Below are 57,706 nucleotides of genomic sequence, written 5' to 3' on the forward strand. Positions count from 1 at the left end.
AATTTAATAGCATATAAGCGCAAGGGATGCTAGCTTTAATTAAGGCGCGATTTAAATATTTAAATTTATATTATTAAATAAATAATTTAAAGCGTAACTTTAAAATTAAAATGCGAGTAAATATTAAAATTTAAAATAAGTTACGTTAATAGCTATTTAAAGCTAATAAGAAATTAAATAATAAGGAGATTGCTTTAAGCTAGTAATAAAATATTTTAATTTTTTAAGTATATAATTTTAAGGTTTAAAACTAAAATTATAAGTTTAAAAGTAATATTATTAACTTAAAAGGTAATATTATTTAATAAAATAATATATTTAATAAGCTTTAAAATTTTATAATTAAGTAAAAATATTAATTAAATAAATTAATATATTAAAAATAAATATTAAAAGTAAAGCTAAATTATAAAAAAGCTTTTAATTATTAAAAGTAGGCTAATATTTTTAGTATATAAATAATTGTTTTTACTAAAAGGTATAAGTTTAAAAGCTTTATTAAATTTTTATATTTAAATTAAAACTTAATATAAATATTTAGTAAATAAATATAAAAAGATTTAAATTAAAAATTATAAAGCTTATTTAAATTTAGTTCTTTTAATAAAAAATAATAGCAAAGTTTAATTTAATAAATAATAGCAAGCAATCCTTTAAAAATAAATATATTATTAAGTATAACTTATATATAATAACGTTTAAATAGCTTAAAGCCGAGCAAACTAAATATATAAAAGAAAAGAATAAAGTTTAAAAATTTTAAACTTTAATTAAATTATAAAATAAAAAGCTAAAAACCTTTAAAGCATTAATTTAATTAAAAAACTAAAAAATTAAAGCAAAAAATAAAAAGATACTAGCCCTAAAAAGGTTAGTTTAGGCTAAAAATAATAAGCTTATTAAGGTTATAAGAAAAATTAGCAACATAAAGCTAAAGTTGGATTAGGTGAAGGCTAATTATAATAAAATTAGTATAAATAAGGCGAACTATAAGCGCAACCTACAAGCAATACTAAGTCTAGGCGTCCTAGCCGCGAATATATGCCTTTAAAACTAGACCCCCTTAATGCGTTCTTTGAAGGCTAGTGCCTCTATTTAGGCCAGCCCTAATAAGCATATATTAGTGCTAGTCTAGGCAATCTTTCTCTTATGAACCAACTTTTCTCAAGACGAGGAGGCCGCCTCGAGGTCTTTTAAGCTTGCGGCCGTGCCTTCTAGCCCCGACAGCCTGCTCTTAAAGCTATTTAGGTATGCTATGGCCAAGGGCGACATTCGCTACAACAAATATCTGCAAGCTATTACTACCTTATCGGCTCACGTTGGGCGCTATAAGCTTGTTAAGATAAGCCCAGTCATTATTATTCTTAAGAAGCTAGAGGCTTGGGCCTAAAAACTTAAGCACGTCTCGAGATATCATTATATGCTCCTTATAAACCTAAAATACCTCGCATCCCTCGTAAAGTTATAGGCTAAAGGGGCTAATATTACAAGCCTATCTGCTATTAAGGACGGCTTAAATTCCTTAATAATAAAGGCAAATAAATTTTTTAGGGTTATCCGCCAAGTATTTAATAGACTATGTGGCTTGGGCAGCATTTAAACTTGAAAGCCCAGCTACTTTCTACACTTAAGCTCGGGTAAAGGCCGCAACCTAATTATTCTTGCTAAGCTTAGTCACCTAGACTCCTTATTCCTTTTAGCGGACCCGAAATAAAGAATAATCTGGGCCGTATCTTTAAATAAGTACAAGCCCAAGATCACGATAAGCGAGAACAGCAATTTAATTTGGGGCGCTATCATTTAGGCGCTAGGTAGCCAGCTAAATATCACGCTGGCTTTAACAAGTAAGGAATAAAATTAAATGCAAGGTTATTTATAAATAGCCGTGCTACTTAAATTTAACAAAGTTAATTAATTCTACTAAACTACCTTAATTAAATTCCTACTATTTTATAGATGCCGGCCTATTTTATTTTAATTGTCTACCTAATGTCTCAAAGTATAGAGGTTAGCATAATCTAGGGTATAAGGAATTATATAAGGATCACTACCTAAGTACGCATTGGGAGATATGCATCTACTACAGGTTGCTAATACTAACTACAGGTTGCTACATCTTGTCACTGCATTCATAGAAATGAGAATCACTGTATGGTGGGGAGGTTGGCGGCCAAACATTTTCAATTACAAGTTACCGAAGCTCCTTGCTCCATTCTTTCCACCACGGGCTTTGCCCGCCCCAAAAAACCAAGACAAAACAAAAGCAGCCACAAAGCCCTTAATCCTTAAAGACCAAGTCATCATCCAGCTTGGCCTTATTGTCCACAACGGCCGACTACCAAGACCCCTCACCAGCTAGACCATCAAAGTCACTGGCCAAGTCATTACCAAAAGACCTACCATCTGCCCTGGCGGTTAGGGTAGGCTGCCAAATGGGCTCTAAGTCCACCAGCATTGTCTCCATAAAACCACTACCCTTGGGGGCTGCACAAGCCAACAGGCGGCAGCCAGGCACGGCGCTTGCCACCACCAGAATATCACGGCCATATGCCGCGACAAAGAAATCCTCCAAGGGCAGCATTAACTACAGACTAAGCCTCTCGGCCCAGACCCAAAGGGCCACCCAGCACCAAAGAAAATCGTCCTTGGTGCGTGCCAGCCGCAGCAAGAACTAATCTTCAATCTCGAAACGGCCCAAGAGACTAATAGCCATTTTCATAAAGCCTCTCGGCTTGCTAGGGTCGGCAAGTCTAGTCGCCATCTTAATGCCCGCGGGCAGGTCGGCCTACAAGGCCCAAATAACCTGCTTATTCACCAGGTCCCAACCAAACGCGGGAAGCAGCACCTCAAAGGGGCCACACTAACCATAGTATGGGGCCTCGTTCAGCAGCTCGACCCAAAGCTCCTCGCAGTCCTTCTTTGGCGGGTATTTGAACGCCAGGAGGATGTCCTCAAACCACGCCACATACCCTATGTGCAGCTTGAACGTTAGCAGCTTAACGCCAGCCCAAGGGAACGCTTTATTTACGTCTTTATCCATAAAGCAGCCCCACAAATACTCGTCAACACGGAGCTTAATATCCTCCATGTCCACATCCCGCAAGTACAATATGCGCACCTTATTCCTCGCGGCCCAGACAATCTCATAATACTTATCCAGGCCTCTCATCTAATAGTACTAAATCCTCTCCTCCTTTAAGTCTGGAAACTTTACCCAGAGCAAGGCCTTAAACTTTAGGCGGCGCTCGTCCACCACCTCGCCAGAAACTGGCTTTTCCTGCTTTACAATGGGGGCCACCCACTCTCCCGCCAACAAGGCCATCTTGGACAACTTGGGCGCCATTTTAATCGTCTTCGTTTTCTTATTTAAAGAGGTAAACAAGTAGGATTGGGTTCAAAATGGCATTACCTATAGAAGCTTGTCAATAATTGCCTAAATATTCAGTAGGAAGTCAAGGCTTACCGTGTATATTATTAAAAAAAAGAAAAAGAAAAAAAACAAATAGTTGTAGGCAGGGCAGGAAAGCTTAGGTGGGCTGCAATCACCCCACAACCTCATAGCCTCCCAAGCCCAAGGTTAAAAGGCAAAGTAAGCTCCAACTAGTACGATTTAAGCTCCTCAAATCCATAAAAGAACTTGTTCCAACTTAAACTCAACAATACGTAGCCTCACGCACTTAAAATTTATTGCAAGAATCCTAAATGTAAATACAAAAGGATCGGCTTTAATTTAATACTAAATGCATGCCCATTCAACCTATTTTCGTAAAGTAAATTAAAAGAGTCACATACTCCTCCTTTACTCCATTTTATAGGCCAGCCTTACCAGCTCCAACTACCAAACTTTAAACAAAAAAAACAAAAACACTCCAATCTAAAAATCTTTCCAACGCAACACCAACCGCAACAAAACCAACCTGCTACCCACTACCCACAACTCCCAATTTAAAAACATTAAAACCCAAATTCTTTTTTTTTTCCTTCTTTTTAACAAAATATCTGGCCAGCACTATAATGGCTGGAGCTAGGGTGGCCGCGGGGGGTGGGGTTTTGGCCCTGCCTTTAACACCACCTACTACGGCGGCCATGGCGGCTACTATAGCCAGGGTGGCCATAAAGGCTTCGCTAGCGGCAACGGCGGCGGCAACGGTGGACATTGCCCGTGGCATGGTGGTAATAGCCCAGCGGGTCATCAATACAAAGATCCGCGGCGTGACGCCCGCATTTAAAAAAACACGGGTGGCTAAGGCCGTGGCCAAGGCCGCGAAGGATAAGGCCAAGAAGGAAAAGGCCATAATGGGCAGTCTGCCAGCCAAGGTCAAGGGGCGGCTAACAGGCTGCACACATAAACTTCTAACAAGAATTTTTAAAAGCGCGACGTTAGGGAGCAAAAGGAGCTCGAGGGTGTCAACTTTAACTCCCTCGCAAATAAGTTGGGGAACCCTAATGCCCCACTCATCACTAATAGATACTCAATGGTCAACGGGTATCAAAGGAAGCGCCTGCAAAATTCAAAGGCGACCTAGTACGTGGCGGCGGACGTTAATATAGGCAAATAGTTAACCCATAACCTAGAGGAGCGCAACCTCCACTCTATCATTTCTCATACCTGTTAAACTAGGCTGGCGGGGACGGGCTAGAACATGGACCTATCACCCATGGACCCTACAAACTCCGCGGCAAGCTACAAGGTCATTAAGGGCCATTTCCTTGGGGCTCTGGTCACCAAGGGTAACCCATTTAAGCTCCTCCCCCCTAATAACAAGAAAATGGCGGATGCGGCCAAAAACACGGCCACGCCCAATGCTGCCATAAATAAGCAGCATAAACAAGAGGGTGGTAATAACCCTAATTTAAAGGAGGCTGAAGGCTGGGCATCAAAACGCACCAAACATTACCAGGACATGTAAACTCTATATTTACATTTATGTCCATAGGTCTTTATATGCAATCGCCCAACACCTCTTTTGGCGTCAAGCCCAAAAGCTCCAAGCAGCGTAATAGAGAAGGCACCTAGGGTGTAAAACCCACATGCCATTTGGAGAAATAAAGCAATTATTACTTTCATTTCCCGCTTGTTAATATAAAATCCAATCAACTAATTATATGTTCCCATCTCTTGTAGTTCCATGTAACCTTGTCATGTACTTGCCCTCAGCCCTTCTTGTCACATATTACCTGCATGCTGCCAATATAAGCCCGCAACCACATCAACCTATATCAAACTTGGCCATTCCAATACGGCAATGCTAAGGTTATTTGGAGTCTATAGCAGCACCATAACACAAGTTAATAGCAATTTATAACCCTAGAACGTAACCATTCCCTTCCCTCAAGCACATTTACGTGTTTAATAAACTAAGATAATGTTCCAAATAAAATAATTCAAGGGATCAAATCACAAAATAAGACTATTTAACGGCCTTAGTGCATGTAGTTCTACAAAATATAGAAATAGGTTCAGCAAGTTTCATAGCTAGCTTCCTACTACACAATAAAAATTTAAGGTCAAGTTTGCATAATATAAGCTAAGTATAATAATACTTGCATTTCGGTATAGGCCTAGGTGCTGGTTAAGAACACCGGCTAGAAAAGCCTCCCTACTCTAATGTGGCCATATAAACCTTAAAATAAAAACCAGCAAATCTTATGAACTATAAGCAGCAATCCCTCCGCCACTATTGCACCAATTTTATTCAATGCCCGTAAACTCTTAACCTTGGCCTTAAAGCTAGCCCTACAGCCCCTTCTTAAGAAAATTATGCTCCGCAGCTAATATCACAGGCATGCACAGCCCATTATAAGCAAGGCTCGCAATCACACTAGACACACATTATAGTAGAAACAAACTACTTATCCTTCACATTACACTACATAATAACGGCCTTATATCTTATAATTTAGTACTAGATAATTAATTAGTAGGTATTTATAAAGTAACTATGTAAAATATAGGGAAGTTTGGTTTTAGATATTCCTATATAGTATTTCTAATAGGAATACCCACTGAAATAAGTGGGTATTCCTAATAGAAATACCCACCTAAGCTAGGTACAAGATAATTTAATATGGGGGACCTTAATGCCAAGTATTCCTATACGGTATTCCTATTAGGAATACCCACCGAAATAAGTGGGTATTCCTAATAGAAATACCCACCGCTAAGTATACTAGGTGCGGGGAAATTTTAATATGGGGGAGGGTGGTGCTAAATATTCCTATATGGTATTCCTATCAAGAATACCTACCAAAACAAGTAGGTATTCCTAATAGAAATACCCACCAAAGCTTTGCATCTATCCAATAAGCAGTAATGTTATATTGATCTGTTTTTAATTAAAGTTTAGTCATATAGCTAAGAATGGCGGCCTGCAACCCGCGGTGATGCCTTCACAGGCCTTTTCCCAACTCTAAATGCTTTGCCGAAGCAGCCGCTTAGGTTAAAGTTGGCTGCCCAGGCTCTAAATAAGTGATCAATTAAACTTGTCATGGGAAAATTGCAACATAGCAGACTAGCTCCCTCACAATAACTCAACAATTTATGTCAATCAAGGGCCCCAATCAGCCATTGTCAAGACGCAAAATGCATGCAAACTAGCATGCCACAACCAACCCAACAACTTGCTAATTAAATGGTGCTAGATTAATCAAGGGTGTATATTATCAGTAAAGTGGAAGACTTATTGGGTGGAGTAGGAGATGCTTGTTGAATTGACTTCCATTAGAATGGAATTTGGTCATTGCATCTAAACAAAAACTTCAAGAGAGGCAGTTCACCATATCGCAAAGACTAAATAAACATAGACGGTAAAGGTAAGGTAACATTAATTAATTGCATCCTAAAATCGACTAGCTTGGCTGGTTATAAAAGGAGGGCATAGAGAGCCTATACATAAAGCAACTTATTGCAGCTCCAAGCTTAGTGGGTATTCCTATACAATATTCCTAATAGAAATACCCATTAAAATGGGTGGGTATTCCCCATAGAAATACCCACCAAGCAAATTTCCCCACACATAAATTTCACTTTAATAAGCATTCACACCTCATATCCCAACTAAAAGTGTCTATTAAACAAGCGGGCAGTTAATAAGGAATATCTACTAATAAAATGTCCTTATATGTAGAAGATTTTATTATAGTAGGTATTCCTATGTAATATTCCTAATAAAAATACCCACTAAAATGGGTGGGTATTCCCCATAGAAATACCCATCAAATCAATCTCTACACCTAAAATAAAAATTAATCCAATATAGAAGCACAATGCATTATTAGATAGAGCTTATTGAGGTTATCCCACTAAGGGCCATAGATCCCGGGAAGACCTTCTTGCCGTTGCAAGACCATGTCATAAAAGTTGGCGGGTGCCTAATACCTGTAGCCAAAACTATATTTAACTAATTACACTAGATAACATGGAGCTTATAAGCGCAAAACCTGATGGGTATGAGGCAATTAAGGTAATATAATGAACCTGTTAATTGAGTTGCCTGCTGTGTTGTCTCAATCTTCCTTCTTGCATGAGAGACTTTTGGTGTGCATTGCAGCATGTTTAGGAGGCATCACAAATCTATTCTTGAGATGAGAGCCTGCCGCATAAAGTCACTCCATCATTGAATACAAACCGATTTTAATGCATACTGTCACAGTGAGAGTATAAGACGCTGTAAATGCATGAATATGAGACCCGATTTGGCAGATTAAATTCCTAATTGCTAGTAATGTTCAGCATCCAAGTATTTATTTGGTGTATTTTGGCAAGAAGCTAAGTATTAAGTCAATATAGGTGGCAACTACGTTTGTTTAAGATATAAGATAATATATTATTCACATTAGTTACGAGGCACGGGGATTACAAGATAAATTTGGACGTGGTGAAAATTATTAAAGTCCATCTGTATAGACAATTCCCCTTGTTGGGCTAACCCGTTAAGAGCTCCATAGGTATGCCACGGCCTACTTGTTAGCATCCTAGAACCCAGACTTGTCATGTGGCTCACCCTTATACGGGCCTTTGTCCATGCAACCCCGGGTAGGATTAGGTGACATGTTGCGCCTGAACGCGTCTAACCACTGGGTTTGCCTCATCCATACCAAGTACTTGGCATGATCCTCTTCCTCTTTCTTGTTGAAAGACGGCTCCTGTGCAGGGGACTGCGCGACCGCTTGAGGCTGCTTAGGGCTAGGCCAAACAAGTGGCGAAGAGGGAATGACCATTTCCTCCTCAAATGGCTCGTTTTTCATGGAGACGTCATTATTGGACATACTCGGCTCTCGTGCAGGTGCACTATTAAGGATTATGTTGAACGGATCGTCATTGTTGACCCGGGCCGCGGCGCTTTGCTGTGAGATCTTCTCGTCCCTATCCCTCGCCATGAGACTAAAGGTAATGGCTTGCACGAGAAGGTTCCCCCAGATAGGCTTGGTTTGGTGCATGCCCTTGCTACTGCCCTAGGCCTTTTTTATGCTTATTATCTATTGGTGTCCCGTCTAGCTGACCGATGTTTCGCGCACGGCAGGGTACCCAGTTAGACAGTCAAGACAGTCTACAAGAGCCTGGAGGTCCTCTATTATGACCTTGTAAGGCCCAGGAACCCCTTCCATAATAGGCGCAGCGTTAGGCCTAAAGCATTTTGCAACAACGCCGCGGAAAAGGAGACGGAATTGGCTGGGACGAACATTCCTGGCGTTTATCCGGGCGTCCATCAAGTCCATTAAGTCCTTGATTGACCTGACACTGGCAGCCTCCTGTTGGATCTTGTTGACCAGCTTATTAAAGAATGAATTTTTGGCGTGGTTGACCAGCTGCCAAGGTTTGCAGTTATTCTTGCAGCAGATGACTGCGAGCTGTATTAGCTGCGCCATGACGGGGAAGTCCCAGTCTTTGTTGTACGTTTAGAAGCCATGCATCATGAACGTCTTCAGCGCAATGCAAAATCAGTTCAACCAGATGACATTGGGCGCACCCACATGCGGGCCCTCACTGATAGTGGGGTTCCTGCTCGTGTTGGCGTCAATCTGGTAGGCCTATGAGAATAGCTCTGTTGGGAGGTAGTGATAAAGCTGGGCAAACATTCTTTATAGCTGCCTTGCTGCCGGGCATTGCGTCCAAACCATAGGGCCCCATTGCAGGATTTTGGCAAACTTGCCCTGCAACCATAGATCCTCCTTATCCTCTGCTGACTAGTGAGGGCCCTCCGCGTGGCGGGGAATTAGAGCCTTATACTTCTCTGATGATAGGGGAGGCCTCTGGTTTTTGAAAAATTTGCGCAGCTCTTCTAGCGCTTGCTCCTGGGTCCCAATCGCAGCTTTGGGAGGCATTTTCAACTTTCTTGGATTGTATGTTGTAATGAACACGTACTCGAAGTAGTTGGTATCGTTGCTGGGCGAGTAGGGAGTCGTGTATGTTCTCTATGTTGATAGCCGGTTAGGTTTCCGAGAAGAAATCAAACACCAGTTGCAAAAGGCTGCTAGTTGGCCGCTTTCCTTGATATTGAAGCTCCTAATTATGTATATGTATATAAGGACCCAGGATTTGCATAGACTAATGGGCCCATAAAATGAAAGAACTTAAAGAAAAACATTAAGTCATGCAAGCAATACTTCCTCAATACTATATTATATACCACTTTTAGATATGTTTTTTTGAAGTAATACCAACTTTTTAAAAATTAATATGCCATAGAGTTTTTTGGTGAGGTGTTGGAAGTATGGCGGGTATGGCCACGGCTCGCAGAAAGCCAGATGTCAAGACATTTGACGTGCAGGGAATTCTGTTGCAGAACATGTACCGGTGATTGATGATAAAAAGCCTCTAGAAGGATTGGTAAGTTCAACAAAATCTTACAGACTGCAAATATTACTACAGAGGTATCCTAGCATGTTGGTAGATTATGTACTATATAATCTATTCTATCACTCCTTCCCTGTTTTCATTTTCTTCCTAGACGTACTCTCCCCCACTGGCTCCTTGCCCATATTGAATAGTCTCCCTTGGGCGGGCATGTCACGCTTGCCTAGCTGAGTGTTCTGTGACTGAGCCCAAGTGTTATGGGGCTGAGGCCAAGCCCCAAGCTGCGGCTTACTCCTGGCCTCTTTAGAGGGAAGCGGATGCTTTAACCGCGGTGGGAAGCCTCATGGCCCTTTTGAGAAGTGAGGCTGCGGAGCTAGCAGGCTAGATGGTGGCTGCAAAGCCCCACGCTGCGGCTCACTCCTGACCTCTTCAGAGGGAAGCAGACGCCTTAACCGCAGTGGGAAGCCTCATGGCCCTTTTGAGAAGTGAGGCTGCGGAGCCAGCAGGCTAGATGGTGGTTGTGCCAAGGCGGGCTTGTCCATTATAGGTGCCACAAGTTCACTGATCCCCGCGGGTTGCCCCTCGTGCTGGTTAGATGGCCCCGCTGCTGTGCCCTGACCAAAGCCCCGCACCCTCTACGAGTTAATGGGGATTGCGTTGGCGCTGGAGGCAGGAGTCTCTGTATGATGCGCCCTAGGCGCCGTGGGAGCCGCGACAGGCAGATGGAAATCGATAGCTCTCCACCCAAGGCTTTGCTGCTGGGGTTTGACACATCTAAGAGCCCCGCCGCCTAACGGTTTGGGTGGCATCTCGTCCCCTGGCTCTAGGTTGACGTTTGTGGGCCAGGCAAGCGTATAGTAGAGCATATATTTGTGCCCAGGCTGCCCCAGCTCCCATCCATTGTCCAGATAGAGCGCACCAGATGTAGACATAGCCATGGGGACGTTGTAACGCCCCTCCTTATTGTATGTCCTGATGTATGGGGGCGAGCCGGACCTCACCACGGCAACCAACCTATATTTGAGCTTGCATGTGCCCGCCCACTTGCCACCACGTTTGCCAAGCTGCATTTACCTGGGATTGACCACAATAGTGGCAAGATCCCAAAAGCCAATTGGGTATTTCCCCTTACCCGGCTTGAAGAGGACGTGGAGGCACTCCAGCTCCAAGCAGGACCAAGTCTCAATGCACTTGAAACTCTGCCCATCTTCGTTACCAGTCGTGGGCAGAGCAAGAAATTTGCTTAGAGGCCGGCCGTTAGGTCTCCACTCAATCAGGCTGAGGCCTGCCATATTAGCCGGCAACGCCGGAACACCTTTATCGTTGAGCGCGCGGCTGAAGGGTATGCGGTCAGCCTCATCACCAATGTTGAAGCCTGTGTAAAACAGAAACTTTGGGCGAGACTAGAAGTCCGTTAACATTGGCACGCTCTCCATTAGCGCCGGAAAGGTGATGCCTCCCGAGATTGCCTTGGCCTACGGCCCCTCGGGGTCCATTAGCTGCTTGTAGACCTTTTCTTGCAGGTGGAGGACGGCAGCGTCTTTGACTCCCTCCAAGGTATCATGCCATGCGAATTTTAAGAGTACATTCCTCTCCTTTGCTTCATGCTGGGCCTGAACGGACTTTAGCTTATCGCCGCCCGTTTTGGGCAACTTGTCGGTGTAGCTCATGATCATCTTTATAACGACAACCACGCAAGAGACGGCTGCACCTTACTCTCCCGTCCATCCCAGTCCATTGTCTATTGGCCGCGGCCGCTTGTTTCTTAGCAACCTGGCCCATTCTTCCCTTGGGCGAGATTGGATGTCCATCTCGTGGCTATTCTTCAATGTCTTGTAGCTGATGGGGAGGATGATTTGATGTCTTTGTATTTAACGTCTTGGAGCGTATAGTGAGGAGGATATGTTTTCATATTCAATGGGGAGGCTTGATTTGTGTGTTGGCTTGAGAGGACGTTGTGTTGACATTGCATGGTGAAATTTGCATTAGGTGGTGTGACAGGATGGTCGCGTTTGTTAAGCTTAACTAAAGAGCTGTTAGGCACACTAACCTGAATCAACTAAGCCTGGAGCTGCAAGCCCCCCTGGAGCTCCATTTCCTGGTACTGTAGAAATAGGTATAGCCGGCGAGCGAGCAATGCTTGCCTGTTTACCCTACCTGATGTTACATATTGTATAGGAGCTTAGAATGAACTTATAAACCTGCTTTTAAGTTTAGAGGCGATGGCCGCTGATCTATGTTGTTAGACTAGCACTTTACACATTTCACAGGTTAGAGCAGGTACTGGGGCAGATATTGAGGGTAAATTAAAAATAGCTGTATTATTGTGAAGGCCAAAACAAGTTAAATCATCAATTATGCCACACCCACATTATTTGGTGTGATCGGGTTGGCTGCTCTTACCAGCCTCGCTGGCCCGCGTTTTTAGGCGGGTTGGGGCCGCGTGCATCCCAGATATTATGTGCTGAGCGATTATGTCTAGCCTTTCCTTACCCTGGACGGACATATAGTATTTGTGCATGGCCTTAATGACCAGGTAGGTCCGGGTCCTTGGGCTGCTGCCAAGCTCCTTTGGGTCCTTGGAGGCCCAATCTACTAGGCGTTAGGCACAAACCACATCGTTCAGGTCGCCTGACTTCTTGAGCAGGCGGGACATGGCGTTGTATAGACGCTACTTTGATGCCTTGTCCTCGAGGCCGGCCTTATTAGCCCGGGTATCCAGGCTCTAGGCCCCACCAACTATAGACAGGTCGGCCTGCGCCAGGGCACGCTGTGTCCACTCTGCCATGACCTCTTGGATGCCCACGTATATGAGAGGGGGGTTAAAAGGCTTTTCGCCCCCCTTAGCATTTGAGGCCTGCTTGATGAGCCCCTTTTTGTACTTGAGCAGTATACACCAAGCCCAGACCAGGTTGTGCTTATAGAGGGGGAAGACGGCCGCGCCCCGAAGCACCCAGGGGGCAAACCGCAAAACGAGCTTGGCGCAACCCCAGCCCAGGGTCCTTAGCTGAATCTCCAGCATGCTCGGAAAGAGCCGCTAGGCCTTGACGACGGTGCTGTTCTTCAGCACGCCAACAAACTTCTCCTCAAACGGCAGCTTAAAGCCGCCCATGCCATCTAGGCAGGCTGCGTCCTGCCCAAAGATATTCTTGTAGAGCTTTGTTATGAGCTTAGGGGTCCAAGATATGTGCTTGGACTCGGCCTTTTTAGGCCCGGCCTTCTTGGGCTTAGCCTTCTCGGGCTCAGCCTTATCGCCCTCTCCAGTGGGCTCCTCCTCCTCCTTCTCGGTGGCCTCCTTGCTGGCTGCCTCTCCGGCCGCGGGCCCTCCGTGGGTGGCAGTCCTCTGCTCGCCACGAACTCGGTTCCCCTCCTCGTCCTGGTGGGTCGAGGTGAAGGTCTCGTTCAAGGGAGCGGCCATATCCGCCCAGTCCTTGCCCTCGGCCTGCATCTTCTTCTCGAGCTCAGCGCTGTCCTTGGCCCGCTGGTCCCGTCTCACGCCGTCATCAGCCAGAACAGAGTCTGACCACTTGCCCATTGAGGCTTTCGCCCGGGCAAACTCGGCATACCCCGCATCCTCGCGGAAGATATCTGGCCACTGCCAGGGGAACACCTCTTTGGTAATACTCTGGACTGTTAGGGACAGCTGGTCAGTATCTTATAGTATACCACGAGACGGCAAATGTTGGAGTAGAGTGCGGACAGAGCAGGGGGGTTGAGCGAACAAGCGGGTGTGAGTACTTACTGTGGTCCTCCCAGAGCTTTGCGTCGATAAAATACTCGACGTTGATGGCAGCAGCTCCGACATCTGTGGTGTCGCAGCCCTCGGCGTACATATGCTCGTACACCTTGCGCCTCGCCTGGTTCGCCCTCACGAGGAGCTGCTGGTCATTTGGAGCCTTCCTGCGCTCCAAAACCTTCATCCTCGCGAAGATCTCATCGCGAGTGGTTTGGAGAGACCACTGCGGCTCTCCAGGGTTCCACCGCGAGGCCCCCAGCGTAGATGGGTTCTTCGAACCCAGGTTCTTGGCCGCCCACTTGGCCTCATTTGCGGCCTTGTTCTCGTCCTTCTCGTCCCTGGCATCCCCAACGATGCGAGTGTTCTTTGGGGCCATCTTGACTTGTTCTTATCACAAGTGGCTATTCGTGGGTTTGTTTTTTTCGTGGCTTGGTGGGGACGAGGTTCGGTGTGTTGGGAGAGGCTTTGCTGGTTGAAAGTCACAGGCAGGGGCTTGGAGCTTTGAGTGCTGCAGGCAAATACTGAGACAGAAGGGCACCAGCCTAGGTACGTAGCTCAATTTTCTTGAGGTCAATCAGAGGAAAAAGCTTTAGTGGGGCTGCAGTAGGTAGAAGACAAAAAAAAAAACAAAAGACCCCTTCAACCACACACAACCACAACTGCCCCCAACCACACAAAGACCATCTTGACATCGTTTTCTCGCCGTTTTTTACCCCTTTTTACATACAAAAGAAAAAGGAAGATGTCTAGGGGATTTCAGGGACAGTGTTACACGTGTGGCATGCAAGGCCACATGGCCCGCGAGTGCCCAAACTCGCGCGTGGAGATGCAGCCTCCAGCTTTCGGTGGACATGGCCAGCCTCCAGCTTTTGGGGGATATGGCCGTGGGGCGCCCTACAATGAGCCCTACGGTCCGCCATACGGTACGCCCTACGGCCCGCCCTACGGCCCGCCTGGTGGGGGTTTTGATGCCGGTTTTGATACTGGTTTTGGTCGCGGGGCTGGTCGCGGCTCTGATGGTGGTTTTGGTGGTGGTTTTGGTGGTGGTTTTGGTGGCGGTTTTGGTGGCGGTATGAATCCGTCGCCATTTTTGGGCCAGCACCAACACCAGCAGCAGCAGTATCACCAACAACAGGAGCCTATGGGGCCGCTGGGCTTCCCTGGAGCGCCTGTGCTGCCCGCCGGCGAGCGCCACATGTCGCTGGTGCGCGACGGCAACAACATGGAGAGCGTGGAGCGGACCATCGCGAACTTCATAGACAACACGGGGGATGACGAGCCGCTGGTGGCGGTCATGTCCAAGCAAAGCGGGCGGGAGATGATAGCGGGCGTCGCCCGGGCCGCAGCTCAGGCGCCTGGCGGCACGAGGGTGCGTGGGCCAAGGATAGGCGGTATCATCACAGTGTCCGTCCCTGGTCTGGCAAGTGACAGGCCTCTGAGGCAGGCCGGTCGTGGGGCTCTGCCTGGGGCTCGCAGTGCTCAGGTCGGCCTTTCCGGCAGGAGCCAGGGCATGCTGGGCCGCTACCGGGTCGAGAGGCCTGCTGCGGGTGGCGTCCGGGGAGGAAGACGGGCCGTGATCGAGGGCGGTGGCGACGAGGCTTCCGGCGGCCGGACGGTCCACACCGACCACCCTCCCGGAATCGCATGCAAGATCTGCGGTGGTACGGACCACATGGAGGCGGACTGCGCCAAGCCGACCAAGAAGGCTTGGGACAGCACGTTTTGTCCGTACCATCGGACCACTGCCGGAGAAGAAGGGCATGCGGGCTCGGCATGCCACACGAGTGTGGACAAGTGCTGGGCGGCCATGGTGGACCAGGACGGCAGGCAGATGTCGCGGGCCGCGATTGACCGCCTGGTCACCGAGTTCATGCTGGCCCACCGCGGCGGAAGGCCTGAGCCCCGCTGCAGCAGCATCCACGAGCACTGGGCCATGTGCATGGCTCGCCACCTGGAGGAGAACGGGGCGGAGGGCATCAGCTGCTCCAAGTTGCCGGTCAGGCGTGTGGAGGTGAGGCACCGGGAGCAGCGCCAGACTCCTGGCTTGGCGTGGGAGGAATTCGATCACTCCAACGTGGTCGACTCGTGTGAGTTCTTCAGTGACAGCCACTGGGATCACACCACGGCGGAGCAGCTCATCGACAAGCTCAAGGCCTACGCCAGGAGCTCGGCGTATAAGACCGAGTCCCAGCGCCGCGAACAGCGCAAGGCGCGGGAGGAGCGGCCTGCGGAGGAGGAGGACCAGGGCATGAGCGAGGCTGGCAAGGCGACCAACCCGCCGTCGGAGCGCGCTGCTACGGCCTCTCAAGCCCCGGGAAGCCCCATGCAGACGGATGGGGAAGGGCCCCCGTCCCAGCCCCAGTCGGACTCCGAGTCGGGCGAAGAGGGCAAGGCGTATGACGATGGGAACGCCTCTGTGTCTTCAGAGTCCATCGACCTGGACCTCGACATCGAGGCCCGGTCCCAGGTTTCTGAAGACCCCGACCGCCAATTTGAGGATTAGAACGAGTGCATAACACGTTAATGAGATTTGTGCACTGACTTTAGAATTTGACTTATGCCATGCAAGTGACTGTGTGACCTGAATGCCATCGACATGTATTTTTCATCCGCTAATGAAGGGAAGAGGGATAATGGTTCTTGAGGTTAACCTGAACTGCCATCTCTTGATGACCTCAGGTCGAATGGAATTCACAACTACCACCCCGGACGCCCTTACTGCCCTTGTCATAGATCCTTTGAAAAGCATCAAAATCGTGGTCGGTGGTGGATGCGGTGAGTCCGGGAAAATCATATGTATTTGTATATTGCACGACACCGTGTTCTTCCCAAGCGCTGGGTCTTGAGTGCTTACCACCGTATGGAGGACGTATACGGGATAGAAGCGAAACCACATTTGTATTTCGCCGCTCGAGACAACCTTGGAACCTAATTCTGAACGACCAGTCATTATTTGCACTCACATCCATGGAGAAATACAGCAACAGACACAACTGCAGTCCGTGGTGCCCATAGGACAGCTGTCGATGTTGTGGCTCGGTAGACAGTCCGGGCAATGGACAAGTTCGTAGAACGTTTCCAGCCAAGACACTTCCAAGGTTGTGTGTGGGAGGTTAAGGGACAGCGCCTCTGGGAGCTACAGCTGTGAAATGGAGGGGCAGCTGGGACCCAGCCCAAACACCCACACCAGCCCTGTCAACAAACACCCCGGTCTTTGTCTTTTCAGTCCTAGGCTGAAGGTCAGCACCGCCGCAACAATTTTTCTCTCTCAAGCCCACTCACGTCAACCTCAAATCCGAAGCGATCGACATCAAAAATGGCGTCAAACATAATAATCCCCGTTTCCTCCGCTTCCTCTTCGAGTCCCGAGTTGGCGAGCTTCCTCTTATCGGACGGCGTCGGGGCCGGTTTTGTCCGACATCGAGATATCTGGTGGAAGAATGACCAGTTCCTCGCCATGGTTTGGGGGCTTATCAAGGCGCCGCGAAAGGACGGGACGCTGCTGAAGCTGCTGTACATCAGGCACACCGTCGTCGAGACAGAGCTGGTCGCCAAGTTTTGCAGCGAGCGGCTGGGCTGTCGGGCAACGGGCGGCGCGGTTCCGAGCGAGGACGTCCGAGTCACGGCCATGACGTTCGCCCAAGCCCGTCGCCATTTCACAAACAGTGGCCTGTTATGTGAGAACATGGTCATCTTGGTCGACGGGGCCTGGCTGGAGACCGTGGACACGGAGATTGGAATGGGCCTGATGAACCAGAGCATCAACCCCGCCTCCTCTGTCAAGATCATCGGGCTATACAGTGAGGACTGGGACGACCAGGCGGCCGAGAAAGCAGTGCCGCTCCTGTCGCCGCTGTTCAAGCAAGCAGGGGTGCGGAAGCTACCGGTGACGTTCGCCGGGCCCAGCATGACGGAGGCTGACCCGGAACCCATCGGCGTTAACCAGTTGGGCTTGTTGAACCGCATGGTGGATTGCGCAAGCCAGGGAAAACACATTCTGTTTTTCATGCCTTCGAGTATGGTCCCTCCGCTGGCGTCCCAGGTCGACGCAATGCTGCAGGCGAGAAGAGGAGACGTTGGGTTGCGTTTTATAACGCTGAGAAGTAACAGCTCGATGACGAAGGGTATCGACGGTGAATTTACACTGGGCGCGGTACTCGAGAGCCATGGGTATATATTCTCGCAGCCGGACAGAGGTCTCAACACTGTCCTGTCGTTCATCATAGTGGTGGACCCCGAGGCAGGGTTCACGACGGTGCCAGTGAAACAGGTGGGCCTGGTTGTATACTCGCACGTCTCGGCACACAACGACCACACGCAATTCAATACAAAGGCCAAGGTCGCTGTGTATACAGAGGCGTTCAGGAAGTTGAGTCTCAGCGGGGTGAATGCCCAACGCCAGTCGTGCCGCGGCATCGATGGCGCTCCTCGCATCTGGATGGCCTCGAACTATGTTTATCCAAGCACCGCCCACCCGGCGGATCACAGCAAGGCCTTTGCTCTTGAGCTCATCCGCGGTTGGCCCGGAAAGTCTATGGGCGAGATCCCGTTGAACCTGGAGCGGAGGGACGTGCGATCCCTGGACCGGACCATGGGTCATTTGGCCGTGACGGGCATCATTGAGCCCTACCAAAACGGATATGCATTGTCAAAGGCCAAGGGCGCTGAGATGCTTGCGCTGCTGCCGGCTGTCAGCAAATATGACCTCTCCTTTGAGCTCGTCGGCCTGCTGGCCAGTGTCAAACACTGCGTGCCGGACCAGAGGGCGATGCGCCTGCTCATCAGGCTGGCAGTATTTACCAAGTGGGAAGCCTCGTTCCTGTCTGGCTTGACTCCAGCGGCGGACGGGGATGGCAGGATCCCTTGGGGCTGGATGCAGCACGCTGGAAGCCACATGGCCGGCCCGGCCCGGAGCCAGATGGCAACTGGGCGGCCCTGGTTTGCACTCGGCATCTGGGACAAGATGAGGAAGGACACGGAGAACTTTTCTATTCCTGGGCTAGATCTCGGGCCCGGGGAAAATGGGCAGCACAGCCTCGATTTTGCAATCGAGGGTCTCGGGACCTTTGACCGCGATGATGCGATCGAGATCTACCGTGCTATTGCGGATCTCGAGCTGCGACTCGGGCTCCCTCTGCTGGAAGCCTCCGATCCGGAATGGGAACAGCCCCTGGGGATTTCTGAGATGCATGATGTCCAGGCTCAGCTCATATCCGCGTTTATTTCCGGCCTCGCTGTGTGGGACCTGGAGACCGACAGGATCTCGCTCTTGGGCAGCGGCCACCAGGTGCACCTGGCCCAAGACAGCCTGATAGTTCATCCACGCATCGCAAAGATCGAGAGCAGACCGGAAAAGGCCTATTTGGTCGTTGCGCATCGTGTCAAAGAGGCCGCGAATGGGAGACTGCTGGTTGAGTCGGCCTCGTGTATGGGTATTAGCCTGTTGAGGGTCACCAGCTTGGTTCTCGGAGAGCCAGCTTCGGACTGGTTGAAATGGCTATGATTTTGACAGACATAGACAGGCAAAACTTGTATTTGAAGGCCGGGCGCAGATTGGAATTCAATGCTACTGAGATCTACACATAGTAATTGTTATTAGAGCGGTGCACGGCGACTTGAATTCATCAACTATTTACTAAGAGAATGTTGACCTGCATCTATGAATGCACGAGGCAGACGCCTATGGCATCAAGTTCACCATTGAAAACTCAATCTCCATCTCGTTCGCGTTCAAGACGCGGACGGACAGGCACTCCGTACAATCGATGCCCTCCAGCTCGTTGCACTTGCACTGCTCGACCGATGGGTCATCATCAAACATCAGGGACCCGAAGCAGAAAAGCTTGCCCGTTCTGTCGCCCGTGATGAATTTCAGCAGGCGATCCTTGCGCTCGGGATAGGCAAATGCCTGAGTCATCCTCACCATGACTCCCGCCATGGGGAGGTTAGGCTCGTCTGCCTGCCTGATCTTGACCTCGTCCATGGCCTTGTGCACGGCCAAAGACATGGCCTTGAACATGGACTTACCAGCCTCCTCGGACGAGCTGCTGTCGTCTTGGTTCAACCGGGACCGCTTCCGTCCCCGGTTGCCAGTCCCCTCCTCAGCCGCTGTCTCAAGGGCAGCGGCTCTCTGTTCAGCGTCAAGAGCCCTCCTGGCTGACGCCTGCAGGTCCCTCTCGAGCTCAGCGATCTTGGCCGCTTGGTCCTCCCGCAGGGACAGCTTGCCAAACATCTTGTCCATGGCGTCAGTAAGATCAACCTTGGACACCACGTTCTCGGCGGACCGCCGCAGCTCGTCCTCCAGATCCCGGATCCTGGCCTGGAGATCCGGCACCTTTGGGGCCTCTGGCCCAGCGGCGACCGGCTCTGGGGCGATCGCATCCACGAGATTGTTCATCTCTTGTTCCACCTCCGAGCTCACATCAAAGCTTGACTCGTCTGACCCCGAGTCCTGGTCGGATCGACGAGGGGTCTGGGGGAGCTTGGTCTTGAGCTGATCCAGCTCCGCTTGCAGCTGGTCTCGCTCACCCTTTGACTTCTCAAGGTCAGCACTCACCGACTCAATCTTCTTGTTGGCATCTACCAACTGTGTCTCCAACTCGCCTTCCCGGCGAGACCTGTCCTCAAGCATCTGCTTGATCTCAGACATGCCCTCGGCTAACCTGGTGTCTGGCTGGGGTATCGCGCCGAGCACATCGCGAACAAGTTGCAGGACCTCATCGTCCCGAGAAACTCCCGCGAAGACTGACTTCAGCCTATCCTCTGCCATAAAAGCCGCCAGTTCAGTTTGGCACTGGCCCAACTCTTCCGACAGTTTCCCAAGGCCTTGGTCCAAGGTTGCCTTGACCTCAGCAACCGACCCCCTGATTGTGGAATCAGTCTGGGAGTCTATGTGGGCCTTCAGGCCAGCAATATCATCGTCGAAGGCCTCGGCCACACTCAGCCCCATCTCCCCGACCAAGTTCTTCACCTCCCTCACGGACGATGTCATCTCCTGCTTGTGAGAAGACAGTGTCCCCACAACGTCCTCCTGACCCGAAGACACGAGCCGGGTTATCTCTTGCTTCAGGCCTCCCATATCAGAAGACAAGGCAGCCAGCATTTTCCCGAGGGTCTCCCCACCGGAAGACAGAGCAGCCAACTTGTGCTCGAGATTTTCCTCACAAGAAGACACTTTTTCACGGGTCTGGTTCCCGTCGGCCAGCAACACTTCCTCACACGAAGACACAGCACCTCTCACCGTGTCTTCGGAGTTGGACACGGCGCGGGTCGTGTCGTCCAACTTGAGTGCGAGGTTGTTCTCACACGCTGCCAAGGCCACAGTGCCCTGGTTTATACAGCGCACACCGAAGTTCAGGGAGACCCTGACCCCGGCTGCCACGCCCTCGGCAACACCCGTGCTGATCTTGTCATCACACGAATCGATGGCTTCCATGCAGGCCTTCTGGTTTGCCTGCATCGTGTCTGCAAGTCGATTTTCAGACTCGGCCACTTTCGCGCCGGTCTTGCCAATCTCCGCCACCGTCTTCTCGTTCGAAGACAACAAGCTGGTCTTGAACTTGTTATCTCGGGCGTTGATCTCGCCAACGTCCTCGCCGAGCCTCGCCAAAGCCTCTTGGGACCTCAGCTCAGCCTTTGCTGCCTCTATCGAGGTCTTCTCAGCAGCAAGCTCAGCCTCTCGGGCTGCCAGTGCCTCCTCTCGCCGCGCCAGGTCTGCAGTGCACCGCTCGTACAGCGGTACAAACTGCCCTGCGAGCTGCTCCATCTCTTTGATCTTGTGAGGACGGGCCTCCAATCCCATCTGCGCGGAGAGCTTCTCGAGCCGCTGAAGGCCCTCTCGGGGGGCGGATTCTGCCGCAGGTGCCATTTTAATGATGCCTGCAGGCAGTGTGTCAGCGGTCAGTCCAAACCGGCGGGTGCAGGGGCGCGCATGGGTCATGCATTGCTCACAAGAAAGAATATCAAGTAAACTTGAGGCTGCGGGTCGATTTGCACACTTTGGATGTTGATTTTGATATCAAATTTGTGTCAGGGCGTTTTCTGTGTGCTTCTTGTCGGTTTTTGAAATCTGCCTTGGGAGACGGGCAGCCGCAGAGCTGAAGTTGGGTGCGGTCCGCATGAGGAAGGCATGCTGCGGAAGGAGCGCGGGTGGGTGCGCCCCTTCCACTCTGAACACTGCCGCAACCACACAAAATTGGCGACGGGAATAAAACCAGTTTCTGACATAAAGATGCTTTCAAGTCTTTTTAAAATTGTCAAATTCTATTGAGTTTAATCGCTGGCTGATTATTTCAGTCTCCATGCACCTACCAATGCAAGATGTTGTGGGAAGCATGGTGGTTGCCTCATCCGCCAGGGAGTCTTGGTCCGACGATTCCAAGGGCTGACAACAAGACATCCTAAGGTATATTTGCGACAACGCACCATGATAGAATAGACTTCAAAAATACTTGATAGGCTCCATGAACGTCAACAGCCGACACGCTCAGTGCGGCGCGACTCGGACATTCCGAGGCCGATCGACGAAATGGCGCCTCAATCGGCTTCATGTGAACATTTGTATGCAGTATTTTGCCATTAAATGTATTAAAATATTATTTAAAGCTGATGCAGAGATTATTGGTGCCCGCATCTGGATTCCGTGCCATGCATTACGCGTGGACAAGGGGCATCCAATAATTGGCTTGAGTGGATCTTGATTCACATGTCCAGAGCAGTAGCATACACCTGGGAAACTATTCTCAACCAAGGGAGAGGATTTATTATGACTGGTCGATACGAATTTTAACATTTCATCCTCAACTGAATGGTCTTAATAGAGACCGGTTGCTGTCTGCTGGTTGTGCTCGGGTCCACCCGCCGAAAGGATCTTCAGGAAGACAAATACTAAATTCCTAGTCTTTGAAACGGCCGCTGAAAGACACATGGATAGATTATTTCTCCACAGAATAGGAGTGTGGACCCAATCACTTTTCCGCCACGATCCAGAATGTGTCCTCGGAGTAGAGTCGTCGCCCTTCAGTTGAATATCCGGGCCGAACCTTGTGTTCCACATTTTTCCATGTCTCCACGCATTAGAGCCAGATCCCCTGACCCAAAAGGGTCAATTCACACCACCTTTTTTTATCATAAATGGGGAGGGACCAGGAGGGAGAGCTTTATTTCAAACTGATCATGTTTGACCGGACATCAGGGCACGGGGCGAGGGGTTGAAAGAAGGGGTGAACTTTCACGTTGCACTACTTCGATAAATTCAAGGCACTTATGGAAAAACAGCGGAGGGCTGGCATTTCGGCTGGGGTATCTGAAGGGGCGAGTCTTAGTATAGTTAGGTAAAGTCACACACGGTAGAAGCGGCTACATTGTCACGGACATCTGGATACCTAGGAATCGGATTTATGCAGTAAGAACTCTGAATCTGACGGGTTTCCCAAACTTCCTAGCCACGGCTTCTCGATCACCGCCTGGCCATCTCCCGAACCAAGGGATCCACATCCGGTGCGTCTAGGTCACCAATGAGTGACTTGGTCACATCATAGTCATACCACATCAAGCTGTGGACAGAGACTGAGACCACGAACTGTCTGACGACACCCAAAGGAAAGCCGCCGATGAGCATGTGCTCTTCTCCGTCCGGGAGTCTGATGTGGCCCGTCATTGCAAACCTGTAGGCGTACAAGTACTGGTCAAACTCGCCAATAATCTTGGCCGGCTCCCCCGTCCGCAGCCAGACGGCAGTCAGGTGATATGGGTCCTCATGGGTCCGATCCACCGGGAACGGGATGACGATGGCAGTGGAGTAATTAGCCCGCGCGATCTCTTCCTCTACCATGTTCAGCTCGCTCGGAGTGAAAGGCTGGTTCCACTCCTCCTGCTCGGCTGGAGTCATGGGTGCGAGGCCCATCAGGCGCTCCCACGAAGCGAGCTTCTCCATGGCCTCTCTCACCCCGGCCATCTGTAGGGCAACGGGCCAGTTCTGACCCGGGGCGACATGTTCGGTCGGACCGGCGTTCTGGCTATCCAGGCTAGCGGATATGCACTCAAAAGAAGCCCACATCAGCCAGATCATGCCCATGTCGACATAGTGCCTCCCCGGCCCACCCTGTTCGAGCTCCAAGGGGGCGCGGCGCAGGAACGATACAAACTCATCATCGCTCCGCACACCCATGGGTGTATCTGTCACAAAGGATGAGTGCATGTCCTTTATGAAGCAAAGCCTCAAGATGGACCTGACCACCTTTGCCCCCATGCGGCTGCCATCGATGCCGGCGAGGGCTGTTGCCGACTCAATGGTCAGGGACGGCTTCCTGTCGATGAGAGCCATTGCCCTGTGGCCCTTTTCGGTCAGCTCAAACCCCTGGCCCTGATACACCAGCAGTCCCATGACCCGCAGCCGCCGTGCCAGGTCCCGGGTGTCGTCAACTGCCTTGAAAATCGGAAGCAGACTCAGCGGCCTCCCGGGATACGTAGCAGCCATGACAAAGAACTCCCGCAGCGGGTCAGGGGTGCCTTCTTGGATATGGGCATCAGACGTTGAAGCCTCTCTGTCCAGAATCTCAACAACACGGCTTGGGCGTCCCGAGTTCGGGCCTTCACGTCTCTGCCCAGTCCACCGCTGAGAAGCGCGTGTAAGGTCCGACTCGACGTCGAAAAAGACACTCGTCAGGTGCAGATCATTTTCGTACATCTTGTGAGGGTCTTTTCCGGTGATGGAGACCACCATACCCACCCGGACGAACGGCAGTGCCACGGAGAACGAACCAGACTCAACAGCCACGAGATGGCCGGGCAGATCGCCGCTGTCCTTTATCAACAACTTCGCGGTGTCGATGTCGAGTTCGATGTCTCGACCAGTACCCTTGACAAGAGTGGAGTGCACGGGGACATCCGTCTCTTGGTCGTTCTCGACAATCTCGATGAACGTCTGCATGTCATGAGGACTCCCATACACCACAACGTGTTTGTTGTCCCGCAGATAACCGCCTGCGAGCGAGGCGGTCCTGACAATGGCCGTATCGCTTCGGGCGTACTCTTTGACCTGAGTCTGCCCGTTGCTAGGCTCATATGTGTCAGTCAGGTCGAGCGACAAGGCCACCGAACGCGACGGGGGCAATGTTGACATGACACGGTGCGGGTGGTCGAGCCAGTCCCAGCCTCCGTGCGGGCGGTATGACAGCCCCAGCATCTTGACATTGAATCCCGACTGCCTCACGAGATTCTCCCTGGCCAGCAGCGCGAATTGGCCGCGTGCGATGACGGCGTCCATGTTGCTGCCCGGCTCCTGCTCGCAGATCACGATGACGCGGCTGGGGAACAGAGGTCTCAGGGCCTTAGTATTAGCCTCCAGCAGCTGTCTGAGCCGTAGGTATGAAAGCAAGACCACAGCGCCGAGAGCGTGCCCAGTCTTACTCACGACCGACTGCTCGCCAATCCTCCCGCCGCGGAAGTCCTTGTCCTTGAGCTGGTGGTCCAGCAGCTCGGCCTCCAGCGTGGTGTTGCACACGTGGACGATCATCAGCCTGGCGTCGGCCTCCATCGTCTGGACCGCGTCCCAGACAGCTCCCAGCACCTGCTTGTTGATGGCCAGCGGGGTGCGGCTGGTGATTCTTCCCACCCTAGAGTCGTCGTTTGTGACCCACTTGCGGATCTCCTCCTTGATCTCCTCGTCCGCGATATTCATCTTGAGTATTGGTCTCGATTCGGTAGACTTCGTAGTTTGGGGCGGGCTTTTTGCGGAGGTGTCGCTCTTGTTTGAGGCTTGTTGTTTGGGTGTTGGAAGGTAAGTGGGTGGTTGCGAGGTTGAGAGAGGTTTGATACCTACCTAGGTAGGTACCTAGGTACCTTGGTACTAGTGGGGCAACTGTTGGCCGTCCACAGTGGACATGAGTGACATCAATCTCGAGTGATTTCAATCTCCGTTCATTCAAATTCGTCATGTCTAGAGATAGCATTCTGTTAAGATGAGTGGAGAATCAAGATCATATGCTCTCTCTATAGTGGAAGTGAGTGATGCTGTTTTGTTTCAAGATCTTCCAGATGCATTCAACTTAAGAGATATCTTCAGACACAACTCCCTTCACACACACCTATTTCACTCTAAAAAGAACTATATTAATCTCTCTCTAATTTCTAATATATAAATATTATAAATAAAATAAAATATATATTACACTTTAAATTTTAAATTATATATTTTTAATATATAAAGAATTATATAATATTTTAAATAAAATAATATTTTAAAACTTTAATATTAATTAATAATTAAATTTTAAAATATATTTTATATTATTTTTTCTATTTACTTAAATTAATTTAACTTTTAAATATTTATTTAAAATATTATCTATTTATATTTATAAAAATAAATATAATTATTATTTAAATAAATTTTATTTATTTTATTTTATTAATTTATTTTATTAATTTATTTTATAAAATAAAATATTTATTTATTTAAATTTAAATTTAATAGAAATAAATTATTTTAATTTTATATAAATATAATTAAAAATTTATAATTTAATATATATAGTGAAAAAATGTTATTTTAGTGAGAAACGGTAAATTTAAAGAAAGCTGTGTGCAAAGGTATCCACTGACCGACAACTCATATCTAGCCAATTTCACCTGCCGCCAAGGCTCCTGTGCCAAGAATCCTCCTCAACCCCTGATCCACAAGCCTTCCTCATCAGGACAGCCGGCAAATCTCATTGGATCCAAGCCGCGGTGACTTACACAGCCTGATGTCCACCAAAGGCAATTGATGCACTGGCACCCCCATCGATTGTACCAGCGTGCCAGACAAGACAACATGAATATGTAAGACGGGGATGGATCACCAAGTGATCTGTCGACTTATAACTCAGGCGTGGTGAATTATTGACGTCCCGCTCTGTCCTGTCGGAAATCGCAGCTCAGCCTACAGTGAACTCAAGAATACACAAACTTTAGAATCGAATCTGCTCGGAACCCGGTAGACAATCACTCTCACTGATAATACTAGAAGTTCTACACCATTGGAACAATGCGGTGGTTTTCAGCTTGACCGTCAGCATCCTTCTCCAAAGTGGGAGCGACCACGTGGGATAAAATTGATTCTATCTACAGCGCAGACTGCCCAGTCCATCTGAATCGTCCTCCGTGAAGCCATCTGAACCAATCACGGGCGGTGACCTGCTCCGTACAGTAGGTCCAGATCCCCACCCTGCTCTCTGACACGCTCCCGAGTTACAGCACGGGGGTCACGGCCGGATGCCTGACCCTTCCTGTATAGTTCCAGGGCACCATCCTGACTACCGCTAGGTTCACTAACGGTAGTATACCCATATGCCTCAGGCTCAGGGGCTCCTGAGATGATGGACTGGCTGGCCGCGTTGAGATGCCCCAAGAGCTCGATTTCCCTCCTTGAAACCACAACGATCTCCTCGGGGTCGAAGTCTGGTTCTACCTCAGCATCACAGCTGATGTAATACAGCATGAACCTGGAACCCGGTTGGCCCAGCTGCCAGTCGGAGTCAACATGCGGTAGGGCCAAGGTACGGGCCGCCATGGGCTGGGCGTCTCGGATATCGCTGTCGTACACCCGAACGAAGTCGCAGCCTGTGCTGCCCAGCTTGACCGTGGCCAGCAACCGGTAACACACGACCTCTCCCTGGATGGGGTCGTCCATGGCCATCCGTGCCAGCTCCGTAAACCCCGGTGCATCATCGCGACCCCCAGGATCATACCTGACCCGGAGGCAGCGAGGACAGGCTCGAATGCCTTGGTGGTGGACATTCCCGTCAGCACTGGACCACTCCAGCTTGAACTTTGTGCCGAAAAACTCTGCAAGCTGCGTCCTGCCGTCCCACTTCCACTTGATCAAGCTCCTCTTGGCCAGGACCTCAGGGACAGCCGACTCGTCGGCCAAGGGCTGATCCTTTCCAGCCGGGATGCAGGTCATCTTCTGCATGGTCCACCCTGCCCCCTCGTGGCGCACATTTTCTGTCAAGGACCAGGCCAGGAACTCGGGCCGTGACCAGAACGCATCTGCCAGAACAGAACTCTCTATCAGCCTCTCGAATGTGATCTTGGCGTTTCCCCTCAAGACCTTCCGACACACGTGCCTCTGTAGCTTCAGCACGGCATCGGCCACCTCGTATGGTCGGCTGTACGGGGTGGTGTACCATGAATAGCGGAGGAGGTGTGTCTTCTCCTCGGCCTTGCGCCGTGCCTCCACGGCCGACTCTTCCAGGCCAAGGGCCGGGTCGAGAGGGTCGCAATGAGCGTTGATTGCCCTTATTATGAGCACTGCAGTGTCAATCGCGGCCTTTTCCCCCACTGTCCAGTCCCGCCCCTCGTGGCCAGTGAGACTGCCGTCGAGCGGCTGGGGCCATCTCGCCCTGAGTGACTCGCTCCGCTTCTCGAGGGGCAGCTTGAGCAGGTCCACGACGCCCTCGCTCGCCATTGTGAGGTCGATGAACAGGATTGAAAACGTATCGGACGGTGGCGATGGGTGGGCTTGCGGACGATGGTCGGGTGGGTGTCGGAGGGCGTGAGCGAACAGCTCAAACTGGAGAGTGGTAATTTTCGAGCTGCTTGTCCCTTTAGGCCGCTGAAACATCGGAGGTACCTGGGTACCTGTTAGCAGTCTGGGACGATAGGACCCACTTGCAGGCTTGGGTCTTTGGAAGAAATCACCAAGACAACAACCCCAGCGCTCGTTCGCCAAGCTTGAATCCCAGATTCGATTGTCCCTACCTGCACGCGCAACAACCGACCCTCCACCCACACACATACAGGCCTCACCATGGCCACCAAGAGCAAGGTCGATCCGGACAGGGTCGCCGTGGAGGACATACGCGAGCTAGAAGAGGACGTACAGAACACTCTGCTGCACCAGACATGGCCGTTCCCGATCCAGGATCCCGCCTGCAACACCACTGGCATTGAGTGTGCGGTTCTGGTCTTGCGCCAAGTCTTGCGAACCATGCCGACAGACAGTCACTGCCGAGCTGTGCTGTTTGGGGAAAAGGACCGAGCCAGACACGAGGTGGGAGAGGAAGAACTCGGCTGTTACCGAGCCCTGTTCCGATATGTATGGCACCATCTCCCCGACCTCGAACACGAGTCCGTGTCCAAGAGCCCGGTGCTGCGATACGAGGTGATGGACCGGCAGCGGGACCTTTTGAGGGATCTTGACCTGGAGCCCGGCAGTGACCAGTCCCATTTCTCATTTGAGGCTTTGATGGAGTCTGAGCTCATGCTGGCCTCGTTTTGGGGGAGCGCTGAGCTTCAGGTGGTCCGGAACGTGGTCGGCTGGCAGGAGGCGGGGCAGAGCGCATGGAATACGAGAGAGCGGGCTGTTCAGCACCAGCCCATCGACTGGGACGGGAACCAAGAGCCAAGCCTCGAGAAGAGGATCAACAAGATGTTTGGCTTGAGGGAGGTCAATGGTGGCAGCACTTGTATGATGCTGCCAAATTGGCCCAGGTCTATGCGCGTCAAGATGACAAACTCGGCCCCTGTCCTGTTGGCCAAGGTGAAGGAGCAGACACGCCTTCACCTCACGGGGTTCAATGTTCGGCCCGGCAACGAGACCGGTGGCAGTTACACGATATCTGAGACCCACGTCAGATACAGGTTGGCTGTTGCCGTGGTCATGAGGTCTTTTGGGGACGGGGATGATTTCGTCTACACCTTCGACTCGGAAGGCGAGGACTTTTATCCGCTCAGCAAGGATATTGCGCATCTCCGTCATGTGGGGCCGGTTCCTGAGGAAATGCCGATCAAGATGGCAATGCTTTACTATCACCGGCTTGATAATCCGGATGAAGCCATCGAGAACCGGTCGATATCCGGCCATGGCGAGTTTGGTCAGAGCCCGGGTGTCACGGATGACCAAAGGTTCCGTGAACGACTCAAGGCGCTGGACCCAAGTGCCAACAGTGCCAGTGGTTTCACCCCTGTTTCCAAGGCGTCTGAGGCTAGACTTCCCAAGAACATTGCCCCTGATTTGAGTGAGGCGCGGAGGAAGTTCTTTGCTGGTTACGAGCACCTGCTCCAGTGAGAAGGGCCAGCACAACTCTAGGGGTGTGACGGGGCCATAGGAGTGAGTTCTTTAAACAAAATAATTACAACAGAGTTGCGAGTCTTTCCTCCTTTCCTTCAGTGGTCTTAGATTGTTAGGTTCATACCCATTCCAATTAGACTTGTGACATGTATGCGTGTTCTCGTTGCACGTGACTTCAAGACTGGTTGCTGCCGGTGAAACTCGCTGTATATGTCGAAATACATGCGGTTATTTAGTCCACAAAGCTCATGGATATTTATCCAATTTGAGAAGGCTGGAAGGTTATCAAAATCGAAATATCTATAAACTCTCTCACTTCTACGTCGCCAACACATACATCTTTCTCAGGATGGACCCGGTTCATTACGTGAAACAGAGGAATGAACATGGGCAAACCCATTCCTTTTTACATCCCTGCAAGTGTAACATCTTAGTTTATGTTGGAACTGTATCCCTACTTAAGGTATTCTCAGTTGTGCCACCAAGCCACTCGGTTCAGCCATAATGGATGCGAGGTGCGAGTGAAGATGGATCTTGAGAATGGCCACACGCCACAAGATGTTCAAATTTACTGCGGGAAAATAGGTTTAAGAACTGAAGCAAAAATTGCGGTGATATAGAAGAGCGGGCTTGGAGAGGAATCATAATAATGAAGGGAGGCAGGCAAGGGACTCGAACAGAGGAGTCGGGCCTTGGTATGATGGGCACAGCCTCTCATCCCATCACCGGAAGCTCTCCTGTAAAACCCGAGCTCCCCTAATTCAAGCTCAACTGAAAGGCCCAAGCCCACTGTAAAGTCCAGGCCACCAATTATCTGACCAAAGGGGAGGCTCGAAGCCCCAGGTCCAACCTAAAGTGGGTCCCCAGGAAACAAACAGAGCAGCCCTCCTTGCACCCACAGTCGCAACCTCAACCGCAACTCAACACACTCTTTTGCCATCGGCTGTGAAGACAGAGCCACATCTCGACGCCGCTTTCTACAAGATATCATTCCTTTTACAGTACACGAAAAGATGCGTCAGGGTTTTCCTCAACGGTGTTACACCTGCGGCGGCTGGGGCCACAAAGCCTCCGAGTGCGCAAACAACCGGGTCCGTCGGAACAGCCCGGTTGACAGGCAGGCTGCTGGCCACAGGGAACAGCCAGTTTTGACGATTCACACTCTCCCAGCCGACCTGACTGTGGGGGCGGTGTTGAACAGCATCATGCGCCCGGCGCCAGCGTTTGGCGACAATCAGCAGCAGGCGTCGAACCCCGATGAAGCCAACGCGACCTCAATTGCGTGGATGCACAACGCCGACCAACGGACTGTGGTGGAGGGCCTTAATGCCTTCAAGGAGCGCACCGGCATACAGGACCCGGCCGTCCTCTACATGGACAACCAGACTGCCCGTGAAGCAGAGGCGCAACACCGTCAAGCAGCGGCGTTCCTCGCGGCCGGTGCTGCGGGGATGAAGAGGCTGCAGGACGCCGAAAGCAAGAGGCATTTGGACATCGCGTCCATCCCCTTCATGACCGGGGACAACAAGTGGCGCCCTCGCCGCAGACAGGGACAGTCTGGGAGTGGAGCGCTGCTGGGCGATGCGCAGCCCAAGCACGCTGATGCCGGTGCCGCGAATATCGGCCGGAGTGGCCATGGAGGCTTCGCCGGTGCTGGTGGCAGTGGCGGCGATGGCGGCGGCCGCCAACGCCCCTGGAGGCGTGGTGATGGCCCGATTGGTCATCGAAATGACGCCCGCGTTCAAAAGAACACGGACCGGGGCAGGGGCCGTGGTCGCGGTGGAAAACCCCGCGGAGGAGGCCGCGGTGGCATGGGTCCAGCCAGGGCCAATGCTCTCCACACTTGGGAGGCTGGCAAGACCGACCCCCAGCAGCATGTTGAGGGGGTCAACTTCGGCTCTCGGCTGAACGAGTCTGGGAGCGGCCCCCAAAACGAAGATGGGAGGCTTGCCGTGGAGGAAGGGCAGCGGGCCAGGCCCATGAGGTCTGACGCGATGCCTTATGGGTCTGCAGTTGTTGAGAACGGCCAGTTCGTGGTTCGCAACTTGGAGGAGCGAGACATCCAGCCCCTGATCGCTCGTGCCTCCCGCACTCAGCCGTCTGGACCGACGTGGGATGCCAGATTCATCAGGCAGCGTCACCCGGATCGGGATGGTCCTGCGACGAGTGAGGTGGCCAGAAGCCGCCACCTTACTGCGATGCTCTTGCCGGGCGACCCGTTCCTGGTCAACAGGAACGTGGATGCACAGGGCCGTCGCGCTCCGGCGGGGGATGCCGCACAGTCGGCAGACACGTCGATTCGGGGCCATATTCGGAAGGAATCCGGTGATGCCATGGACTATGAGGACGAAGACTAAAATGTCGGCCAGCCTCATATCGAACATGGTTGTCACCCGGATGTGCAGACATGTCAGGGTGACTTTGGCTGAAATGGTGTGATGGATTGTGTTTAGATTGCAGACTTGGTATGACCTAGGAGACTGAAACAGGTTTAACCCTCGCAACATAATGGAATTCCCGTGCTTTGATGTCTCGATGTAGTGATGTAAATTTGCCAGGCTGCTTGTCAGGGATGTTTCGAATCCGAGAGATCAGGCAGGGTGATTCATGGCTCATGATAAAGGATGATCAGGACAACCCAGTTGATCCTCTATGCCCTTTCAAGACCTTTGCGAGTTCGTCATCGTCCCCTTCTTCTTCTTGCCCAGCTCCAGCTACGTAAACATCCTCTGTTTCTACTTCTGCCTCAGGCTCCCATCTTTGATCTATGGCTGCCGCCCGTTCCCAACATCTCTCCCTGGAATTAAGAAAGTCCTCCCGACTCGTATAATCTACAGTGTTGAACGAGCAGCAGTGTGACCGTGGGTCTGGGTCATCATCACCAAGAGGCTTACGCTCCCAAATGTCTCGATAGATGCCAGTCTCAGAGATTGGCTCTTCCGGATCGATTCGCGTCAGATTCCTTTCATTGGGAAAGATAGGTAAGGGACAAGGGATGTCATAATCTGTGTTCCGATCGAGGCCCGAGAGCAGAAAGTCGAGCAGATCTTTCTTTTGTGTATCGAGCAGCTGCCAAATCCGGTAGGTGAAGTCCTTATGGTTTGTGTGGTTTCGCTTCTATTCCGTATACGTCCGAGGACATACATGGCGCCTTCATACGGTGGTAAGCACTCAAGACCCGTCCTTATGGTTTGAATGAAAGAAAACGGCGTCAGGCTATATCGTATAGCATTAGTATTTACTACGTCATTGGGCAGTACTGTAATGATTGGAGAGGAAAAGAGACGCTTTAACAAGAAAGTTGACCTACATCCTCATGAGGCTCGCGATCGGAGGGCTTGCGGCGGTCAAAGAGCACAACACCGCCGAATATTTGTGACTCAGCCCAGTATCCTACTATATCAGCTGCACCATTGGGGTACTGCTTAAAATCCCGATAGTTTTTGTGCATAAAGAGAGTTGGTAGCTGGCCAGTTGGATAGACGCTATAAAAGCCTTTCATACTTGTAGGTGCTGCCCATGTTACAAGGTCTTTGTGATTGCCCAGGTCTAGATCGAGTTCGTATAGATTGACTGCACATTGATGGATAGCAACAGCAACCATTTCGATCAGGCAGGTTTTAAAGGCCCTTGAACCTGGCGATGCAGCTTGGTATTTATAGACAAGCTAAACAGATTATATTAGCACAAAGATCGACATTGAGAGATGGGGGAAGATAAGATTGAGTGGTATGGTGCAGTGAATGGTTCCGCTTTCATACATGGGCATCGAATTTCAAGTCGTTTGAGTCGAAAGTGCTGCGGCTTTGCCTGACCTGATCCAAGACTCCTGGGCATAGTTCAATGTGTTGGACACGGACAGGGTGTGTTGGGGGGTAGACCCCATTGTGGGCGTCTAACACAATCTGGCTGAGCGGTGCCCCATCAATAATCTGGGCAAATGTAGTCTCGGAAGCGGGTGTGGATAAGACATTGAATAGTGCACGAATGAAGATATTGCGATGTTCCTGGCTCAGATCGTCCACTGTCAACTTGCGTGCCTCGGCCTCGCCGTCGGAGGCTGGTGTCGGTCTTGCCGACTCTCCAATCATTCTTTAGAATGGCTGGCAGTGATTATATGATGGATTGATGGCAGTTGAGATTGAAGTTCACGGACTCTGCTAAGTGGCTATTAAGTGGATAAGGGAGGGAGATGTGGCGGGGAAAGTGAGAAGTTGTTGGGTGTCCTAGGCATTCATTTGCGAGCGATTGACTGATTTTTACCATAGGGTTTAAAGCTAGGGTGAAAAGTGGGGTGTTTAAAAGAGGCTAGATGTTTTTAAAGTAAAATATAAATATTATATAATAATACTACTTATATAGTAAGTTATTTTCTAATTATTATAAAATGAATTTATTATATAAAATATATTTATTTTAGTTTATTTTAAAAATTAAATATTTAAATTATTTTTAAAAAGTTTATTAAAGTTATATTTATTTTAAAAATTTAATATTAAAATTATTTTTAGAAAAACTTTTAATATTATCTATATTTTAAATTTAAACTATTAAAAAATTATTAAAAAACTAAATGCACTTGTAACTAATTTATCTATGATTTCTTTTCTAGGTAGGAGAGTATAGCCTAAGTTGCTAATTTAGCGTGGTTTGTGTCCGACTAAGCTCACTACGACCTGCAGTCTACCTTGTCTGTATAAAACCCACGATTGAGTAAGCGATTTTCCCGCTCTTACTCGCGCTCTGTTTCTGCCTGCTGACATTCCAGGAAGCCTCCTCCACCACAATACCTCACTGCTCCCAATGTCTCCAAACCAGTCATCGTCCCACCAAGGGCGCCGCTCAGCTCTGGATTCTGCTGGTCAATCCGACGACAACCAGCAACAAACCAACGACACGCTCGCTACCCGCAGCAGCGTCACCTACACCATCACCCCCGAACTCCTCTCCTCTCCATACGCACTCTCTCCAGAAGCCTACCTCGCCGCCAACCCGAGCATCACCGACATAATAGGCAGCGCAGCAGTCTTCTACCACCCTCAACCCCATTCTCAACACCAGCCACGTCTCCTCCTAATACAACGCTCACCCCACGACTTTTTCCCGCTCAAGTGGGAGCTACCCGGCGGGTCCGTCGACCGTGGCGCAGACGGCGACTCCTCCCTGGCGGCGGGCGCGGTCCGTGAGCTACGCGAGGAGACGGGGCTCGAGGCCGTGCGGGTGGTGAGATGGGTGGCAAACCGGGAGTTTCCTGAGGGAGATGGGGTTCGAACGTGGCGGCAGGTGATTTTTGAGGTTGAGATTGGTGAGGTGGGCGAGGAGGAGGAAGGCATGGGAGGGCCGAGGGTTACGCTTGATCCGGAAGAGCATGTGGATTACCGGTGGGTTACGGCGGAGGAGGTTAGGCAACGTAGGTGCGGTGAGGTTGTGCTTGAGGATGCGGGTCCTGAGTGGAGGGCGGTGCTTAAGGGAGCATTTGAAATGCACAGCCGGAAGGAAGAGAGTCGCTAGATCAGTTTTTGTTTCCTCTTATAGTTCATCATATAGACGGGATAGTTCGTTTGCACTTTCTCCATGTCGGTGACTTCAGGATTAATATAGCTCACTCGATGTTTGTAGAAAGCGAACTATGTCTTCAGATGTACGTGGAATAGAAGCGAAACTAGGTGGAACGCGAACCTCGCCAGGATCTCCTCTATAAAGTGCATCGATAGCTAATCGGACGATGTTCAACGGCAACTTCTTGACTGAAAAGGGTCAGCAAGACGCAAACTGATTGGAATCTTCTGGAGATGCTAGAAATGCCTTGTGCGTAAGTTCATCCTCGGCTCAGACATTGAAACCTCGAATATAGGCGCGAACAGGAGTACGGGAAGAGTTTAACATGTACCGGAAGCCGTCGATCCGGTGAGCTTAAAGCCGCATACTTACCTAGGTATATATTCCGTGCATGGACGTCTTTCGTCTAACCTCAAGCTGGATTTCCGACTTCCTTCCAAGATTTTCATTTCACTCTGGCTGTCAGCCGCGGAAGGACAGCTCTCCAAATCCGTGGTCAAAAAGCGTTTCTCGCTGTCATTGAAGAACGTTTTCCTTAGAGCTTGAAGGAGACGTCACCGGATGAAGCGGCAACTAAATCCTGTGTTAATTCTTTGCACTATCCAAATTTCCACGACAAACTCCTAGCGGCCTCGTGCAGAAGCCTATCACGATGTTTGAAAATTAACACAGATTCAACACATCTCCTGCATCAACGCCCGATCACACAAGTTTCAAGATGCAAGCTGAGCCCCATGGCATAAAGCCTCCATCTCCGCGACACTGGTATCCGCGGCTGCAACCCTAGCACCAAACGCCCGCACACTGGAGCTGCCAAGCTCAGCATAAGCCTCCCAGTTCTGTTTGGCTAACCCACTGACTGGGTCACTTGCAAAGGCGACGTATGCGTCCTGAAAGGCCCAGCTTGTCGCTTCCTCCAGCTCTGAGCTTGCGCCTCGGAAGTTTCCGTGCGTACCCATAAGCATGGGCAACTCGGCTGAGTGGTATGCGCCGAGCCACGGCTGCGGTGAGATGTTGGTAAAGTTGCTAGAACAGGTTAATCACCTGCTACGAATCACAGACGGTGGCACCCGAGAAGATTGAATACTATCGACAAGAAAACAATGCTTACCCAGCGTAAAGGTAACGGAACGTCACACGTCCTGTTTGCTGGCGGAGACGAGTGGTCTGGGTAGCCGGGCAAAAGAACGTGGCCAGTCCGGCTTGGAGGGCGAGGGTCTGGTTGGGCCCGCTTGGGCTGTATGGGGCAAAGGGTACACCGTCCTCGGTGTTCGTACCAATAATGGCTGGCTACGGTCACGGTCAGTAGCGTTCAGCCAAAATCTACGGCGACACATACAATCTGTGCTTGCTTGTCTTCCAGCGCGCGCTGTGTGTAGTTTGAAAAGACAACCTTCTCATCCGGGACCGCATTGAAGCCTAGGCCTGGAGATACACCACTCTCTGCATAAGACGCCAGAAAGTCCTTGATTTTGATAGCATCAACACCGCGCATACACTCCAGTTCCTTGGCGGGTTCTGCACTCAAGCCGTGACATCCCAAATTCTCGGCGACAAAGGTGAAATTGGAATGGGGGGAGTCCGCTGAGGTCAGTCCAGACTCGGCCGTTCCAGAGTCCATGATAAACCCTCCAACGACAGGATCATCCGCATATGCGAAATTGTACATATCCACGGAGATCGACCCAGCACTCTGACCCCACAGCACCATGCGCGAGGGATCTCCTCCGAAGGCGGCTATGTTCCTTTGGCACCATTGCACAAATGCGCGCTGGTCCAGGAGAGCAAGGTTCTGGTCTTCCAGTCCGGCGGCATTGGGGAAGCCAAAGATGTTCAACCGATAGTTGAAAGACACCACGATATGGTCGCCAGTCCGATTGACCCACTGTGCGGGGATCTGGTACGGCACATCCTGACCACCGGTCTGAAAACCACCGCCATACACGTAAATAAGAACCGGGAGCGCAGATTTTACGTTGGTAGGTGCCCAAACGCTTGCCGTTAGACAGTCCTCGCTGATCGCGCCCGTCCGATTAAGGCCTTGCAAGTTGAACTCCAAGACGTCCCTGTTGTATACTGAGGGACTTGAGGTGGAAAGAGACTGCATACAACTTGGTGGAAGCTCGACGGCCTTGATTTGAGCATCAGGGTCGTCCAGCAACTCAGGAGGAGTCCAACGGCGGCCTCCCACAGGCGGCTTTGCGTATGGTATGCCCAGGAATTGACGGACATTAGGTAGTGATGGGTCAATTTTTCCATGGACTTGACCAGAAGTTGTGGGTACTTGCAACGCATTCCCTGCGCCTTGCCGGAGCCACGAGTGGTGCCCCGGGGAGGACCCAAGGGCAGCCTGTAAGAGGAGAGATAGGGTAGTGAACGACTTCATCTTGCGGCCTTTTTGGTTGTTGCACTGGGCGCGAGGACCATGGGCAGCGAGCCTCGGAAGCCCCCGCAGAGTAGTTAAGCAGCATCCATCTCTCGGCTACGGCCTGGTTGAGTGTTTTCCGTCGTCGGACGACTCAGTGATTCTTACCCCACAGTGCCTAGTGCCCACCTCGTGGGCCCCACGAGCCATCACCGCAGGGGAGGTGGAATTCTGGAGAGACCGGGGAGGCTACTCACTACGGAGCTCCATACTACGGCGCCTGGCCGGTGTTTGGACAGTGAGTGGTCAGCCAGAACCGAGCTCCATTGCCGTTCCCTCTTCCTCCCCGATACTGCCACAGAGAGGCCATCGTTTCGGCCCGATAATGTTTAAGCGAACACGATGGGAACATCCCTAGCTAGACATCAATGATGCAACGTACAATACACATGTCAATCATGGAGTCGCACTAACTCACGCCTGCTGCACTACGCCACGCGAGCAAGGGTCGAGAGCTTGGCGGAGAGCCTCCCCCACAGCAAGGTCGGATGAACGACCAGCCGGTCGGGTCGGCAAAGCAAGTCAATCTCCAGGGCTGTCTTTAACAGCATGTAATAGCACCCACTGCATTGCTCGAGTGCTCATATCGACTCCTGCCCGGCAACACAAGTCGGCGCCCGTCGCGGTCTAAGTCATCAACCTGCTAGAATCAAGACAGATTACAACCTCAACTCCGAAGAATGTGGCGGATGGTCGATTTTTCATCCGGAAATGACGTGGATCGACGCGTAAGTCAGCACCTACAAGTAAAAACCCCTCAGCCATGGACACCCCTGGCTCAGAGAGTTCTGTGCTTGGCGCTCCGCTCTGTGGGGCCGGCTGCCACCTTCAAATTGCTTCTACTATTGAGGACGTAGTAGTTCCGTCGTTTCAAATCCCGGGGTATATGAAATGTGTATAGCGTCTTCATGAAGTGTGACAGATATAAGACCTAGAGTTCTCTAGGGTCTTTTAACTTTTGACAAAACTAAAAAAAACAATGCCAGTAAAGGCGCAGAGAGAATACAATACGCACATGAGATGGATGTCATGCGTTGGAGCGCCAGGTCCAGGGGGTTACCGACCTGGTCTCAAATCGCTGCGAACATTGAACATAATGATCTCGTAGAATAAGAAGGTCATGAGCTTCTTTGATGAATCGATATCTCGCGCAAATGTCCTTTGACATTTTGTTCGATCTTGACAACTGTCTGATGCCACTGCATGCCCTTTGTATGTATGGGGATTAGAAGCAAAACCACATAACGACGTTAACCGCAACTTCAACGGCTTTTAGAGGATAGATGCTATAAGAGCCCGTACAAGTGATACATGTCCAAGGACAGAAGACGACGCCGTAGAGTCCATGCTACCATAAGATGAAATCGAAAATCTCGGGTATCTAAGAATCATGAAGGTCGTACCATCTAGTCTTGCTTCCTTAATCAGAGTTCGAGCCATCCACTCAGGATCACATGCGAACGGAGAATGTCCGTATTCAGCTCTACCTGAGGCTGTTGACCATGTGTGGGCCACTCTTTGACGCACATTCAATCACCACTCTGCGGTTGGCACAGTGCTAGCACGGTCCTTGATGCATAAAGTTCACGTTAAGGGGATCTCAGATTCTGCTAAAATCAGCCTATCTAGGCCCCTGGGGTACTAAGAGAATTCTAGCCGTATAATTATTGAATAAGGTAGTCACCAAGACTTTACCAGTATCTTACCTCCTAGGAGTGCAGGCAGCTATGGTCGATGGATGATGGTCGGTGGGTAAAATACTCGAGTGCACGACTCGTTCGCTACTAGTAATTGCCGGACTTTACCCGGCACCAAATAGTTGTCTGTTATCGTTCGCGTAATGAAGACCCTGCATACCGAGAACGCAGCCGACGAGTGCCCGTGTACATCTTCGTCAGTTCCTCAACAATCATGGCTGGACATCTCCCACCTTGAATCAACCACATTTTCCTCTAACCGAGCAAGCAACAACAATACATGAGCAGAAACCAATGCCTAAGACCTAGAGATATCCTTCCAACTTCTAACACTGGCTATGAAGTCTTCCTCCCACCCGCGAAGCCTTGGAAAGCTCAGCCGATAGACCAGCCTTACACAACAGACAGTGACCCAGCTTGACGCCACAGCGACCCCTAGCCCGATATTACACCAGCCCCGGGAAGAGGATAGTTTAGACAAATTTGCGGGTTACATCAGCTGGATACTCTGGCTAAGCACTCTCCAGCTTGATAATCCTGGGGTACCAAGCTTTACCACACGTGGTGCATAGTGGCTAATTTGTCGATGGGAGATATCACAATGCAGTGGGATAAGGTCTTACCCCAGACCCTGGGGCATTCTCCAGATTTCCCCACCCCCATACTACCCCTTCCAGCGCTCCCCGCATTCGCTTGCGCGTCCCCACAATCCCCAAGAGGCAACCTAGTCCCGGCACTAACTCGTTTCTTCGGTCAATAGTGCCGGTGTGGGGGATGCCATGGATGGTGACAATGTCCGTCTGCTGGATGGCTAAGCCATTATCCGGCGGACTGGTCACGACCTCAGCAAGTCCCTGACCAGAGAGCTGTATAAGTACGTGCTGGCGTCCGGTGGGCGAGCAGCCTCCAAAGATGCCGTCCATCGGAGCCCACGGCTGGAGAACACGATGCTATCCTTGCTGCCAGTAGTCCTCCTCGCGACGGCGGCAAAGTCCGCCGTCGCCACGCCTGTCATCAGCTCTCGCGACAGTGCTAGACCCGAGGTCGAGGTTGCCAATGGCACTTATGCCGGCGTTCATCTCCCTTCCGGCCAGGATCAGTTCTTGGGCATCCCTTTTGCACAGCCCCCCGTCGGCTCGCTACGCTTCCACAATCCAGTGCCTCTGAACACGACTTGGGACGGTCCGCGGGATGCAGCTGCGCTGTCTGCCTCGTGCGTAGGCTATGGGGTACGGCTCCATGTCCATATACCGTAGGCGTTGCAGACTGCTGACAAACAAACAAACAGCCATCTCAATTTGGATATAGGACTGACGAGGTTGGTGAAGATGTTTTGCTCTTCTCTGGTATTGATTCTGTGACTAACTGAGGCCTGCAGGATTGTCTCTATCTGAATATCTGGCGGCCATCAGGCTATGAGAACCAGACGCTGCCCGTTGCTGTGTGGATTCACGGCGGTGGTTTCGTTCAAGGCGCTGGCAGTGACCTGCGCTACAATCTCTCCTTCATTGTCGACCAATCCCAGGCAATCGGCGAGCCCATCATCGGCGTCAACCTCAACTACCGCCTGAGTGCCTGGGGGTTCCTCAACTCTCAGGACTTCTTCGACAGCGGCTCCTCCAACATGGGTCTTCGTGACCAGCGCCTTTCCCTGCACTGGATAAAGGAAAACATCGCCGCTTTTGGAGGCGACCCTGAGAGGATCACCATCTGGGGCCAGAGTGCCGGTGCCGCCTCCGTGGGCCACCAGATCCTCGCCTACAACGGCCGTGACGATGGCCTCTTCCACCAGGCCATCATGGGCAGTGGCGCACCGCTGGCCATCTCCTCCTTGGCTGACCTAGCCGAGTCTCGATGGGATCTCCTCCTAAACCGTACTGGGTGTGACACGGCAAGTGAGGCCGTCGAGTGCTTGCGAAGCCTGCCTTTCGAGGACCTGAATGCCGTCATTAACACGACCGAGCTGTCTGGTGGCTGGATGCCCAAGATTGACAACGACTTCATCGTGCGCGAATCTTCCCTCCAGATCGCTGATGGCAGCTTCGTCAAGGTGCCTATCATCGTTGGAGACAACACTGACGAGGGTACCTCGTTTGGGCCCAAGGGTGTAAACACGACAGACCAGTTCAAGACTGCCGTGATGCAAGGCTCGATTAACTCCTCATATGCCGAGGAGATTGTTGAGATCTATACCGAGGAACCAATCAGCCCCATCTTGACCAACCAAGCCAATGACTGGGTTCCTCCTCCCTCCGCCGGCGCTCTGTACCGATCGACGGTCGCCTACTTCGGGGACCAGGCCATGATTGCGCCTCGCCGCCTCACGGCGCGAACCTGGGCCGAGAACGATCTCCCCGTCTGGTCCTACCGTTTCAACGCCATCCCCGCGTGGGCGACCTACCTCGATGGCGCAACGCACTTCGTGGAGGTGGCCTTTTCCATGCGCAACCTCGACGGTGTGGGGTACCCGCCGATCCGCGTCAACCCATTCCAAGGCCTGTCCGAGTCGTACCGGGATCTTGCCCGACTGATGAGCAGCGACTGGGTGCACTTTGTCGCAAAGGGAAGTCCGGATGGGTGGAGCGGCCGTGAGGATGCAGCCAAGACGCTTGGGGTGCCGGTGCCGTCCTGGCCGCAGTACTCTGTCGAGGGGGGTGACGCTGCGAGCAATTTTGTTTATGAGGGCAATGTGACCAGCTATGTCGAGGAGGATACGTATCGTCTCAAGGGGATCGATCTCATTATATCCGCGAGCCGAGAGGTTTACGGCAAGTAGTTGATTTCGTTTCTATTTCGTATACGACCGGAACCATACACGGCACCTTCATATAGTAAATACTTGACTACCTAGGTACATATACAGTTTCACTTCTATTCCATATATATCTAAAGCTACATATCGCGCCTTTGAATAGTGATGAATGCATATAGATGCTAAGGTAATGTTAATAATAGTGGCAAAGCCGTTCAAAGCAAACAGAACGACAAGTAGAGAAAGGCTTGATAACGTGGTTGCTAAATAATAGGCCCTATAATAGCTACATGATGTCCACTTTATCAATATTGCCGCATCCCAGTAGGCGCTAATAGTACTCCTCAAGATGTGAAAGAAGTATAATGCACCCTTATCTGCGACGTAAAGGATGCTTTTTCAAAGTGGTTCCGACCAACTCGGGCAGAGATCACTGAAAACACCGGCCCATGTCCTGCCCAATATTTGTCTCCCTTCTTACTGTCGGATTCGAGATGCAAAGCCGTTTACTGATTGTACGGTTGCAGGGTCATGATCTTGCCTGTATAGCAAGCTGAGCTCTGCCATCCTTCTTTCCGAGGAAGAGTCCGCCGTCCTGCAGGAGTCCAGGCTTGGTGTGTACGTTCTTCGTGCTTCCTGTATCTCATGGGATAAATGTAATATATTGTAGCCAGAGGGTTGATATCAGCTGCGTAAAATATCTACGTGTTGGAGAATATGCGTGGGATGATGGCACTGAATGGAGATTCCAGCAGGGTCGCGGCACCTCTTGCGACAATCTTTACATGCTCTATTGGATAGAACCTGTCCATGACCTCGGGTAGTGTCACTTATGATGCTGCAATAATGTTAGATTTTCCGGTTTTTTCGGTAACAGTATTCCGCCCTGGCGAACAATATCTGAATCAAAGCTGAGCATAAGACCAGCGCTATCAATGATGGAAAGAATATCCACACTCTTATCACCGAAGAGGCGGCCGCAGAAAAGCTGGGACTTCTGCGTGCCGTTTCCGTGGTGGCATGTTCTTGTCCAAAGATTCATACGCTTCTCCGTCGCTGGATCTGGTTTTCCGGTGGCAAGGTTTCGACATATTATATGGTGTAGATCGGCGTGTTCTTGCAGAACGAGGGAACCGTCCTGCAATTTTCTACGATGGTCATCTCACGGGGATAAGACAAACAAGTACTTACGGCCCATTGCTTGACGAATTGGAGGTCCTCGCAGCGGTATTGGAAGACGAAGCTCGATTGATGTCAGACAATGCGATGTTGTGCCGGTGGATAGCAAGTCACAGTCATTTTAAATCAAAACTATCGGCTCACTGTTCGAAAAGTGCCCATGATACCCACAGCTTTAGACATTATCCTGACCACCAGTCGACTCGGAGCTTTCGATAATCAGCCAAACGCATGTATGTCACTACAACACGGCTCGTAACTCATAGAGAAAACATCTTGCCAGATAATGTTCGGAAGATCGTCATTCATCGACTGCCACCAAAAAAGAGCTTACTATCAAAGATACTACCAAAATTACTACTGGAGGGGATGTAGGAATTGGGCTAGCCAGTGGTCGAGCGAGACAACTGACGATTACTCCTCAAGATGAAGCGGTCAAATTCGCCCAGCGCTACCTCGCTGCGCCGTCAAAGCTGATATCATGACCATTTCGGCTGGCCGGGATACGCCGATCCATAAGCACCCCCAGCACCCGGGCCTCCTTGACCGGGAGCTGGTGGTCCACCGGGGTACTGGGGCACACTCCCCTGGTACCCACCACCGCCTCCTTGGTAGCCCGCTGGCGGCTGACCATACCCTCCAGGCTGCCCGTATCCTCCAGCCGCAGGTGGCGCGTATCCTTGGTTGTAGCCCCCTCCGTATGAACCCTGAGGGCCACCTTGGGGCGGGTAGGCACCACCTTGTGAGGGCGGCGGCACTCCTCCCTGGCGCTGGCCGGGCTTCTCGTCGGCCTCGTCCCAGGATGCGTCGATTGATCCGAGGAGAAGCTTCAGGGTCCAGAAGTCGGCGGTGAGCGCCTGCGAAGGGTTGATGCGGCTCATCTCCTCCTGTTCGATCTCGAGGGACGCGGTGACATCGACGAGGTGTCCGACCTGGGGGTGAGTATCGAGGCGGTTGAGGAAGCGACGCGCCTCTTCATCCTCACCGACCTGTGTGAACTGGTAGGCGATGGCGCCAGCACCCAGCGGGGTGCGAGAAAGCTCGTCAGCCGCGGCCTTGATGGATCGGAAGATGGTGTCGTCGTCTTCTCCGGCAGGCTCGCCGTCGGTGATGGTGATGATGAGCACGGGAACCTGCATCTGGCCCTGCCTCGCGCGCGACAGCACAAGCGGCTCCAGGATCTTGCGGCGGAGCTCGGTGCCAATGGGTGTACGGCCCCTAAAATCGACAGACTCGATAAGCCTGTTGACGTCGGCCTCGTTGCGGATGTTGTCACCCTGAGCGTTGCTGTTGATGAAACGGACAGTGACTCCGTCGGGGTCGAACAAGGTGGCGGCCGCAGCAGCCCTGCTGAGGACACGCATCATATCCCTGACACGCTTGCCGCCCTTGGGCAGCATAGAACCGCTGTCATCGACGTAGATAACAATGTCGAATAGGGCGAGACGTACTATGTCCTTGCCGACCTCGAGCGGGATCTGCCACGACCGGCACAGCGACTCGACCTTTGGCCCAGCGACACGGGCGACGTTGGTGATGTACGAGGGGTCGCGGAAGGCGGGCATGTTCTGGAGGTTCTTCTCCCGGATGCACTGCTCCAAGCTCTGGCGGAAGAGGTTCTCATCGGCCTGCATACCTCCTGCAACGCCTCCCGCTGCTCCCGGCGGGGCGCCCTGGGGCCTGTAAGCCTGGAAGCTGCCAGCTGGCGGGGGGTAAGATTGCTGCTGATTGCCGCCGGCGCCGCCTGGTGGGTAGGGAGGGTATCCCTTGAAGCCATGTCAGATTTCATCCACGAGCACGCAAAAATGGTGGCAGATCATGATGTGCTCAGGTGTTCCATTACCTGCTGGCCACCAGGAGGAGGAGCTCCCGATGACTGCGATCCCACGCCCTGGACGACTGCTCCAGCAGCTGCCGCCGCCGCCATCTTAGAAGCGAACTGTGGGATGCGGCAGGGGTCAGTCATGAGGCCGGGTGATATCGGTGATGCAGGATTGGGGACCCTACTTACGCCCATCACGGATTTGATTCGGCAGACAGTAAACTCTGGTAGTTGTCTTGAAAATGCTGGCAATGGCCGTGGATCGCAACTCGTAAGCCTGAGTTGCCGAGGGGGAGGAGCTTTTGATGCCCGAAGTTGACTGCGTGGCCGTAAGAAATGTCTTGGGAGCTGTGTTTAGGCTGCCTCCAGATGTCCTAGACTCCGATGTCGTGAGGAGGCGGAGCTGCCCTAGGGTAGTCTAGCTCCTTCTTTTGTAGTCTATGCTGGTACCCAGCCTCCCATTCGCTGTGAGGCGGTACAAAGCAAGCCGGCCCCAACAGCCACTCGCTTGTTCCTTCTAGTCACTGCTGCCCCAATCATGAGCGATTTGACTCAGTACCTAGGTACTCAGCTATCGTGTCAGATGACGTCACATCTCCCCCTCACTTGCATATTCAAACCTCGACCGCTTGCATCCGTCAAGTTTGTGATGGTGGACCAGCTGGAGAAAATTCAACCTACTCTAATCCGCCTACTTAGTTACCTAAATCACCCCTATAGCCATGTTCGGATGATTTAATGTCATTAGAAATATCAGCGCTCTCCCGTGACCACTGTCTCGTGACTGTGCAAAACGCCTGCTCGCTTTGTAGAGCAACATCACACAGTTCAGGTTGTCTTGTGTCAGACACTTGCTATGCCATCAACCAACCGTAATCAGGTCAAAGAACGTGTCAGTTGGTGTTTGAGCAGTTGCCAGTGGTTTGTGCGTCGTCACTAGCCGTGAGCTCTTTGTTACAGCCGAAGACGGCCTATGAGAATCAAGCATGGTTCAAATGTTCTTGATCCAAACAGGGCAGTTGACGTCGTTCACACAATTGTATTGGAAACTTGAATGCGGATTTAATGGGACAATTTGTAGCCGAGGCTATCTCAGTTTTCAAGGTCCCCAGCCAAATCATAGCAATATCACTGTTCAGGGACGTCACACTAAGTCAACTAATGGCCCTATACACACCCCTACTCACATATAAGTAGATTTCAAGCACCTATTTAAATACTATCTAACTTTAACCTTAAATTACTTAATAATTAAAGAAATTATTTAAAATTTAATAATAATATAATACTTTCTAACCTTTAAACTTTAATATATAAACTTTATTTATTCTTATTTTTATTATTAAATCTACTTTTATTAACTATTAATAAATCTATTAATATACCTTACTTTATTATTACTTTCTCCTTTCTAATTACTATAATATTAATAAATACTTTATTTAAATTTAAAATAACTTTTATACTTTTTAATTATTAATTTTAAAAATATTAATAAAAATATCTCTTTTAACTTTAATAATAACTATATATATAACTAACTTATTAAAGCTTTTATTAAACTTTTAAAAAAATTATAAATAATTTATAAATATTATTAAACCTATATAAATTAACTTTAATTTTATATATTTAATAAAATAAATAAAAATTACTATTATTATTATAACTAACTTTTATTTAAAAATATAGTTTTAATAATATAAATATATTAAACCTTTCATTATTAACTTTTAAATTATTATTAACTACTACTAATCTTAAATTAAATACTTTCTAATAGTTATATAATTAAATTCCTATAATATATTATACTTTAATAATATATACCTTTATAAAAATACTTTTTAAACCTTTTAATAAATATAAAAAAATTTCTTAAAAGAATTCTCTATATTATATATTTATACTAATAAATTAAAACTTTAATAATACTTTTACTTTAAATATAAAAATAATTTAATATTAAATAATAATAATATATAAAATATATATAACTTTAACTATATTATATTTTTCCTTTATACTATATAACTATTTATTTCTTTTAAGTTTAAAGTTTATATATAATATTTTTAATAGCTTTATATATATCTTTATAATCCTTTTAAAGAGGAACTTTAAATCCACTCTTTCCTTTATTTTATTATACTTTTTATATTATTAAAGAGTTAATAATTATTAATAATAAAAATATAAACTTAAAGAAAGATAAACTTATTATACTTTCTTTTTATCTTTTATAAATTACTTTTAAAACTCTCTCTAAAAGTTTTAATACTTTATTATAAAAGTCTTAAGGTAGTATATTATAAATTATTTCTTTATTTTAAATCTTTTAAAGTTAATAATTATATATTTAAATAGAAGCTATAATATTAACTTTATAAACTTATTTAATAAAGGTCTTATTAATATATATATATATAAAATATATATATATATATTTAAAGGATAATTTTTAATTAGACTTTCTTTAATATAATTTATTTATATAATAACTATTTTTAAATTTAATTTTATTATATAACTCCTTTATAATAATTAAACTATAAATTCTTTTATTTATAATTTTAATTAATATTATTATTAAAATAATACCCTTAACTTTATTTATATATTATAAAGTTAAAGTTATAAGTATTTATTATATTATAATTATTATTATTAATATTATATTCTTTCTAAATATTAAATTTTAAGTACTTACTATTATATAAAGGTACTATATATATTTTTAAATATATATAAAATAAAAGTAAAACTATATAAAATATATATACTAATAGAAAAATAAATTAAATTTAATATAAAAGTATTCTTATAAAAGTTATTAATTATATATAATTTATAACTATTAATAATTAATACTTATTACTACTTTTATTTTAACTTTATTAATAAATTAAATATACTTTAATTATTATAAACTAAATTTATTATTAATCTAATTTATATTTAAATAAATAAATTATTAATCCTTAAATTAATTAAGTTATTAATAAAAACTATTATTATTAAATTAATTTTTATAAAATATAATAAATAATAATAAAACTTTTATTATTATTAATATACTTAATTTTATAAATTATATATAGATTTAAAAGTATTTTTAATTATTAAACTTTATAAAAATAATTTAAATACTTTATTATTATTTTTATTATTTTTTAAAACTAAGTCTATTAATATAATATTAATACCTTTATAAAACTCTTTAAATATTTAAAATATTAAATTAATTAAAAGTTTATTAAGATTTTTAAATATAATATAATTAATATAATAATAATTAATTTATATAACTTTAAGTATTTTTAAAAAGATTTTTAAATAAAAATAATCTATTTAATATACTTTAATAAATATAAACTTATTAATTAATAAATTATTTTATAAATAATTTAACTTATAAAATATTAAAGAAGGATATAAATAAATAAATAAATAAATAAATAAAATAACTTTATATAAAAGTTTAATTAATTAAAAATCTTTTATATTAATAATAATTTTATTAACTTAAATTAATATCTTTATAAATTAATATTTTTATAAAATAATAATATAATTATTATTAATTAATATAATATTAATTATATATTAATTTTTAATTTAATTTATTAAAATATTTATCTATAATATAAATAATTTTCTTTATAAAGCTACTTATTATACTATTATATAAAAATAAAATAAATTAAATAATAAAATTTATTTATATATATAACTTTTATAACCTTTATAAAGTAGGTATATATCTAAGTAATACTAATTAGAATAATAATGATTTAGGTTATATATAAGTAGGGGTGTATATAGGGCCATTAGTTAACTTATAAGCTCGAGTACTACCGATATGTATCTAATACTATCGGCGCTAGGGTAGTCCTCAGCTCGCCCCGAGGTGGTCACATTGATGGTTTGAAGGCTACCTAGGTAGTTCGTTTCTATAATCTTTTTGATCTGCCAATGTAGGACATGTGTGAAATCTAAGGTGAAGGGCGAGTGATATTGTCTAGCAACTTGGTATCCGCCTGCAGTACCCTTCTCATTCAAACCCCTAATACAAAAGTCCCGTACTCTAAAGCTTCACTGAGGGTCTCTATCAGACCATTAAAAATATAACAGATTATGTCCGCATCCTCGCCGGGTTGGCATTTTGATACACATGGCCCTGAATTGACCCGATAATGTTTTCAGGGAACAACAAGCAAGAGTCTAGGTTCCAGGGCTCAAGAGCCCCATTTGGACCGGTCGGGACCAGATCCTAGAATGACAGCGAATGAGCCCGCGAACTGCGAATTATCCCAGTTGAATAATCAATATACCGCTGCTGATTGATTGCCTGGGGAAGGGGCGGGGGGCGGATAGCTGGGTCAACAGTCTAACCTCCTGAAGTGTTGTCCATCAGAATGGCCATGGGGAAAGGGTTATTGCACACTATTGTTAAAACCTTTTGGTTGATGCGGCTTAAGTAATCACAGAGCTGCGGGGTCAACTTCGCGTTTTCCACAGTTAAGCCAGCCGTGCTGTGTGGTATAAAAACTAATGACCTGGCTGAAAGGTTCCTTCAGTACGCCCAGCCCATCATTCTCCTACACACATTCTCTCCATATCAACCGCAGACCCTTCACAATGTGTATGACAACCGTTCTACGAGGCTTCAAGGTCCCGCTACCTATACTCGACGCCTTCTTACTCGCCAACAACATTTACGAGTCTGAGTCACTTTGTCGGGGTATCCCACCCTTTTACGAATACAACAGCGTCGACGAGGTCACTACACTCCTGCGTAACAAGGTCGGCAACGGAGATAATAAGACTCGTATCTTTATCCCATCACGTACAGGCTTTGACTTTGCATCGTCCGCCTATATTGCTTTCGACTGGATAGTAGTCTTTGCACAGCACAAGTTGACGGAATTTGATACTAGCCCGCCCCCGGGTTTTGAGGAGCTTCGGAGGGAGATCTTGTCCTACGCCGAAGGGGACGTTTCGCAGGATGCGAAATACCAAAATTCCGTCTATGTCGTTATCACTGACGGGCGGTTTCTAAATCCACCTGAGATTCACAACCGTGTAAATGTATTTTTGACCCTCCTACCTAAAGACCCACCCTAATTTTCCTGCCCAACCCCTATTTCGACCGCAGAGGCCCTTCTCAGTACGCTGACTCGTTGGTTATGGCAACTTATAGGACAGTCGTGTGCTACCAGAAAATGCTTGAGACGGAGCAGCCAAGTGCCGAAGTTTGGATGGAGATTGACTGAAGCTTGTACATCGCTGAGATGTCAGCCTGGTACCGGGGGATATGGAGGTGGGAAGGGGGTGAATTCTCCAACCTACAGATGCCCACACTGACCAGGAGCGAAGCGAGGGCTAGCCACATAATTCTTCTATTATGCGTTCATTTCTTCCGTGCCCCATCACATCACTCTGAATGATATTTCGGGGCTCGCAGGTTCAAGGGGGGAAGTATTATTCTGGGGTATTTGGCGATCTGCAAGGGATGCTGCCACTATTCACAACCTCCATGCAACGAGAAGTAGGATGGGATCCTGTGCAAGTCCTATTAGCCATTGAGTCCAATGTTCACATAATGACAAGTTTAGTCATGATCTCGGGAATGCTATTATCTCTGCACTTTTATCGACATTGTGTTTTTTAAAAGAAAAACGCTGGGTCTTAAGCGTTTACGACTGTGTGAAGACACCACATACATTTTATATGTATGGGGGGTCAGAAACCAAACCAGCTCGGGAATGCTAGACTGTAGCTTGGAGCAGCGGTACTTAGGTATGCGTGTGAGAGAATTCCCCCACACCCAAATGAACAAGACACCTATTGTCTAGGGCTTGCTCTAAGGGTCTACTCCTCTAATTGAATAAAGTACAGCGTAAATGATGACTATAAAGTAATGCAAATTTTAATCCATGCATGCACGTGTGGTTTTGTTTTGACATGGCAGACATAGTACTGCAGTAGAGCTTCGGGTTTTCTTCACATAGTACGTTTAGAAACAACTAGGCATCAATGAAAAACTGTGGGTCATTATTTCCACCATGCTGGCTACGTGGTGACAGTCGTGTAAAGTTGAACGATTTCTAAGAAAAACGACCAGACCTTAGTGTCTACAAGGCCAGAGGGGTGGCCAAGAGGATTTATATACCAAACGTCACGGAGTGTCACGGAGTAATAGTAAGGCATAAGCGGATCAAAAGCGAGCAGCTAATTAACCCGTCTAGGACAGGGCAGGCACAAACTACCTGGGTAGTCAGAGGCCGAGTCGGAGCTGTGGTACGCTTATTAAGAACGTACTATTCAAGACATTTTATAAGAAACTAAAAATACTAATAGTGCACAGTATAGAGAGTTTATAAGAATTCTTACACACCCCTATACTCTAGGCACTATATTAAGTTTTTTTCTAGGTATATTATATAAGATATTTCAACTACTTTAAAGATTAAACTTACTACCTTAACTAATTATAGGTATAATAGAGTAAGAAACCCTAACTAAGTAGGTAAATAACCTCTAATATTAATTAATTAAGGTGCTTATCCTACTATTTAAGCTAGCCGGGCTTATAACCTATAAGAAACTAAAAATACTAGTAGTATACAGTGTAGAGAGTTTATAAGAATTCTTACACATTTAATGGACTTAGCCTGGGTGGTTCCTAAGAACCGTCGTTATAAGCTTCATTGCAGGCCGGTCAGTTCGATGGCAAATGATATCCTCAGGCCTCCGAGTCCATAAATGTACCTAGGTAAAGTCACGACTGGTATGGCTACTTTTGTTTGCCCGTGTCCTTGGCATAAGTCAACTGATGGGCCCACACACACCCCCACCTACACACAGCTATTTCCTACCAAAAAGGCTAAAAAGTTATGTTTTTTAATCTTTATTTATTAATTCTATATAAATCTACATAAAAAATATTTTAAATTTAGTTTTTAATATACAAATAATTTATATTTAAAATATTAAATAAATTTTTAATATATTATTTTATTAATAGATTAATAGAAATAAAATAAAAAGAGAATTTAATAAGAAAACTAAGTATTTTTAAAAGATAAATTAAAACTTTTTAAAAATATTTAAAAAATATATTTTATTAAAAAAAAATTAATTAAATAATAAGAAATCTTTATTTAAAAAGTTTTATTAATAAATATTTTATAAAATTAATTATTAAAAATTTTAAATAAGTAGGAAATTAAAATAAAGAAATTCTAACTTTTTTCTTTTATATTTAATAATTAATTTTAAATAATAATTATTAATAAACTTTCCTTCCTTTTAATAAATATATATATAAAATATATTTTTATTATAAAACTTAAAAACTATATTTATAAAATAATTTAAAAACTAAGATTTTATATACTAATTAAATCTTTTATTATTTATAAAAAGAAAAGTTAAAAAAAAAACTTTTATCTTTTTATATAATTTAAATATAAAAAAAATATTTATAATTCTAATATTTTTAGTATATATTAAATATAAAAAGAAGAATTTAATTAATATTTTATTATATTTATAGAATTTAGGTAGAATTAAATAAAAAGGTGTAGAATTTAGCCTTTTTGGTGGGAAATGGCTGTGCGTGGCTGGGGGTGTGCGTGGGCCCATCAGTTGACTTATCTCAAATTCGTATGTGTATTGCAACATCTATTTGAATCCTTGACCCAGGGTTCTTTCCACCATTGCGGCCGGCCTAGATTGGCGGTATGGTCTCTCTGTCAAGTATTGAGTACTACTGTAGAAGGTTCCATAGTTCGTCAGAGATTTGCACCCCCCCCCCCTGGTGTTGTTCATGATCCTTCATCCCATTCATGTTGCTTCTTATTTCACAAGATCTTCCTCCGTGGCGTTCCTCTAGTTACAGTATCCGCACTGGTACGGGCCTCCGTTTGATACACAAACGTAGGTCCCACAATGGCTATTGCACTCGTCCATGTCGGAGGAGCTGAAGCCTGGGATGCAGTCTGCGTTGGCGCCGCTGTTGGCTAGTAGAATGGACAGGGAGACAAAAGCAATGGTAATGAAGGACTTCATCTTGCTAGTTTGTTGGTTGCGAGTTGTGAAATATAATATTTGAGATAGGAGTTCTGCAATGATCTCTGATGTCGGGTTTGAAGAGATGAGCTGTACTGTACAAATCCAGCTGTTCAACCGATATCCGAGGAAGCTTTATATTTTGAAGGTTCAAACATGGCCGGGGATCGCACTTTCAAGTCAGCACCAGTAAGCTTACGATGTTACGTACCCCGGGTATGAGCTGAATGACACTAAGGGCCACAAGGCTGGAGCGTCAAGTTTTCATTTGATACGAGTTTGTTGTAATGTAACACGAGTTGTTCTTACTGCGACTAGCCTGTAGGACTGGCTACTACCGGAACCCAATGAGAACACAAGCCTTCTATGTTGGTAACGGTCACTGCCGTCATCTTACACCCACCCCCTCACATAGCCAGACCGAACTGAGCGGATGATCTACAACGCTTCCCACACCGCCACCGCGGAACGATAAAAATACGACTAACTAATCCTCTACTGTAGATCCCATATCCGAGCTAGTATGAGCCTGAAATGGCGGTAGAATCTCAAGAATCTTAACAAAGCTGTAAGCAATCAATCGCTAACTAGACTTCATCTCGTATCTGCACCCACGTCCCTCCCGATGCGTGGTGAAAATTGTTCGCAATACAACCAATGCGCGTTTATAAGAGGTAACGTTGCTCTCAGCTCGGTCCCTGGTTGCACCTATGATGGTCAGGCCAATCTCGATGCGTACAAAGTACATTCACCAGGACATGCGGCTAACATTTAACTGTAATACTATGTTAGGGTTGAAATTAGTCTGAATTAGTTTAGTTATAAGCCTTAACTAAAACTAAAGATTTTTAGTTAAGGAAATAATAACTAATTTTTTTTTTAGTTAGTAATTATAATTAAAAACTAAACTAATTAATAAATTAATTTTTAATTTTTAATTTAATTAAAAAAAAAGTAAATTTATTTTTATTAAATTTTATTTTATTAAATATTAAATATATAATATAGTTTAAATATTAAAAATATTTTTAAATTTTTTAAAAATTAATTATTATTTTAATTAATTTTTAAAAATAATAAAATATTTTAAAAATTTTTATTTAAAAATTTTTATTAAAAATATTATATTTTAATTTAATTTAAATAAATAATATTAAATAAATATAAAAATTAAAATATAATTTTATTTTTATTTTAATTTAAACTTTAAACTTTTATATATTAAAAAAGTAAAGTCTTATAACTTATCTTTTAAAAACTACTTAACTTTAAATATATATATTTCTTTATATAATTATTTAAATAAATAATAAAAATTATAATTAAATTAAATTTAATTACTTTTAATAATTTATTTAAATAAATATAAAATTTTATATAAAGTTTAAATTAATTTTATATATAAAAAATTTTATAAATAATAATTTAAAAAATTATATAATATAATAATATAATTTATTAATTTATATTTTTAAAATAATATTTAAAGTAGTAAAAGGTTATTATAAGTTTAAAGGTATTAAGTTAATAATTAATATTATAAAGTTCTTTTATAATTATTAAAAGTTTTAATTATATTAATATTAAATTTTATATTTTAAATTTATATTAATTAAATATTAAGGAGTAGGGTTATTTAGTTATTTATTTAAGTTTATAATACTTTTTTATATTATAAAATTATAATATTATTTATTTACTTTTAAATATTTTAATAAAACTTTATTATAATATAATTATAATATTATTAAAATTCCTTTTTTATAATATATATAATAATTTTATTAATAAATTTATTATATTAAATTTATATAATTAAATTAAAATATAATTAAAGAATTTTATTTTATATAATTAAATTAAATGTATATATTATTTATAATAATTATTATTAATATTATAATATTAAAATTAAAAATTATATATTTTTAATATTTTAATATTTTATTTATTAAATTTTAATTTATTTAAATTATTATTTAATATATATATCTTTTAAATAATAGAATTTTTAAAAAGTATAGAGTATATTATATTTAAATTTATAATTTAATAATTAAAATCTTTTAAATAAAGAAAAGATTTAAATTTAATTTCTAATAAGTCCCTTATAGTATATTTTATTTTTTTATTTTTTTATTTTTATTAATTAATTTATTATTAGTTAAATAAAAGTTAAATAAAAAGTAAAATAGAAAGTTAAATAAAAGTTAAATAAAAATTAAATAAAAGTTAAATAAAAATTAAATAAAAGTTAAATAAAAATAAAATAAAAGTTAAATAAAAATTAAATAAAAGTTAAATAAAAGATTAAATAAAAGTTAAATAAAAGTTAAATAAAAGTTGAATAAAATATATAATAAAAATATTTAAATAATTTAAATATTTTTAATTTATTTTATATTTATTAAATATTAAAGAAATATTAATAATTTTTAAAAATATTTAATTTAATAATTATTTTTATAATTAATAAAAAGTTTAAAGTAACCTTTAATTTTTAATTAATAAATAAAGAAGTTTAAAATAACCCTTAATTTTTAATTAATAAATAAAGAAGTTTAAAGTAATTTTTAATTTTTAATTAATAAATAAAAGTTTAAAATAACTTTTAATTTTTAATTAATAAAAAAAGTTTAAAGTAATTTTTAATTTTTAATTAGTAAATAAAGAAGTTTAGAGTAATTTTTAGTTTTAATTAATAAATAAAAGTTTAAAATAACTTTTAATTTTTAATTAATAAATAAAGAAGTTTAAAGTAACTTTTAATTTTTAATTAATAAATAAAAGTTTAAAATAATTTATAAATCTTTAAAAATATTTATTAAAAGAAAATAATATTAAAATAACTTTTATTAATTTTAAAAGTATAAAATATATAATTATTTTAATTTATTTTATAATTTATTAAATTAAATAATTTAAAATAAAATAAAATATTATTTTTTAAAATAAATTATTTAAATATAATTTAAATTAAAAGAAAATAATAAAATAAATTTTTAAATTATTGTTTTATTCTTTTTTATTAATTCCTTTAAATTTTAAATTTCTATTTTTAACTCTTAAATACTATTAAATCTTTAATTCTTTAATAATATTAATTCTTTTATTATTTTTATATTAAAATTAACTTTTAATTTAATTATAATATAATTAATAATAAAAATATTTTTATAATAGTAAATATAATTAAAATAATAAAATATTTTTAAATTAATATATTTAATATAAAATATTAAAATTTATTATTTTTTAATATTTAAAAAGTTTAATTATTAATTATTAATAAAAATAATATTTAAAATAAAATAATTTAAAATACTTTAAAGTTAAAATATATTTTTAAAATAAAATATTATATTTACTTTTAATATTTATTAAAACTTTAATATAAAATTTATTATTAAAATTAAAAGTATTTTAAAATAATTTATAAATAAAGTATTATATATATTTTTATTAAAAATATAATTCTATTTTAATTTTATAAAATATTAATAAATATATAAATAAAAATTAATTTTAAACTTATTTATTAAATTTATTCTTTAAAATAAATTATATATTAATTTTTATAAAAATAAAAGTTTAATAATTTATTTTTAAAAATAAAATATTTTATATTTTTAAATTTAAAATTAAGATTAATATAAAAGGTTTATAACCTTTTATATTAATTTTAATTAATTAATATAAAAATATTTCTTTAATTTATTTAAGTTAATTTTAATAATTTTTATAAATTTAAAAATAGTTTTTAAATAAATTAATATATAATTATAATATAAATTAAATAAAATTATTTATTAAAAAAATCTTTTAACTTTTTTAAATTTTTTATTAAAGTTTTAAATTATTATATATTATATAAATATATAATAATCCTTAAAAATAGTTATATATAATTACTCTTAAAGTTTAATAAAAGGTTTTAAAAATACTTTAAATATTTTATTAATTTAAGTTAAAATATATATTTTAATTTAAAAATATATTTTTAAATTTAATATTAAATATATTTTTATATATATATTAAAGGTTTTTAATTATAAAAAAGTTTTTAATATAAAATATATAGAATTCTACTTTATAAAAGTATTTAAATTAAAGTTAGTATAAAATATTATTTAAAATATTTTTATTTACTTAAAAGTATATAAGTTTTTAAAATCTTTTTAAAAATCTATTTTATATATACTTTTAATACTTTTATTAAAAATTTATTAATTTTAATATTATATTAAGTTAATATTATTATTTATTAAATTTAAGTAATAATATTTATTAAAAATTAGTATTAAATATTAATAATATTAATAAAATTATTTATTATTTTTAATAAACTTTAATATAATAGTTTAAAATCTATAAAATATTTAAAAATATTTATTAATTTTTATTTAATAAATAATTTTAAAATATTTTATATTATTAAATTAATAATATATATTATATAATAAATATTATTATTAAAATTAAAATTTAAATTAAAATTATATTTTTTTAAATTTTAATAAAATATATTATTATTTATTATATTATTTTAAATAAAATTATAATAAAATTAATTATTAAATAAATATATAAACTATTTATATTTTTAAATT

The 57,706-nt window shown here is 45.2% G+C and overlaps 12 protein-coding genes across 12 annotated transcripts; 7 read left to right on the forward strand and 5 right to left on the reverse strand.

The window, feature by feature from the left end:
• Positions 1–12,833: 12,833 nt before the first annotated feature.
• On the reverse strand, positions 12,834–13,908 carry KVR01_013211 (uncharacterized protein; the record flags this gene model as incomplete). The annotated part of the gene is made up of 2 exons (XM_044793398.1): positions 12,834–13,426; positions 13,539–13,908. The coding sequence occupies 2 exons, from the start codon at positions 13,906–13,908 to the stop codon at positions 12,834–12,836; spliced, it is 963 nt and encodes a 320-aa protein (XP_044637856.1).
• Positions 13,909–14,325: 417 nt separating this feature from the next.
• Positions 14,326–16,035, forward strand: KVR01_013197 (uncharacterized protein; the record flags this gene model as incomplete). Its single annotated transcript, XM_044782293.1, has 1 exon — positions 14,326–16,035. The coding sequence occupies one exon, from the start codon at positions 14,326–14,328 to the stop codon at positions 16,033–16,035; it is 1,710 nt and encodes a 569-aa protein (XP_044637842.1).
• Positions 16,036–16,848: 813 nt separating this feature from the next.
• Positions 16,849–19,035, forward strand: KVR01_013203 (uncharacterized protein; the record flags this gene model as incomplete). Its single annotated transcript, XM_044789127.1, has 1 exon — positions 16,849–19,035. The coding sequence occupies one exon, from the start codon at positions 16,849–16,851 to the stop codon at positions 19,033–19,035; it is 2,187 nt and encodes a 728-aa protein (XP_044637848.1).
• A 177-nt stretch (positions 19,036–19,212) lies between these two features.
• KVR01_013153 (uncharacterized protein) lies at positions 19,213–21,464 on the reverse strand (the record flags this gene model as incomplete). Its single annotated transcript, XM_044793822.1, has 2 exons — positions 19,213–21,410; positions 21,443–21,464. 2 exons carry the CDS (start codon positions 21,462–21,464, stop codon positions 19,213–19,215), a joined length of 2,220 nt encoding a protein of 739 aa, XP_044637798.1.
• Positions 21,465–22,989: 1,525 nt separating this feature from the next.
• KVR01_013166 (uncharacterized protein) lies at positions 22,990–25,212 on the reverse strand (the record flags this gene model as incomplete). The annotated part of the gene is made up of 1 exon (XM_044788307.1): positions 22,990–25,212. One exon carries the CDS (start codon positions 25,210–25,212, stop codon positions 22,990–22,992), a length of 2,223 nt encoding a protein of 740 aa, XP_044637811.1.
• A 1,482-nt stretch (positions 25,213–26,694) lies between these two features.
• KVR01_013137 (uncharacterized protein) lies at positions 26,695–28,425 on the reverse strand (the record flags this gene model as incomplete). The annotated part of the gene is made up of 2 exons (XM_044781430.1): positions 28,275–28,425; positions 26,695–28,146 (listed from the first exon to the last, which is right to left on the reverse strand). Exons 1-2 carry the CDS (start codon positions 28,371–28,373, stop codon positions 26,695–26,697), a joined length of 1,551 nt encoding a protein of 516 aa, XP_044637782.1. The 5' UTR covers positions 28,374–28,425.
• Positions 28,324–29,672, forward strand: KVR01_013149 (uncharacterized protein; the record flags this gene model as incomplete). The annotated part of the gene is made up of 1 exon (XM_044791120.1): positions 28,324–29,672. The coding sequence occupies one exon, from the start codon at positions 28,324–28,326 to the stop codon at positions 29,581–29,583; it is 1,260 nt and encodes a 419-aa protein (XP_044637794.1). The 3' UTR covers positions 29,584–29,672.
• Positions 29,673–30,599: 927 nt separating this feature from the next.
• Positions 30,600–31,943, forward strand: KVR01_013200 (uncharacterized protein; the record flags this gene model as incomplete). Its single annotated transcript, XM_044794897.1, has 2 exons — positions 30,600–30,677; positions 30,729–31,943. 2 exons carry the CDS (start codon positions 30,600–30,602, stop codon positions 31,941–31,943), a joined length of 1,293 nt encoding a protein of 430 aa, XP_044637845.1.
• Positions 31,944–34,351: 2,408 nt separating this feature from the next.
• KVR01_013145 (uncharacterized protein) lies at positions 34,352–35,260 on the forward strand. The gene has a single exon (XM_044791166.1). It carries the CDS (start codon positions 34,390–34,392, stop codon positions 35,095–35,097), a length of 708 nt encoding a protein of 235 aa, XP_044637790.1. The 5' UTR covers positions 34,352–34,389; the 3' UTR covers positions 35,098–35,260.
• A 4,954-nt stretch (positions 35,261–40,214) lies between these two features.
• On the forward strand, positions 40,215–42,043 carry KVR01_013191 (uncharacterized protein; the record flags this gene model as incomplete). Its single annotated transcript, XM_044781845.1, has 2 exons — positions 40,215–40,496; positions 40,646–42,043. 2 exons carry the CDS (start codon positions 40,215–40,217, stop codon positions 42,041–42,043), a joined length of 1,680 nt encoding a protein of 559 aa, XP_044637836.1.
• Positions 42,044–43,283: 1,240 nt separating this feature from the next.
• Positions 43,284–45,405, reverse strand: KVR01_013216 (uncharacterized protein). The gene is made up of 3 exons (XM_044782004.1): positions 45,210–45,405; positions 45,042–45,137; positions 43,284–44,964 (listed from the first exon to the last, which is right to left on the reverse strand). Exons 1-3 carry the CDS (start codon positions 45,213–45,215, stop codon positions 43,678–43,680), a joined length of 1,389 nt encoding a protein of 462 aa, XP_044637861.1. The 5' UTR covers positions 45,216–45,405; the 3' UTR covers positions 43,284–43,677.
• A 4,256-nt stretch (positions 45,406–49,661) lies between these two features.
• KVR01_013142 (uncharacterized protein) lies at positions 49,662–50,296 on the forward strand (the record flags this gene model as incomplete). Its single annotated transcript, XM_044793399.1, has 2 exons — positions 49,662–50,105; positions 50,243–50,296. The coding sequence occupies 2 exons, from the start codon at positions 49,662–49,664 to the stop codon at positions 50,294–50,296; spliced, it is 498 nt and encodes a 165-aa protein (XP_044637787.1).
• Positions 50,297–57,706: the final 7,410 nt, after the last annotated feature.

This window comes from Diaporthe batatas (assembly GCF_019321695.1).
Source record: "Diaporthe batatas strain CRI 302-4 chromosome Unknown Contig00024, whole genome shotgun sequence".
NCBI lineage: Eukaryota > Fungi > Ascomycota > Sordariomycetes > Diaporthales > Diaporthaceae > Diaporthe > Diaporthe batatas.

Bases quoted from the DNA above. Each gene is read 5' to 3' on its own strand.
- KVR01_013145 (XM_044791166.1), top strand. From the start codon at position 34,390: ATGTCTCCAAACCAGTCATCGTCCCACCAAGGGCGCCGCTCAGCTCTG.
- KVR01_013216 (XM_044782004.1), bottom strand. The intron at 44,965-45,041 runs GTAATGGAACAC...CATGGCTTCAAG, and splicing joins CTCCTCCTGGTGGCCAGCAG to GGATACCCTCCCTACCCACC.